The 72,089-nt window shown below is 43.5% G+C and overlaps 1 long non-coding RNA gene across 2 annotated transcripts; it reads left to right on the forward strand.

Moving 5' to 3' along the window:
- Positions 1 to 2,301: 2,301 nt before the first annotated feature.
- LOC135302521 (uncharacterized) lies at positions 2,302 to 36,137 on the forward strand. 2 transcript variants are annotated; one of them, XR_010364109.1, is made up of 4 exons: positions 2,305 to 2,386; positions 28,531 to 28,755; positions 33,779 to 35,705; positions 35,923 to 36,137. It is a non-coding gene; the product is annotated as an uncharacterized LOC135302521 (long non-coding RNA). The 2 variants fall into 2 exon arrangements; XR_010364110.1 differs by lacking the exons at positions 28,531 to 28,755; positions 33,779 to 35,705; positions 35,923 to 36,137 and adding exons at positions 5,872 to 6,010; positions 6,537 to 8,167 and having other exon boundaries at positions 2,302 to 2,386.
- Positions 36,138 to 72,089: the final 35,952 nt, after the last annotated feature.

A 72,089-nucleotide genomic window follows, 5' to 3' on the forward strand; every position in this document is an offset into this window, starting at 1 on the left:
CGTGCTGCTCTCCCACCTCATGAGCCACCTGCTGACCCCTTCATCCAACATGAAGCCACATGCTTTCCTTTTTCTTCTTTTTGTTTGCTTTGTACCCTTCTCCTATGGTCAATTCACTTCTTTCACCCATCTGCTGCTCAGATTGTCTTTTTCCACCTGGCTTGTTTCACCTGAGGTCTGGTGGCACAAGGAGTTTGAATCCTGCCACACTCAGAGAGCTCTGTCACAAGAGGTGTTCCTTTCTAACATAATTTGTCACATCTTTCAGAACCATGGTAGGGTCTGAAGGTGGTTTGCATGCCTGCTGAGCTGGTGTGGTCTCCAAAGAAATCCTGTGAGTGATAAAGCTAAAAGAGGCATTTATTTTACCTTCAGTTTTCTGTGCAATAATGGACTTACTTGATGTGCCCAAAATGTCTGGGTGGGAGTTTTGATGTTTCAGATCACTTACATGTGAAAAATGCAGGGAGTACTTGGTTTATACCAGGACCTAGATGTCTGCAATTTTTTTTTTGGCAGGGACTCCATTTTTCATGAGATCTTGGGCTACATCTACAGCTGAATGCTGCAGCATCATTGTCCTGTATCAGTGCTGCAGCTGGAGGTAAAGCAGGGCAGGGACTGCAAATCACTCTCAGTAAGTCAGGAGTGGAGAGATCTGAAAGGCATCGAAGTTTGGACTCCTGAATCCACTCAGGAATCCTTGACAATTAAACCTGTTGAGCTCAGTTAAACCCTTTCCTGTTGAATGAGTACTCTGGGTACCTGGAACACATGCCAGTGAACCTCAAGAACATATTCCACAGCTTATAGCTTTTTATTACCTTTCCTTGTATCCCAGAGAATGCCAGCAAGGATCAGATGGACAATGTTGGGTTAGCAGCACAGTTTAGGTGTGAAATCAGGAAAGCTGTGAAGCCACTGTCTCCTCAAGATGTTTATTTCTCAAGCTGAGTTGGTGAGTGGGGTGGAAAAAAACCCCAAACTTTCCTGTTTAAATTTGGGCTGGTTTTAGGGATTTGTCTGCCTGTAAAGCCACGTCTCCTCATGCCATAGGTGCAGTGCCAGGGCACCTTCCCTGGGGTGGAAGTGATAACTACGAGTGTCCAGAGCAGCTTTTACAGGTTATGATCTTCCATGTCCAGGAATCTGATCTCTGTGTGTTGGGAAAAGCAAATTCTGTGATGGTGAACTGCTGTTTTCTCCAAATGTAGGTCATAACTTGAGCAGGACTTGTCATCACTCTCAGATTAAAGGCTGCTACCATTCTTCTAGGATAACTCTGTTTTCCACCCATGTGCAAACCATCTGTTTCTTGTAAATTTGTAGATATAAACCGTGGCTGTTTGGACAATTGATGTCTTTAAAAGATGTCTTGTTCTGTACGTCTCAATGAGATTTAAAAAATCAATCAAAGCCTGAAAACTATATACTTTCCCCAACCCTAATGAATGCGTGTCTCTAAGCGAAATTGCAGCTTGCATTATATTTTGAATTAATTGGCAAACAGTTACATAAAGAGATCATATTAAGGTCTCTGAAGAAGGAAGCTGGGTTAAGAATGAGCTTTCATCTCTAAATCTGCTTTTTCTGACTTTTTAAAAGCTTGATTTGTCAAGATGTAGTTGACTTCTGTTTTGTGTATAGATTTTCTGTCTTTGTTTTTCTTTTAAACAAAACATGTCAAGGGGAAGCCAATATAACATCAAAGCACTAAAATAAAGAGCTTTAAGGGAAGGAAAAGAGAGATGTTAAGATTAGGTGAAGGAGGGAAGGCAAAGGTGTGGAGGAGATATAAATCAAGTAAATAAAGACATGGCAGTGAACTGCTCTAATGAGACACAAGGCTAATTAAGGAAAAGGAACAAATTTAATTATTCTTAGATATTTTACAAGGTACAAGAATGAGGTTAGCTGTAATCTCAGTCCCCCAAATTATTTTTCTTTTGCTTTTTTTTAATCTTCCCTTATGAAGGCACTGAAATCCTCCCTGAGTTCTGGCCTCGTGAGTCATGTGCTATTTTCCTGCTGTTCCAGGGTGTAGCAACATTTTCCTGGCCCTGCTTTCCACTTGGTGTTCAGGGAGTCATATTTGAGACCTGGCTCTCACACGTATTCCTGGATGAACCTTATTTTAAAACTCAAATTGTGGCCCATACCATGAATTCCCATTAATCCAAACTGACCTGAAAATGAAGGGCAAATAGGACAGTGGAGCTGGGGAAGGGGTTGGAGCACTGAGGGAGCTGGAAAGGGGCTCAGTCTGGAGCAAAGGAGGCTCAGGGGGACCCTTGTGGTTCTGCACAGCTCCTGACAAGAGGGGACAGCCAGGGGGTGGGGCTCTGCTCCCAGGAACAGGGACAGGACAAGGAGAAATGGTCTCAAGGTATGCCAGGGGAGGTTTAGTTTGGATAGTAGCAAAATTCTTTACAGAAAGGGTTGTCCAGCACTGGCATAGGCTGCCCAGGGCAGTGATGGATCCCCATCCCTGGAGGGACTTAGAAGCTTTGTAGATGTGTCACTTGGGGACATGGGTCAGCGGTGGCCTTGGCAGTGCTCTGGGAACAGCTGGATTCAATAATCTTAGGGGGTTTTTCCAACCAAAATGATTTTATTCTTCTCTCACCTCCCACTCTTAACAGTGTTACTGTTTTAAGCATGAGCTGCAAAAGACTCCTCAGCTACACTGAGAGGCCTCCAACCCTCCCTGTCCACGACAAAGGCACCCAGGCTCTCACCGTGGGCTGAGGGGGTCTCCTGGCACCAAGGGCCTCCATGTTTGGCTTTGCAACCCCTGATCCATCAGTGCCTAAACTGGGTCAAATAGGTGTGTTAGAAGGGACCTAAAGCCTATCTTATTCCACCCTCTGCCCACAGCGGTGACGCCTTCCACTATCCCAGGTTCTCAGAGCCCTGTCCAGCCCAGCTTGTCTGTCAGAAAATCGCAGAGGCCCTGGATTCTTGACCCCAGAATGGTTTGGGTAGGAAATGGACCTCAAAGTCCATCAAGTTCCAACTCCCTGCCATGGGCCGGGACAACTTCCACTGTTCCAGGTTGCTCCAAGCCCTGTCCAACCTGGTCTTGGGCACTTCCAGGGATCCAGGGGCAGCCACAGCTGCTCTGGGCACCCTGTGCCAGGACCTCGGCACCCTCACAGGGAAAAATTCCTTCTCAATATCCCCTCCAGCCCAGCCCTCTGGCAGTTTGAAGCCTTTCCCCTTGTTCTGCCACTCCAGGCCCTTGCCCAAAGTCCCTCTCTCCATCTCATGTAGGCCCCTTTCAAGAAGGGCAAGGCTGCAGTAAGGTCACCCCTGAGCCTTCTCTTCTCCAGGCAATCTGGAGAGGAGAATCTTCTCTGCCTTACCTGAAGAGGAAGCAATTTTTAAAGATTAAATCAGGCCCATTCCCACCCAAAGCTGGGGGGCACATGGCACACAGGCACAGGAGCTGCCTCTGCAGAAGTTAATGGCAAAGCTTCTGTGGCCTTCCGTGGTCCAGATATTTGCCAAGCTGTTTTGTTATCACCAAAAAATAAAGAATGCTGTGACAGATTCAGCTTTCAGACACTGATGCCTTGTGAAGGCTGACTTAGAACAGAGACTAGACTGAGCTAATGGATAAAGTAGGGATTTATTAAGGGACCTCTATAGATGCACCTTGGGCAGCACAACCCAAATGGCTGCAAAAATGAACAATTGGTCACGGGGTCTCACACTTTTATAAGTTTTGGTCCATTTGCATGTTGGAGTTAATTGTCCAGTTACAGCTTTAGCCCATGCAGTCCCATCCTTCTTGTTTTTCTCTCTTCAGTCCACATGGTTTATGCTCTTGGGCCCGAGATTTGGACTATTTGTTCTCGAGTCCCCAGCTGGAGCAGGAATTGTTTTGTCTCCCTGCTCTGTGCAGAGAGCTCACCATCCCTAATATGAAGCCCAGACCCACACACTAAAGCAGCCCAGAATCTGAAAAATATAAAAGCTAAAACCTGAGGCATCACACGACGCCTTTCTCCCCCACCACATTCCTCACCCCCTCCTCCTCCTTCTCCTCCTCCTTTCCAGCCATTCCCCTCATCCTCCAAAGAAAACTTGTGGCGCTCGCCTCTCGCGCCGCCTTGGCACCGCATGAGAATCCTTGCAGCAAAGGGAAAGAAAGGGAAAAATCCTGAAAGCCATGCTTTTCCCAGCAGGTTGGCACCACCGCTCCAGCTTTCATCCTTGGGAGCAGCGTGCCAATCTCACGCCAGCACAAACAGATGTGACTCTAGAGCTTTGAGTGCCCAGTGAAAGGGGCATTGCTCGCTCTGAAAGCCGCCAGAATGTACCAGCCTGAGGATTTTCCATTGAGACAGGCAGTTTTCTCAGAGCTCTGCTTCAAGGTGCCTGGATTTGGGGTTGACTTGTTTATTTCCTTTCCCTTTTCCTTTGTGCCCTGACATTATACCAAGGCTCAGCACGCGATGCCTGGCTCAGAAGAATGTTATCAGACCGAGTTAAGAGCACAGTGAGGCCGCTCTGTACACACAGTGCAGGGATAGATGGATGGATGGGGTGAAATGTATTCCACGTGCCCCAGGAGCTCACGTGTGTTGAAAACTTGTGCAACAGATAAACTGCATTTTAATGTTCACAAACCCAGCCCGTTTTCGTGCCATTTGAGGTACATAAAGCGGTAAGACACGCACGATTCCGTACGCGCCGCTGAATCGGAAAAAGGAGGTGCTTAGTTGGCAAAACCCCTTAATCCAGACATCTACAAGGGAAATCATGTAAGTCCAACGGTGCTTAGTGGCAATGAGTGCCACTTATTAGGGATTGCAGTTCTGCTTAACTGGGACACCTCCAGATATTTAGGAGGCTTAGCAGAATGGGGTGAACAATTTGCAGGCTGTATTCTTCCAAATACAACATCCCACATCCCTTTTTCTCACATGCAAAAAAATTTCCCCAAATGGCTTGCAGCGTTTAGGGGGGTATTTGTTCTTTTGAATTTTGCAAAGGCTTCCTAAAGGCTGCTCCTGGCATGAGGGAGGGTGGTGAGGCCCTGGCACAGGCTGCCCTGAGAAGCTGTGGCTGCCCCTGGATCCTTGGAAGTGTTCCAGGCCAGGTGGGACAGGGCTTGGAGCAACCTGGGACAGTGAAAGATGTCCCTGCCCATGGCAGGGGGATGGAACTGGGTGGTCTTTAAGGTCCCTTCCACACAAAACCATTCTGGGATTCTGCATGTTGGTACAATAAGAAATCACTGCTTGCTCATGAGTCTGAGCTGTGAATTTTCCACAGTGGATTGGCCAAATTTTTGTAAGACAATAGGATCTACTGTGATCACCTGTCCTGACACCTTGCTGATTTTAGCCAGGGAATGCAATCCTGAAGTCTCTCCATCAGGCCCATCAATGTTTGGTTGCAATACAGTTCAGCTTTTGTCATGGTAGGAGCCACAAGACTGTCTCCCCTCCTCAGTAATGCCTTCCTGGTGCTCAAGCTTTATATCAGAGATTAAATCCCTTCAAACCCAGGAGCCTTGTGCCAGGGTGAGAGAGGCAGCAGCTCTTAACTGATGAATCCTGCTAGGAAGAAATAATGTAGCTGAACTGTGTACTTCAAGACAGGAACATTTTTGTTTGAAACATTCTGGAGGGTTTTTTGACTAACCTGGCTTGAAAAGCTGGACACACCATGATCTCCTTTGGCACTATTTCATCAGCTTTCACTGTTACTGCTTAAGGGCTCCAATGGCATTGGAAGTCCTGCTCCACAAAGCAAAAGGTGTTTATGAATATGCTGAGAAGCTGTTTCCTAAATAACTTGGGATTTGGATAGACTGAACAGACAACCAAAAGCAAGTGGTGTTATCCCCATTCCACACAGGGAAAGCTGCACCTTGGAGGGATTGAACAAGTTCTCCAAAACTCAGAAGCAGGATCAGGACTTGAACTTTTGTGACTTTGCTGCCCAGTCCCATCTTAACTGCGAGTCTCGCTCCCTCCTGAGATAAGGAATGCTCAGGGTAAGATTAGGCTCAGACTGGGAAGCAAACCCAATGCTGAGGCGTCTGACAAGATGTTCTTGTGAATTTTTAATTGTTGGCTGTGTGGACATGTGTGTAAGGCAATAACCTGAGGAATTCTGCCCTACATTTTGGAAACTGTTGTAGCTTTGCAGCTCTTGGAATGAGTCTCGAGTGAAAAATCTGCTCTGCTGCGTGTTCTCTATCATGTTCCCTCTAGATAAAGCTTTGAATCTGTGAACTTAGTGGCTGCTATTCCAGGAATTTCTCCTTGGAACCAACTGACAGTATCCCTAACATTTGGCTAGAAAAAAAAATCTCTTCTGGAAAAGTCTAAGATGGTGCAATCTGATTTCAAATTGACTGTTGCCTGCTCCCGTGTTATACAAATACATGTAAAATCCTCTGTGATTTTAATACCAAGAAAAGAAAAGTCAACATTTAGCTAGTCCCTTACAAAATAACTTTGAATCTTTAGCAGCTTGAAGATAAAAATTTCTTTTTTTCTTGTAAATCTTGTTCATAGGTATTGGTTTCTTCTTAGAACTACCAGTGTGAGTTTAATTCCAGGGAACAAGAACTATGCTTAGTAGTTTAAAAAGCACATAAAATGAAAGTGGGAGCAAATGGAGAGCTTTTCTTTTCTCTTAAAGGAAAGGCAGGACAGGTAAGAAAAGCTGCAGTTAAAGGTAATTCCTATTTTTTCTATGAAATTGGTCTAGATCCACATTGTATAACCTTTCCTCCTGTTCTTTTATTCACCTCAGACTTGAAATGTTTTTTAAGGTCTGTCCAGTGGGAGGTGAAGTCCATATTTCTAGACAAGGATTTTTACTTTGACTGGTATGTCTTAAAGGCTCTGCTGCTGAAATAGAAGGAAAAGTCCAATTTTTGTGCATTGCAGTCTGTAAATTCTTGCTCTGTAGTCAGCTGCCTCCACAGCTGGCACATACAAAACAAATTCCTGATGGTTTCTGTGATTTTACCTTGGCCCTTGGGACAGGTCAGGAGCTGGGCCTGGCTATCAAAACTTTAAAATTGTGTCCAACTGTGGAACTGGGGGGAGAAATAACTGGGAAAATGTAGGAGCTGGTCTGTTGGAAGAGGAAGTTTTAAAAAAAGGAGCAGAATTTTGCATTGACTGTATAAGCTATAACTCTGTTGATTTAACCCCTTCTTTTGGAATTGTTTCATCTGCCACTCATTGATGGAGATCTGAGAGACAGCAACTACCCAAGGCTGGACCAGGAAAATAAATCAGTGATGATTAATAGCTCAGAATGATTTTCATGAGCTGTTTGGCAGGGAGGGAACCTGAAGTGGGTGTTGATTCACCAGCAGGACATGGAGACCCCTCATGGGACTGGAGCCACTAAGGGCAGGAATCTCCCAGCCCAGGTCTCCCCTCCATTTCCATTTGGTGACTGGACCAGTCAGAGCAAAGTTACTCAACCCCTGTGATGTGAGTCTGCACATTTTGGAGGGCCTCTTGGAGTGTTCTGTGCTGGGCCAGGAATTATCCTTGATGATCCTTGTAGGTCCCTTCCAGCCCAGGATAATCTCTGATTCTGTGATGGTGACATAATCCAGGGCAGAAGGACAGAAATGTTCCCCATCCAGTGGCACACTGATGTGATCCTAATGGTTAATGGAATGCAAAGAAAGGGGTTGGACATGGGTGGCCTGACTGTCTCCTGGAAACTGCAGATTTTCTTATCCTTGGGTGGAATTAGTCCTGATTTCCACGAGGGAGGGAAAGACAGAGGTTGTCATGTATAAAACTCCACACGTATGTTCCAATCCTTGTGCAGCACCAGGGGAAATGTGGCTTTGTAGAACTTCCATTCCACAGCAAATACTGTAATGTGCAATTGGCATTTGGTTTAATAATGAAAACAAAGTTTTATGCCATGATGGTCCCGATTCCACAGCTGACTGCATGGTCATTTAACAAATCTTTCACGAGCAGGAGATCTCCATAACAAAACTCTCCCTTTTCTCTCCCTTTTGCTGACGCTTTAACAATGAGACAACTGGGCAATCAGCTCAAATGAACTTAAAATCACTTAAAAGCCACTGTTTGAAAGGATCAACTTCTTCCCAAGCCATGACAGCAAAAAGTTTCCCAGTTAGTCCAGAGAACATGGGGTTTTTTGTGTGTGTGTGTGTTTTTGTGTGTGGTTTTTTTTTTGTTTGTTTGTTTTTGTTTGTTTTTTTTCCTGTCATTTCTGTCCTGTTAATTTGAGCAGAAACTGTAATTAGATGTAAGTGGTCTTGTTCCCACAGAAATGAATGGCAGCATCTGGAGTGAGACAACCGTTCCAAATGCTTTTGGCTACCAGCTCTCCACAAGTCACCAGGATGGAGCAAGGGCCGGAATCCAGACTTCTGTCGGCCTAATTTTGTATCTGTGGAAGCACAGCACTAAATCCAATATTCAAATGCCTGGCTGTGATGGGTGTAGGAGAGAGCACATTCCAGACTTTTATGTTGCCTGCTCCTCCTGGGAGGCCAATCCCTGCAGTGTCCCTGGGTGGGACTGGATGACCACAGCTCGGAAAAGGAGGGATGCTGGGCAAAGATTCCTGGTGCATTTGGTTTTTTGGGTTTTTTTTTCCTTTTTCCTTTTCCACCTTTCTCCTTTTCCATTTAATGATCCACTTTGACAGTAGCTCTGCCTCCCCAGACAGGAGCAGGGCTGTGTTTGTAAACAGTAATTGAGTTAAAAGATGTTTTGTGTCAGAGCTGAGCTCGTTTCTCTCTCTGCTCTCTCTACAGAAGGGGCGGCTCTGGTTTGAGGTGCTCTGGCTCTGCCTTGGGGCTCTGGGGCTCCACAAGGTCACAGAGCTCCTTATCACCCCCAAAATACACCTTCTGTGGATGTTTATCACAATCAGCACCAGGGTGCTGCATTTTTATCAAACTTTCTGTCCCCTAAAGGAGAATCACACTTGAAGCTGATAGTGCTCTCTGGGAGTAAACATTTCCATCCAGCCTTCCTGGTTAATTGAAATGGGATAAAATTCCTTTCCTTCCTTCAGTTTTTTAAAATTCTCTTTCTTGTTGTGATCAGGAGGAACTTGCCACCTTCCAGAAGCTTTTTCCTCTCTGGCCTTGTCCTATTTGTCATTGCAGCCTCACTCACTTGATACTTTGTGTGAGGTCTACAGCTTCAGGACAAACATTTTGGCACTTTTCAGTGCCTTTTATTAAAATTTTATTAAACTTTCATTAAACTTTGTCACCATGAAAAGCCAATTCTCTTGTTTTACCTCACTAACCCTGATGAAAATGGAGTCTGCTCTCTACTTGCTGCTGCTCTCCAGGGCTGAGTCTTGTTTCTTTAAAATATGCAAAAGGAGGGGGAAGGAATTTAGACTAAAATTTTTTAAAGCTGCCTGGAAGATTTACAGGAACAGTCCCATGAGTCTAATGGGACTTGTGTCTCTAAACCCTTTCAAAACTCTCAAATCTCTGACTTCTGCTGTTGTGGAGGCATCAATGATGGCCCAATAAATGAGGGGAATTGAGATTTACAGCTGAAGGCTTGTATCAAACTTACTGTTGCATATGAAAGCAAATACAGTGTTTCTTCCCCAAAGCCAGGGTGCTTACCCTGAGTGCAGAATGAAAGTCTGAGCATTTACAAGTAAATCTGTTATTCAGTGTGGGAATTAAATTAAATTATTCATCCTTTAAGAAATTTAGGAATGTCAGACTCTTCCTTCCTTGGTAATTTCAGTAATGCGGTGGTAAAGAAACTTCAGACTTGTGACATGGCTGAGGTTCAGTGACATGTTTTCTCTGTGCATTGGACTGTTTACATAAAATTATTATTTTGCACTCAGAAATAGTTACATCCTGTGGACAGCACTTCATGTTGTTGGATTTAGAGGATAATCACAGAATGGCAGAAACATTCGAGTTGGGAAAGACCTCCAGGATCATCAAGCCCAACCTTTGGCCCCAAATATCACCTTGGAAACCAGCCCAGGGCACTGAGTGCCACATCCACTCATTCTTTGGACACCTCTGGGGTGATGACTCCAGCACCCCCGTGGGCAGCCCATTCCAGTGCTTAACAGCCAATAATAATAATAATAATAATAATAATAATAATAATAATAATAATAATAATAATAATGCAGAATAGTTTTATTCCTGGATATTTCTGCAGCCACTAGAAATTTTTGTTTGCTGTCAGAACTTACCCTTTTTCTCTTTGTCAAGGACATGCTGGTTCTCATGGAACTCTAAATTTTTATGTTTGATTTCATTAGTTTATCTTCTGGTTGCTCACAAGGATAAATGCCTGTGGAGTGGCCACTCCAAAAATGCCTGACTGGCCTTTATTCAGTCCCACTCAGCATTTGCATTCTGCTGCTACAGTTTGGATTTCATCATGCTCACTCTATTTGGCTGTTCCTGTGTTCCAGTTTAGTGTTTTTCTAAGGTCAGTGTTGGCAGTCTGAAGATGCCTGATCTTGATTTAATGATCCACCAGAATCCATGGTCACAGACAGGAGGAAGAGTATTCATTGATTTATTGGTTTTTGTGGAGACTAAGAGTATTCTTTTTGAATTGTTCCCTTGTGCAAGTGTCAATGCCATGGGGATCTGAGCTACCTGAATTGTTACCTCTGGTTTGGATGAGCTGCACAGGCTTAGCCAAACTCTGGCCTGTCTCATTTCTTCTGGCGTCCTGTTCTGGTGTAGGCTGGTTGTGAAGTGCAGGAGAAGACATTTGGTGATGATAATTTAGACCCTAATTGAGACTACAAGAGCAGTGAGATGGTCCAGGTGACTGAATCTAATTACTGACTTTTGCAGTGCTGTGAACTCTGCCCAGCCCAGCTCTCAGTCCTGTTTAACTGTCCCCTCGTGTTGTGACTGTGACACAGCAGGCACGAGGGAGGCAGGAGAACACCAGGATGCAGAAATATCTCCACTCATTCTCAGCTGGGGACTGTGCTCCTGACAAATTCCTTTTCCTTAGTGTGTAGCAGAGCTGGGTAGCAGTGAAGGTGCTGCTGATAACTGAAGAACTGAAGAGACCTCCTGGGTCAGAGCTTCAAGTCACCTCACGACCCACACAGTGATGAAGTGCCATTCTTAAACAGATCAAGGTCCATTTTAATCCTGGCTGAGGTTTGTTTTCTTGGGAAGAGGGAGTGCTGTCCTGCTAGTTCCCTTATCCAGGCAGCTCCATGCCCTCTGTGATCTCCCACGCTGAAACCTCCCTCTAATTCCCAGCCTAAATAAGATCAAGGTTCTCTCATGCTCATGTGCATTACTGTCCTTTGGCATCAGTCATTTCTCCCTGTAGGCATTAAAGCTCCAGATTTACTTACAGCAGATCTGTCCCCTCCCAGCCTTGTTTTGTTGAATTATTATGTGCCATCCTGCCCCATCAATCCCTGGGACAAAGCACCATCCCGCTTCTCAAAGAGCTGTTTGCTATCTGCTTTAAAAAGGAGTCACTTAGCTTTGCTCTCCACCAGCTCGTGCATCATTCCCTGAACAAAGCCACTTTGGTCTGTGGAGAGTCCAGAGCTGGGCTCAATGTCAGAGTGACATCCAGTGGAGCATCTCCAGAACACCCACCTGGCAACATCTCATTTGTCATTGCTTTAAATTCATCTCCTTGCTCCACTGAGCAGGGAAAAAAACTTGCCAAGGTCAAAGTGTGATGAGTGAAATGGGTTTTGTTGTTGTAAGACCTGTCAATACTCTTCAGCTTCCTGACAACAACAGGGGGACTCCTGTGACACCTGGGACTTTCACCTGTCCTCCTTCTGAAAGCAACACCCTCCTGACATCCTGAAATGCCACTCTCAGGAAATCAGGATTGATCTGCTGGGAGCACTGGGGTCTCAGGGCCAGCTGTTCAGTTCCAAGTATCATCTGCACTGACTGAAAGCAGCTCTGATGATCCACACTGGCTGCTTGTACCAGATAAACCCCTTTTTTCAGTTGTTCTCTGCTAAGAGAACAGTGACTTTGGCTGAGCTGGGAACAAAACAAAATGGATTACTATAATAAATCATAACTATAATAAATCATAACATAAAAGAGGAGAGGACTCTATAATTTGGCCACTTAATGTTTAACTTCAAGTAGGAAGGGGTGGGGGCAAGTAAGAGATGATTTGTGACTTTTTCTGCCCATGTTAAATATGTGGTGGCCTTTTTTCTTCTATGAACCATCAGCAGCAGTGCCTGGGATTGACTCCTTTCTCTTGCCCTACTTGCAGGGCTTGCCCTACTTGCAGGACATTTCACCCCGTGGGTTGTAATGACTCCTGATGTTGGGCAGGCAGCAGGGGCTGCTTCAATCCCACAGCAAGCTGAAGGAGAAATTTCAATTATTGACCCATTGATTGTGATGAGTTTTTATCATCATCATTGTCATAATTTTAATTCTCCAATGTAGGTGTTGAGCTTCTGGAGGACTTTGGGGTTCCTGGGAGAACCTTTGGCCAGAAAGGTTTCCCCCACCTCCTCCAGATGTCTTAGAGGCAAATGTGAGAAGAGCTTGGTTCACTGGAGCAAGCACCAAGTGTTTAAGGTAATTTAAATCCTTTATCTGTCAGTGTTCTTGACAGCAATCAAGCACAATAGAAAATAAATAAATAAATAGAAATCCCGTAGCCATGGAAGCACACTTCAGATCAGATTTCTATTTGCATGCTTCATACATATACATAAAACATATTTCATGTACCAAGTTAAATAATGCACAATGCTTAAACTATTCTTACTTTTTATCCTTTGGTTATTGTAATTACAAGTAATTTTGTGAAGGATTTTCTATTTTTAAGAAATCACACTTTTGTACTTGATCCAGCTAACAGGATTTTCTTACATTACTTCATAAAGAGACCATCTTTAAACTTCTAATGTTATTTCTTATTCATTAGTACATATGCCTGTAGGGTATGTTCATAAATGGGTTAAAGTTACAAAGTTATGCTTATAAAAGCTCATGGTAATTTGGAGTATCAGGAGGATTTATTAATTTTGAAATCTTAAAAGAGCAAAAGCTAAAATGAGATTGGATTAAGTATATTCTTGCATGCAGTTATTCTAAACACCCTTAAGGACCGCAGACTAACTTACAGAGGACATTATGCAAATATGAATATATCTCTAAGTGCCTCATAGGCTTGCTGATGTAATATTTTACATGGTTAGTTAAGTACATCAAGTAAAAGGTTTGACCTTGATATACTGTAAAAGGTACTTATCCCACAACACCCAATTGTTTTCGGTGCCATTGTGAAATGCATCCCTCCAACGTGCAAACAATTTTGTGCACAAATCTCATTAAATGTAGCTCCAGCAGCCAAACAGCTGTCCACACCACCCCAGCTCTTCAGAAGACCAAAGAGCTGCTTCATAATTTATCTTTATCAAAATGCTGTTTGCATTTATCGACAGCACCAGGCTGTACTTATGCAGTGAGAAGACAATTTCTTGGGAGGACAAATAGAGTTTCCAGGCTTTATTGCTGGCACCTGTTCCCATTACACAGTTCAATTTTATTTTTTTGAGGACACATAGAAGGTGGGGACTACAATGCCCTGAAGTCAAACCATGTTTTGGGGAAGGAAAACAAGCTCCAGGTTCGACTTGAGCTTGGAATTTCTGCAAATTCTTGGCTTTACTTGCCTCTTTGATTATGCAGAAATAAGCTTGACTATATGGACTTAAATGTTATCTTTTCCTCTTCCCTCTCCTACTCCATCCCATGCATACATACATATATATATGTATATATACATATATGTTTGTATGTGTTTGTGTATATTTATATACACATATATTTATATTCCATCGAGGTGGTAATGAAAACGAACAGAAAAATGGATTGCTAAATGTTGTGTGTTATCTTTTCTGTGTGTGTATCTGAAGGGAAGATTGGCTGATGTGGCACCTGCAGATTACTTTAGGGTAAATCCTTGTTTGTTCTGTTTAGCATTTCTGTGGTTATCACTGAACTGGAGGGAGAGACTCCATAGATGGATGGGGTGGGTGTGGATTCCTTACATTAATCAGATGGAAAAAACAGATATCCAGTCTTGCACACCAAGACATCAGCCCCCTTCTAAAGCCTGCATCATATCAAGAACTTCCTGTGGGGCTCAAGCAGTAAAGTGTATAATCTCTCTCAAGTCCCTCCAGAGTGACCAAAGTGCTCAAAAAATATTTCTGGTTTATTATGCTGGACTGTAAATACCCAACTGGGATTGTCTTTCCCATGTGGTGCTTTGACAGTGACCAAATACTAGTGTTTATAACCCAAAATAATGAATTAAATTATGCTATTTCATCAGGGTGATGTTGATGGTGTGAGATATCACACTCCAGGTTGTGTTCTTCCATTAGGTCTGTCCTAGGAGAATGATTAATTAGCTGTAAAGTACTACTGAGAAGATTTCATTAGCATTTTCCAGCTGCCTGGGATAACGTGACCTGCTGGATGTGGCAAAGAATGAAATTTTATTGCAGAAAAAACCCAGAACATCCATGTGTGAGTAACAGCTATTTCTGTGCCTGCCAGCCATGTTGTGGTTTTTCTCAGTGGGAAAAACACCCAAACCATGGGAAAACCAATGGTTTTCATACCAATTCAACATCTCTTAGCCTTTCTCTATAGGAGGATATTATTTTCCAAAGTGAGTGTGTATTTTATGGTGAAATATTAACTCAGATTTGTTTGGTTTGGGGCTCTCTTCTTTTGGAGTTTGTGTCTTGTGAGATCAGGAGAGCTTGGAAACAAGGTGGAGTTTGAGGAATTTTATTCCTCTCTGAGCTTTATTTGTGAGGAAGCCTGTGATGGATATGTATCATCAAATAAATCTTCCTTGTCTGGAATTTCAAACAAACCCATTTCCATTCTACAAAAACACACCCAGGAGTGTGTGTTAGTAGGTCCTCAGCAGAGAATAAATGGAATAGGATTCCCAAGTACAAATATCCTTTTCCTTGCCTCTCTCCCTTCTTCAAACCAATATTTCTGTGTAATTCTGGATATCCATTTCTTCCTTTGGCTGTATCTAACAGAACAGTGCTGTTTGCTACAGGGTAATGAAAAAAAGCAAGGTTTGGTTTCTTTTGCTTAGGAAATATAATTGCTACAAAGGGTGATTTTACCAAACACAGAGTTTACCACTGGGATCTGTGAGGATGAGATGCCTGTGAACAGAAGGTTCCATCTCTGCAGGAGTGGATGTTAATAAGGAAAGGGACTGATCTTTAACAAAGTCTGGCACTTGAGGTAATGTACCCCACACGCTGTAATTTAGGACCTGCTCCACAGAAGTGAGGTATTTGGGTAAACAGTTGGGTGCCTCATGAATTTACAAACACAATTAAACAGATTAGGTGAGGTTGGTAACGTGCTAGAAATATTTGTTGGTTCCCCCTGGCATCTGTCTGCAACTTTGCTCTCTGAGAAACCTGACTATGTCTTAATTCCATGTGGTGTTTGAAGGAATGGCTCTTCTCGAGATGAGTTAATTAAGGAAGTTCTTAGCCATGCTTTTTCTCTTTTAATCCCAATGTACTTTTTTTGTATGAGCCCACTACATTTATCCTTTTTATCCACTCAAACCTCATAAACAACAACAACAAAGTCCTTAATACATCACAGTGCACATCCACAAAACCTGAGCAGAAGCACATGCAGTGCTTCTGAAGCACATGAAGCAGCAAGTGCTGTTCCTCCATCCAAATCTGACTCATTTTAAATGCAGATAGGGGGGAAAAAATATCACTGGAAAGATAAGTTATCGCTCTACTGAAGATAGCTTTCCTTTTCTTTATGTTTTTTTTCCCCCACAGTGCTGAGTGTGTGTGCACATGAGCTGTAAAAATCCGACCAAAGCAAAATGTAGATTTCTTACCTTGAGAATAAGCACAACACAGTTCTTTAGGATCCTTCAGATTTGTGCCAGGGGTCTCCATATACATCCCCTTTTCTCACTTTGGAGGTGATTGGCCAGGGAGAGGTCTTTGTTTTGAACTGAAGTGTAAAAATGCAGAGTGGAAGAATGAGGTTCTTCTCACCACAAGAAAGGCACTAAGGGGCTGCAGTGGGTCCAGAGAAGTGAACAGAGCTGGGGAAGGGTCTGGAGCACCAGGAGAGGCTGAGGGAGCTGGGAAGGGGCTCAGCCTGGAGCAAAGGAGGCTCAGGGGGGACCTTGTGGCTCTGCACAGCTCCTGACAGGAGGGGACAGCCGGGGGGATCAGGCTCTGCTCACAGGAACAGGGACAGGAGGAGAGGGAACTGCTTCAAGTTGCACCAGGGCAGGTTTAGATTGGATATCAGGGAAAAAATTCTTCTCTGAAATGGATGTCCAGCTCTGTCACCAGCTGCCCAGGGCAGTGTTGGAGTCACCATCCCTCAGAGAGTTCAAAAAATGTGTGGATGTGGCACCTGGGGCCATGATTTCGTGGGGGTTTGGCAGAGCTGGAGGAATGGTTGGACTTGCTCTCAGAGGGCTTTTCCAGCCTCAGTGGCTCTGTGGTTCTCCATGTCAGAGAGGTCTGGGGCAGATTAACCCCGGCTGCACACAGGCTGAAGAGAGCACAGTGTCTGTGTCAGGCAGACATTTACACCTGGGCCAGTCACCTGTCGTGGTGAGGAGCAAAAGTGCTTTAGGGCACCAGTTCATTGACCAGATTTTGATAGTTACTGTAAGAAAAAGTGAATTGCACCCTGTGCTCCACTGTTTCCTGGCTGGATCTTCAGTGGCTTGACAAAGAACACTGAATGATCAGCTTAGATGTACCCATGCTCACAGGGCAGATGAAATATATCTCTACAACCTAATCTTTGAGCCCTAACCACAATATTTCAATGTGGTGTGAAGGTCTTAATTTTTTTAACTCGTATAATTGTTTTTTTAAATTAAACTTCAAATATATTTTGGAATTGAAGCATTAGTTTCAAACTGAAGAACCAAAACATTTAGTTTGCAAAGTATTATGAAAACATTTTGCATTGCCTTAAATTTCAGTTTGTTTGACCACAGTTTGTCTTTCATGAAAGGTGTGTTGTGCACAAACAGCCTCTGGCTCTGCTCTTTTCTTCTGTTTCCAAGGTCAACGTCTGCAAATGTTTCTCCCTTTTCTGTCTCTTATTCCCATTTTCCAGCCTCAAGTCCTCTTTTGGCTGTGTCCAAGTTAATAAGCTCTAATGAGAAATGTGTTCTGCACCATACCTGGCTTAGGCTGCATCCAGCTTGGATCCTTCTACACCAACCTATACAGACATACAACGTAATTTCATTTTTCTTGAATCAGCCTCAAAAATTCCTCATGCCCGTGGTTTTGCTGCAACAGGCAATCTGCTGTGTGCAGGAGTGGGGTTGTTGCCTCTTTCTTGGATAAGAGAAAAGCCCTGGTGGTTGCACAACAGCTCATCTGTGACGTCGGTGCAGGGCACGGCGAGCTGGTCGGAGGAACTGGCAGGTGTAGGAGTGATATGAAGGTGCAGCTGAAATTTAATTTCCTCCAGAACCATGCTCCACAAGCTGTGCAAACTTTCCTTGGCTAAATAAACACACTTAAAGACAAAGATTTCCCATTTTCCTAGAAATACTCGTGGTAACTACTGCCTGTGCTTTCTCTCCTGGAGCCTTAACAAACAGTCTGCACATTTGCATTTTCTCTAATGGTCTCAGCAGTAAACTTCCTTCCAAAAAGAGGGGAAAAAAGGAAATTTTGTGTTCCCTGAATGCAGAAAGAAATTACACATTCTGTCTCTGTCTCTCGTACATAGAGATACACAGTTTAGTACTTTACATCTTCAAAGAGCTTGCTCAAATAGGGACTAAATTGTGTTTGTAAACTCTAGCTTTGGGAGACAAGTTCAAATGGGGCTTAACTCCCAAATGGAATGTTGACGGTCTCAGTCAAGTTCCTAGTGGACATTTGCCACAAAAGCACAGCACTCTCAGCTTGTATTGATAACAATTAGTATTATTGCTCTGTGATCAGCACAGCCCCCTTCAAAAACGTTCTGTGCAATGTAAGCAGAATTAAAGACCTGCCCTGCCTCAAAATGTGAACAGAAAAAAAACCCCAAAAAAAACCTAGGAGAAATTTTCTGCTCTTTTTTCTGTTTTGAAAAGGAGAATCCAGGGGCTGCAGCCCACAAATAGAGTTAAACTGATGGTTACTGCTGTCCCAGTTCAGTACCTATTTTGCTAAATTTAAGGTAAAATTACAAAGTGGTGTGACCATGCTCCTAGGAGCATCGGTGTCAAAAGCAGGGACAGAGCCCAGCTCTCACCAGCCCTTAGAAATTGTGTTAACTGGAAGGTTACCCTTCCTCTCCAAATGGAGTTTAATGAATATAACACACTTCAATAGGTGTATTCATAAGAAGTTACCCATTATGGATGTAATGCATGAGTTTTTCTCTCTTGGAAATCGGTTACTCTTACTGGCCATTTCCTGGTCAGGTTTTGATGAGTCCCTTTCAGGCACAGTTCCCATTGAAATAGGTTTGCCTGAATGAGGACTTAAGGAACAACTGAATAAAGACCTCTATAATTGCTCTATAATGATTAAATGGTTCCCATGAGCAGGGCAGTTCAGAAAGACGTGCTTTCACTTAGCAACATTCGTGCTGCCAAAATGAAATAGCCACATCCACTGCAGGCAGAACTGAATTCATTGCTGCTGCTGCTGCTGTGATTGTGGCAGAGCAGAGACTGGACAGGAGCAGGCCAGGAGGAGTAGACCCTGTGCAAACACACTGTACATGGCAGTCCAAGTCCACGTGTCTCAGGGTTCCAGCCCAGCTTCCCTCTGTGCTGGTGATGTGTCCATTTGGAACAGGTTCGTTACTTTGCCTTATTTTTGCCCCAATTGTTCTGCTCTTGAAATGGTGTTTTGGGTAAAGGATGTCAGTGCTGTGGTTTAAGGCAATGTTTCTTGAGAAGGGCTGGGCTGGGGACAAGATACCTGTATTTATATAGAGATATACATAAACTTTTTTTTGAGGTGAGGTGAAAACTGTTCCTTCAGGAATGGCCAATTCTTCAGGCCCTGTAAGTTTACCCAAAAAACTCCATAATTTTATTTTTTCAGTCTCTCAGGGTGTTGTTCCATTATTTGTTGATTTTTAAATCTCTGAGTGAAGACAAGAATTGCATTGAAGTATTTAACAATGAAAAGGAAGAAGGTGAGAGGTGGTGAATATGTTCTGTTACAAAGCCCCAAGAGGCCACAGGAACTGAGCAATCTCCTTGGGGCTCCCAAGAGCATCCTCTTGTTGTTGTGCATCTTCCCTGGGATTTTTGGGGCTGTTTGTTGGAGATTCCCCCAGCTTGTTTTGGAATGCCCAGCCCCACTCTGGGCACCCAGGCCAGGGATCAATATCATCCAGTGAAATCTTGCACCCCGGAGAGGGAGATGGCAATGCTCTAAGCCAAACCATCTTTGGAGATTTCCCTTGAAACCATGACTGTGTTAAACAATGGAGTCGAATCTCTTGGAAATGAGTTCATAAAAATCAGCTCTGCATTGTCAGCTGTAAAGGGAGAGGAGTGTTTTGTTCCTCAGGGCCTTATTCTAATCTCAGATGCACAGCATGCATTACCATATAGCTTAAAAAAGCAGATATTCCTGAGATGATATGTGGGATTCTGTGCAAACCTCTCAGAGAAACCAACATCCTTCAGGAGTTTTTAATGCACTCAAACACTCCCAGGCAGGAGTGGGCCCCTGATAGAGCATTTTTGGCTGAGGGGTAAAAGAGGGGATGAGGAAGTGTCCTCCCAAATTTGCCCTAAACCAGGACAGGAAGCCAGAGAGAAAATGAGGTGAAGAAGCAGAACATGCCAGAATTGGAGCTGGAACTTGTGAGCATCCCTTGACTCCTGAGAGGGACACGTGGTGGGGTGTCTATCCCATGGTAATATATGTGAGATATCACTGGAATATGAGACTAGAGGGGGCATTGAGTCTTACAGGAGTACTGAGACAAAAATCACATTTTAAGAGACAATGAGAGTTGGTTGGTTTGTTTGGTTTTTGTTGTTATTTGTTGTTGTTACTACTGGTAATCTTATCCTGCAACAGGAGCAGGTAATTTGGGCCATTCAAACCAGAATTAATTGGTGTCAACAGCCACCTTGTGCCTGACTTCAGTCTAGCTGCTGGAAAAGAGCATCACAAACTCATCCTGACAGCAGGAGGTGCTGAGCAATCACACAGACACAGGGCCAGAAGGAACCAGTGGACAGAATCTCTTCTGTCCCTACAGGCTGATTGTCAAAGCCTTCTCACAAAAACAATCCCACCAGGTGTGTGCACCTGATGCCTTTGGAAGTTTGAGGAGCAGGGCTTCCAGGAGTGGGGGACAGCAATGCCTGCCCCCAGAGCTGTGCTGCAGGGTGGGGCTGGGCCAGCTTTGGGGTGCAGGGCTGTTTGGCAGCCTGGCCAGCACTGCTTGCTAACTTTTCTCCAGAAACTGCAGAGTAGGACTGCCAAGTGGCACTGGTCTGGCTGGCAGCCCTGGATGCTGCCTGCCAGGGGAGCTGCACTCCAGCTGGGCCAGAGCCAAACGCTGCCTGTGGAAGCTGGAACATGGAATCAAAGAATCACAGAGTGCTTTGGGTTGGAAGGGGCCTTCAAGACCATCCAGTTCCACCCCCCTGCCAAGGGCAGGGATACCTTCCACTATCCCAGGGTGCTCCAAGGCTCATCCAGCCTAGTTTTGGACACTTCCAGGGATGGGGCAGCCACAGCTTCTGTGGGAACCTGTTCTGGTGTCTCACCATCCTCAGAGTAAGGAATTTCTTCCTAATTTCCAATCTAACCCTGCCCTCTACAAGGAACGTTTGAAGGAGCTGGGGTTGTTTGGCCTGGAGAAGAGGAGGCTCAGAGGTGACCTTATTGCTCTCTACACCTTCCTGAGGGGAGGCTGTGGACAGGTGGGTCGGTCTCTTCCACCGGGCAGCAACTGACAGAACCAGAGGACACAGTCTCAGCCACATCAGGGAAGGTAAAGGTTGGATATTAGGGGAAAAAATTCACTGAAAGAATAATAAAGCACTGGAATGCTCTTCCCAGGGAGGTGGTGGAATCACCATCTCTGGAGGTGTTCAAAAAAAGACTGGACATGGCACTTGGTGCTATAGTCTGGTTGAGATGTGAGGGCATAGGTTTGACTCGTTGATCTTAGGGGTCTCTTCCAACCTCATTATTCTGTGATTCTGTGATTCTGTGATTCTGGGATTCTGTGATTCTGTGATTCTCTGTCACTTTGAAGCCATTCCCCATTGTCCTGTGACTCCATGCCCTTTTCAAAACTCTGTCTACTGCTTAACAGCCAGGCTTGCAGAGGTTAACTGAGGATGTTGGTGACCATATGGTAGCATTTCTTGTTTAGGTAAACTCTTGCAAATCACTGTGTGGAGCTCTATGAAGATTGTGAGATTTCCCATATAACAGGATGGGGAGAGCTCAAGCCAATGTGTAGCACCCTCGTTTCTTTGTCTGGGTGGTCAGGCATGGCTTTGTGCACCTGAGAGCTGCTTGCCTCATTTTCACACTGCTGCTTGGATAGAGGGCTGCTGCCTGAGATGGGAATCACAGAATAATTTCGGTTATAAAAGGCCTCCAAGATCATCAAGTCCAAATTTTCTTCCAGCACTGCCACACCAGCACTAAGCCACGTCCCCAAGTGCCACACCCACACATCATTTAAATCCCTCTGGGGTGGTGACTCCACCACTGCCTTGGGCAGCCTTTTCCAGTGCTGACAACCTTTTTCTCTGAAGATTTTTTTTCCTTATACCAACCTAAACCTCCCCTGGTGCAACAGGAAGCTGTTTCCTCCTGTTCCGTCCCTGGAGAAGAAGTGACATGATGCTTTGCATGGTAGCATCTGATTTCAAGGTGTGCAGGAACCCTGTGCAGCAGCAGAATGCTCTTCCTGCTCCATGTTAACCCTTCTCAGTTTTTTTGGCTTGTGGCAATCACCCTAGAGCGGGACAGGCACCAAACACAGAGAGAGCACAGTGGTGGCAGCTCCAGATTTGTACCTGATAGGAAGTTTGCATTTCTTGGGTAACCAAAGTGTGGGGGGAAAAAAAAAAATCTCTGTCCAGAGGAGCTGTAGCAGAGCCCTGTTCTCCTGATGACACATTGGAGGGTTTAAGGTTTTTGGGCATTTCCTTTGCACATTTTGTTCATCCCCAACATAATTTCCTGTCACCCTGTTCTTCTAAGTTCTTCTAAGCCTTCTGATATTTACATTTTTGTAATAGAGTTCTCATGCACTTTCATGTAAATAATGATTATTTTGCATTCCTTTCTGGAGGAGGAGAGAATTTGATGGACTGTTGGTTTGACCGCTGTGGCTGGAGAGGTGGCAATTTCATTCTCCAATCCAGGGTCACTTTTGGAATTCTGTATACATTGAGGTTGAGAAATAAACTGCCCTTCTTTTTACTGTGGAGGTTTCAGCGTGTGTCGTTCATTTTGTGTCCTATTGCCACAATTTCCCACGAGCACATGCTGTGCCTTTGCCAGCTCCTTTGTCTTTCATCTCAGAGCTTTTTTTTAGGGGCACTGGGACAGCTGTGGGGAGAGAAGACAGTCCTGGCTGTGGCAGGGAAGTGTCACGGTCTGGCAGGCACTGGGGTCAAATCCCATCTCTGAGCCTCTTTCCTGGAGCTCTCACACAACCTGGGAGCAGGAAGACACGAGCTCCCCTTCTGCATCCTGGAAGAGGCAGAACAGATGCCATTGCTGACCCTTGGGATCTGTCAGAGAGGAAGGAGCAGAGCCAGCTCCAGGGCTGTGAGATGGATTCAGCCATGGCAGTGCCAGGAATTGCTGTCAGGTCCAGGAGATGGAGCTGGGTGTTTGTCACCTCCAGAGCCAGAAGCTCAGCTTGCCCCAGCAGAATCCTCCCTGTGCCATCAGCACACCTGGGCTTTGGGAAGGGTCATGGATTTGTCTTCTGCTCCAAATCCTTCCTTTCCTGCAAGGGTGAACTGGGAATAATCCTCGTAACATGGTTTGTGCTGTGGTGGCTTCTCAAGCCTTGGCTGAAGCGCTGCGTGGCTTCAGGAAACCTCTCCAAAAATCTCTCTGAGGCACACTGACCTCCCCAGCCAGCAGTGACCTGCTGCTGTGCTGTGCCCCAGCCAAAACTGGTGTGGGTTTGACCTTCAGATTCTTTCCTGTCCTTCCTGAGGAACTTTGGAGGAAATAAGGGAAAAAAACCAGTAACAGTGGGGTGGATTTTGATGGGAGCTGGAGTTCTGCTCTTCCCTGAGCATTCAAGCAGCTCTCCAAAGTCTTAAATGTGCATTTCCATGGCTAAACTGAGGTGTGACCATGCTCTTACAGGAGCTGTGCTCTGCCAAGCCCTGACCCAGCCCAGCACTTGCACAAGTGAGGACTTGGACAACTCAAAACCTATTGAATGCACCTTTGGGCTCCAGCACATCAGTAAAGCCTTGCTGCAGGTAGGAGGGTGCCCAGCACCAAAACTCCAGGGCAGGGATTACTCAGGAAGGGCTCAAATAATAGGAAAACAATGACTGAAAAGCTGCCTGTTCATTGCAGCCTCTCTGGAAACATAAGAGATGTGTTTAGGGAGCAAGGACAAAATGAAAGGGGCAGAACAATAAGCTGCTTCAAGCACCTGAGAATATATTTAAAGCAAGAAAAAGAAAAAAATAATTAAATTTCTGAAGAAGCACTCAAGTGCATTTTTTTCTGCAGCTGGTTCATGTATCACCTTCCTTATTGATTTTTTTTCCTTTGCGCTGAAAATATACATTATCTTCCAATTCTTCTTCAGTGAAGTAAATCTAAAATGAAAACAAACTACACATTTGGCCAACCCTGCCTTAAAATTACACATCAAGAACATTTCCAGTGACAAATACTTTCAAGGCAAACAAACTGAAGAGAAATTAAAAAATCTCTGTGGGGCATAAATATGTAATTACACTCACACAGGGAGCATTTTATCAGGTAAACCATCCTACTTTGTTAATTGAAATGCTGCAGCACAAGGTTTTTTGACAAAGGGACTGAATACACATGCATATTTTTCACTGCTGCTGTTCCATTTCTGTCTTTCCTTTCCCTGTGTGCTCCAGCGATGGGGTAGTGATCACTCCTGCTTTCTTTGTTCAAATATCCTCATTTCTGCCACCTCCACTTAATTCTGGCAGGGAAAGTTTTCCTTTCACTGGAGGTGCAGGATTGTGGGGGGTTTTGTTGACTTGAAAAAGAAACCAAACCAAACCCCAGAAAACCAGAAATCAAGCGTTTTTCTTAAATTAAACTCTCCAGAAACAATAAAATGCTGAGAATTAAAAAAGAAAGCAGACAGAATAAAAAGAACTGCAGGAAGTAGGTGCAGCTGTGTTGACCTAATCCCACTAAAACAACCTTACCAGGGTGAGGATGAGTTATGGGAGCAAGGCTGAAGTTTGGGACTAAAGGGGTTTGAGGTCCAGAACCCAAGCCTTTGTTACAGGAGCATTTGTCAGTGTTTAGTGGCCATGGGCAGCAGGCAGTGAAATATTTACAGCACAATCCTTTCCAAGAAGCGTGGCTGCTGGCAGGGTGTTTAATTGTCTAAATGCAAGCTGCAGTGCCAGCTGTGGGTTTGCTCACCCATCTGCGAGGGCTCTGCCATGCCAGGTCTCCTGCCCCGGGATGGAAACAGGGAATATCCTCCCTGGAAAGAGGGGTACAGGGTGGCACCAGAGCTTGCTTGGCACTGGTGACAGCTGTGACAACACTGAGCCTGAGAAGAAGCAGTGCCCAGGCTTCCTTTAAGGAAGGAATCTGGATTGCTGAGGTGCCAGTATTGTATTTGTGGGGTGCCCCAGTGAAGGAAGGAATGATGAACCTGGCTCCATGTTCTCAGAAGGCTAATTTATAACTTTATTATATTATATTAAAGAATACTATACTATACTATACTATACTATACTATACTATACTATACTATAGTAAAGAATACAGAAAGGATACTTACAGAAGGCTAAAAAGATAAAAATGAAAACTGGTGACTCTCTCCAGAGCCCTGACACAGCTTGGCCCTGATTGGCCATTGAGTCAAAATAATTCACAGCAGAATCCAATAAAAGAATCACCTGTGGGTAAACAATGTCCAACCACATTCCAAAGGAGCAAAACACAGGAGAAGCAAATGAGATAATACTGTTTTCCTTTTTCTCTGTGGCTTCTCAGCTTCCCAGGAGAGAAATCCTGGGTGAAGGGACTTTTCCAGAAAATATGAATGACTTTTCCAGAAAATATGAATGCCACATGCCAGCACCTCTTCTCCCTGCAAATAGATGGATGGATTATAATGTGTTCCCTCTCACAACCCATTGCCTGATTGGGTTTTTCTCTGCATTTTCTCCCCCTCTAATGTGCACTGCAGAAAGTGCCCCAATTGCACAGCCTTTAGCCATCATCATGTGAGGAAACTCAGAAAGGCTTCAGTGCTTTTCTTCTTTGCTTTGTTGTACTCACTTTCCTGCCATATTTCAACAGGGAAAGCTGAATGTTTTTGCATCTTCTCCTGGAAGATTGAAATTCCCGTCTTTTGTATGTTCCCATCTTTTGTATGTTTTGTATGTTCCATGCTCCCATTCTGCTTCACACTATCTCTGCTTCCCTGCATAAATCCTTCTCTTTCACAGTAATATCCCAAAGTATCATCTTCACTCCATTTCCAGTCCCTTTTCCAGGCTCTGCTGGTTTGTTGGGAACAGAAGAAGACTGGCTGACATTTCCAGAAAAGGGCATTTCCGTGCCATGCACCTCTCCAGATAAGTCGTGTCAACAGCCCACGGAGTTGTAAATCCTTGGAAAACATTCTAAAATGGGCAAAATGAGTTTGAGTGATCTGTCTCTGTTTCCTTTGTTTGGCTTTACAGCATAGCAACAACACTATGTGCTCCCCCAGGAGTGTTGTGATTGAATGTGAGTTGATTTAAAACTAAACCACAGTGGTTGAAGACCAAGAAGTTGCCAGAACTTGGAAGTCTCCTGTTTTCCCTCTGACCCTGAATGTTGAATAATTTTACAGGAAGATCAGGTTTGGTACAGGACACGTGACAAATATAGTGTGATGTAACAATATTTTAGCCACTAGTGTGTCCCTCCCCATTTATTTTTCTTTGGGTAGATCCTCTCTTTTTCCTCTCTAGAAGATTCCGTGCAAAAATCCCACCTGTGCTCTGCAGGACCTGGGTAGCCATGTGAGTGCCCAGCAGCTGAAATACAGGTGCTGTGAAGACTTTTCAGGTGGAAACTGCAGCTTCCAGAGAATTTTATTATCTTGAGAATTATGCACCTTCTTGGCAGGGATTTAAACCCAGACATCCCAGTCCATGCGTGGCTCTAGGTTTTGGTATTTTATCTTTGGTCTGTTTTGTTAGACAGATGGTTGTGGCAATAGAATATTTGCTATATTCTCCAATATCCTTGGCTGGCTCATGTCCCTCCTGACTCACATTCACAGGGATACTTCTCCATCTTTTTCTCCCCCTCCCTTTGCCTTCTGAGCTGTGGGGTGGTTGTTTGCTCAATAAACAATGTTTGAAGTCGGCGGTCTCCAGGTATCTGTGTTGACTTAAACCACTGGGCTGTGTCAGAGAGAGCAAACACAGCAGCTTTAGACACTGCCATGGTTCATGTAAAGCCCTCAAACATGGCTGGTGAGGATTCCCTTAGTGACAGATCAGGGCATGCTTGAAGGAGTTTGACACTGCATTACTTTTTGGTTTTATTTCCATTATTTTCCTAAAATACAAGAATAGCTTACCTGTGTTTACATAAAAAGCAAGATACCTCGAATCAATTTGGCTTGGAAAGTTGGTTATTCCAACATTCAGCTCGAATTCTTCACCTGGTATTCTCACAGGAACATCTTTCTTGGACATTTCAGTGTCTAGGATTTGCAAAGCAGAACAGCCACAGCACCCAGAGCTGAACTGCCAGGGATGGGAATGCAGGGATAAAGGCTCATTGAAGGCTCATTCTCTGACACTGTGTTTTTGTTCACCATTTTAAAAAACAGCCTGGGATCACTTTCAGGCTGTGCTTTTGTCATGACAACACCTGACAGCTTGGCCAGAAATTTCCAAAGGTTTTGATGATTAATTTTTCCTTGCATTTCGGTTAAAATATTGTGCTCTTGCATTACCTGATTTGGCTTTTTGCTCTTTTTAATGGGTGAATCTGTGCTGGATTCAGTTCCTGCCTTTTCTTCCTCACGTGTTAATGAATAAATCTGGGCTGGTTTTGCTGAGAGCTGTAACACTTGCTCCTGCTGGTGGGGAGGGCATGCCATGAATCCAAACTGGGATGCCAGCTAAAAGTGCACCTGCCTGTGGTGCTTTTAAAATCCCTCAGTGGTTTTATAAACCAGATGATGAGACCAGGAAAGTGTTTGCCAAACTCAGATTTAGTCTGTGGTGCAGTGGTAGCTGGACGAAGTGTTGAGCTACCAGGTGGATCATGCTGCTGGTAAGGCTGCTGTGACCCTTGTGAAGTGTTACAGGAATGCCTCAAAAAATGGAATATTGATTCCCTATCTATTTTTAAATACTGAAGTTCCTTTATAAGACATTGTTTAGCCATTTTAGTTAGTTTTTAATTTTTTTGCCACTTTGTTTTGTTTGTTGCCATAACACACCACCCAATTACGTTCTTTTTTTTACTGCCTTGTATGCTTCAGTCCAGAAGTGGATGGAGGCAGAAAAATATGGGAAGATTCCATGGCAAAGGAGGCTGCAGGGAGAATTCCTGTCAGCTGGGCTTTGTGAACAAGGCCACAGGTTGGGCAGTGGGCAGAAAGTCCTGACTGTGGAGTTTGGCCATAAATGCATATGAGGAATACTTACAGCTGTGGGAGAGCAGAAGAGAAAACCATTTGTGTTGGATAAAACCCGCATTTCTTCTCCTCTCCAGAATCAGTAAAGATATTTCTTCAGTAGAGGTGCAGAGGGAGCTCAGGAAATCTCCAGACAGCAGCACCTGGGGACGTGGTTTAGGGGTGGCCTCGGCAGAGCTGGGGGTATAGTTGGACTTGGTGATCTTGGAGGTCTTTTCTCACCTTAACAATTCCATGGTCCAGCTGAATCCCAGGAGAGCTGGTCAGCCAGCATCCTGGCACGTGCCCTGCACACCTCAAGGATGCTGCCTCACACTGTCTTTTTGCCTCCTCCTCTTGCAGACAAACTTCTCTGCTGAACAATGTAGATAGCAGCTTGGAAGGGAAAACAGAGCCCCAGCCCCTTCACAAACAAACCCAGCATCACTCTAAAGCCGTGCCTTTCCTTGGCCCTGCAGCATCTGTCAAAGAGCTGCTTCAGCACCTCAGTGCTTGGGAGCTGTAACTTCCACCCCCAAACTATTTGGCTTGCTCTGATATATTCCTGTGCTAATGCCAGTTTTCTGCCTAAGCAGGCTTCTTTGCTTTGTTGTGCTCACTTCTCTGCCATATTCCTACAGGGAAAGCAGAATGTTTTTGCATCTTCTCCTGGAAGATTGAAATTCCCATCTCCCTGGCTTCTCTGTAGTTGTTGAGATGGGAGGATCTTTCCTTAATGGAAAGCCAGTGACCCTGGAGAGGATCAGTGATACTCCCCTAACTCCACTGGCTACATCTGGATAAACCTGAGGATTTCACTTGGCTTTTCCACTCCTACAGGATATTGGAGTGCTGCAGTCACCCTGGTAAGACATATCCCAGTTTTATGTGTCTGTTTTTTGTCAAAAGGGGTCTTTATCAAAGTGGACTTTCTTAAATTAATCTCACATCTGTGACCCTGAGATCATCATCGAGTTTCCACAGGATTCCCATTTGTCTTAAAAGCCTCTCAACCTCATATTTCAGCAAGCTGGATTTTATCCTCCCATATTTCTCCCTCCTTTGAAAAAATAGCTCTCTATTTCTCTTTACACTCAGATAAACATTTGATGCTTCATTTGACTTGGGCTCCTTTTCCTGGGCAAAACCTGGAGTCTCTCTGTGAGGGTGGTTAATGTGATGTGTCAGTGCAAGGGAGTGTCCTTGCTTAGCCATCCCCACAAGGACTTACCTGCCTGGGCTCTGCAATTATGTGACTTTAATTGGCTTTTAATTTGGGAAGGTTATATAATATACTTAAATGAAAACCACAGAGGTGTTGTTAATACACGGGTTATGAGTTGCAAAGAAAATGATCAGTGACTGAATTGCTACTGAGCTCACACAGGCAAATTCACATTTTCTTTCCCACATATTTAATATGAAATATACCAGAAAGTTGATAATTAGGAAACTACAAGGGTTTAAAACCTCTATTGCAAAAAATACATTTTTGTGGCTCTGGAGGTTCTAAACATGCTTTCCATGTCGAGCTGCATGTTGCATTTATGCTGATTTAATCATTCATTAAACATTAGTAAGAGGCCAATTATGCTGTTCAAGAATAAGATGTTTTACGAGGAAATGACAAAAAGATACATGTAATCATTGAAATGCCAGTTTACAATCAGATAGGATGGGAAATAATCCCTTTAGCAAGCTTAAGCTTTTACATATTAATGGCAACATTGGGGAGAGTGGGAAGAGGGCTTTAACAGCCTCACGGCCTCCCAGCCCTGATGGGATGTGAGAGCTTGTGGTGCTCTGGACAGAGATTTAACAACTCTTATTCTGTGTACAGATACCTTGAGATTTGGGCTTTTCAAGGGCCTTACCTGTAGTTAGCCAGTCTGTGTCTACACATCCAACATGAACGTAGACAGAAGAGGGCTGGAAATACAATTCTGGCTCTTCAGGGAGGTGATGGAACCCCAGAATGTTTGGGTTGGAAGGGAATGTAAAGACCATCTCTTTACAATTCTCTGGCATGGCAGGGACACCTTACTATCCCAGGTTGCTCCAAGCCTCATCCAAGCTGGCCTGGAACACTTCCAGGGATGGGGCAGCCACAGCTTCTATGAGCAACCTCACAGCCAAGAAATTTTTCTTAATATCCAACCTAAATCTGGTCTCTCTGAGTGTGCAGCCATTCCTTCTTGTCCTGTCACCCCATGCCCTTGTTCAAAGCCCTTGTTCAGCTCTCTTGGAGCCCCTTCAGGCACTGGAAGGAACTCTGTGATCTCCTCAGAGTCTTCTCCAAGCTGAACAACTCCAACTCCCTCAGCCTTTCCTTACAGGAGTGGATTCCATCCCTTAATCACCTTCATGGCCTCCCCAGAATCCAAGGTGAGATGTTGTAGGGAGCAAAGAGAGTTAAGATCCCCTAGGACATTTCCATACTTATATTTTAAACGTCCAGGTCAAGCACTTCATGGAAAAGGGAGGAGGGGTGGAGGACTTACCCATGAAGTCAGACCTGAGAAACCACAGCTGCTGGAGAAGCAGGGAAAATAATCAGAAAATAATTTTCTCACCTGTTTTCCAATACAAGACTTAGGGGCACCAAGCAAAACTGTTGGGTTGTGGATGCAAAATAAACAAGAAGTGGTTCTTTGCATCCAGAGTCGTGAAGGGATGGAACTTCTGGCTGCAGTACTTGGTGGATGCTCAAAGTTCACCAAAGTTCAAAAAGCCAGCAGATAAATCCATGAAGAGAAACTTGTTGGGGGCTGTTAAACACCATGTTTCTCTTGCTCTGGAAGTTTCTCAGCTGCAAGGTTTTGTCAACAGGGAAAATGTGCAGTGGGAAGAAGACAACATCCAGCAAACCGTGGACTGCATTCCTGAAGGAGCTGAGACTGCCTTGGTGTGTATGACATGAAAAGCAAAAAGGTGACAAAAGGCCAAAAAGCTCCATAGGCAAGCTAAAAACTAGGAAGAAAAAAAGACATTTTTTAAATTTGAATGTCCTGATGAACTCTGCTCTAAAGTGTCTCACCTTTGAATTGCTCTGGGTACTTTCTGTGTCTGAAAGTCTCACAGTTCCCAGGTTTCCTCTAAGATTTGAGTTCTCCTGTCTTCTGCTCTAAGCACATTTGGATTGAAGACTGAATAGGGTCAGGCAGAGAAAATCCATCATAATTTGAGCAAACACTCAATCCTTATGAAAAATTAAAGACAGGAAACCCAGAGGTTAGGGAAACTTGTTTGCAATGAAGAAAATCACAGAATATGAAAGCCCCTTACATTCCAAGCGAACAACAGAGAACAAAGAAATTATATTTTCCATGCCTGTTCAGTCAACAGAAAATAACTAAAAATATGTTCTGTTAATGGATGTGGGACCAGAATATCCTGGGGCAACAAGAGAAAGGAGCAATGAAGACCCAGGTGAGCAGAATACGGGTTCCAGACAAACCTCAGCCAAGCATCACCCCAGCTTTCCAGAGCCATGCCAAGCCTTGATGTTCTCCAACTGCTCTACTGACTCCTGCATCTGGCTGCCCAGGGCACACAGCCCCCTTTTTCCAATTCCAGTTGGTCAGCTGTCCCCGTTGCCATGCTGGCCTCTGGGCAACAGAGCCAGGCAATGCTGTTGAGAGGGAGAAAAATGTATTCCAGCGATAATATTGAAGGGTTGCAGCTGCCAAACACACTGTGCCTGTGGAAACACCTGTTGAGTAGCTGTTGCAGTGGGAAGAGCAAGATGAAGAAAGACAGCTGTAAAAGTGCCAGCAGCAGTAGGAAGCTCTGCTAAGACTGCTTTGTGCCAGCTAGAGATGTGCCAAATTATTTGGCTGCATTTCAAATATCTGGGTGTCCACTACATTTGCCAGCTCACGCTCCCAGGGAATACTTCAGCATTAACACCACCACTGCCACGCTCCCCCTGCTCTCCCACTTTCATTTCAGCCTTTACATTTCCATGCTTCTTTTATTCCTGGTTCCTTCCAGTGTAAAGGAAAGCCCAGTTTTGCAGTGCAGAGCCCAAAAGAAGGGCTGGGATCTGCAGCTGGTGAGAAGACAAAGCACTGCTGTAAAGGGTTTTGGCAATTGGCTTGTGAGATCTGCTGGGTTATTTTTTTTGTGCCTCCCCTGCTGTTGTTGTTGTGGGTTTTTCCCAGAAAGTAATAATTTTATCTTCTACAAACACTTAGCTGGCCTGGACACTTCTGCCTATCCATGTAGAAATCCTTGGAGCTGCAGAGCTCACCTTGGGGAAGTTTACAATGGGAACAGAGGGGAAATTTGAAAGTTTAGGTGGGCTGGACAGGCAGCAAAGGTGGAAATACAATGGCAGAATTCTATAGGGAAATATTCCAAAGGTGTTGTAGCAATAGATGTGGCACTTGGGGACGTGGGTTAGCAGTGGGCTTGGCAGTGCTGGGGGAATGGTTGGACTTAATGATCACAAAGAAGTTTTTCCCAGCCTATATGATTCTATGATACCATGAAAAAGCACTGTCTGAAGAAACAAGGAATGGAGAGAAGGTAGACAAACCAGAGTCTGTTTTAGATAATCTTCCTCCTGAAGTGCCCAGAGAGTGCAGGTTCATGTCCAGGACCTCCCAGTGCCTCCTTATTTTCCTTTAAGACCATCTGCACTTCCAAAACCCTGAAAAAACACCCCCGTGGAAATCCTTCCTCTTGTCCACAGGGAGACTTAGGGGTATGCCCAAAGTTAATTTTACCTTTTAAAGAGTTTTGAAGGCTAAAATAAGCAACTAAATCTTAAGGAATTAAATTTTTGCTCACATAATTCCTGTTAACTCTCCTAACTCCTCACCTTGCCCTGGTGATATCCCAGACTCTGGAATTACAGAGCACTGCTGTGCCTGTACAGCTGCAGCAGTTTACTTGCTTTTCTATTTGACACCATCATCTATTGTCATGATTTCTTTAAATTCCCAAATCCTAAGAATGATCAAAAACTCCCCTGGACCAAAGAGATAATTCCTTTCTCAAGGAGCTTTTTTTTCCTTCCCGGGAAGGTTTATCTGTTAAGTATTTGTGGGAAACAATTCATCTTCTTCTGTTTATTTATGAATATTTCCAAGACATGGCAGTTGATTAGCCCTGGAGGTGGTATTTCTCTGGGAGGTATCATTGCTTTGCTAGTTGCAGACAGAGATGGAAAGGTCTGAAATCCCAACAAGCAGAATTGTAAAATCCTAATCTTCTTGTGTGCCTTCCCTCACCTCGTGGTAACCCTTCTGGGGCAGGGATTCACTCCTGTGGGGTATTTTTGGTTGCTTAGTCAGTTGGGCTTTGTGTGGCAGGTTTTTTTGTGGGTTTTTATTGGGTTTTTTGTGGTTTTTGTTTTGTTTGGTTGGATTTTTTTTTTTTTTAATTTTTAGGGGTTTTTGTTTTGCTGGGTTTTTTTTTTTTGTTTTTGTTTTTTGGGGGTTTTTTGGTGGGTTTTTGGTTGGTTGGTTGGTTGGTTGGTTGGGATTTTTTTTGGTTTGGTTTGGTTTAGTTTAGTTTTTTCTTTCCACAAAATGGGATTCTGTTTGAGCTTGGTTCTCTGAACTGACTGTAATACATGCAACAATATCTAAACCAAAAACCCTTCACACCCCTCCCTCAGAAGAGGACTTTTCTTTAGAATAAAACTTTTTTTTTTTTAATTTAAAGCAAATCTGCGCTTTTTGAAAGAAACAGAAAATATCACACCATTCAAATTGGCACAAGATTTTATCTTTCCCTTTTTAGCTGATTTTCCAAGCACACTCTGCTCTAATTACAGATTTTTGTTTCCAGACCCCAATCCACCTGTTCTTCTCCTGGATTGTTTAGGCCAGGATTATTATCTGTATGCTTGACTTATTCTGATTTTCCCTGTGGGTGAAGGTCAAAGAACCAGTGGTTGTACTTCAACGGGGCTTGCAAGACTCCTTGGATAATCTTTCCTCCAAGATAATGGGAGAAGTTGTCTCTTTTAGAAGTTTTCAGAAATTCCTGCCACTCTGCTCTTGTCTCTGTGCTAATCACTTAGGGAAGGACAGAGATATTTTCCCCTGAACTTTCAAATATCCAGTGGGACTAGAAAGCTACAGCCTCTTGAAACCCCTGTGTCTGAATCTCACAAATAATCATAAAAGACTTTGCCTGTTGTCTTGGCCATGGCAAACTTCTCTTCAGACAACCAGAAAATACATCTTTCCTGTTAATCTTCCTGCCTTTGTTGCCAGAGTCATGGGTTATGGTCTGTTTGTCCTGAGAAAATGTTATCTGAGTCAATATTTAGACAGAATAAGCCTTAATCACAACATAGTTTTATGCTTCATTAAAGAGGTTTTCCATTTGCTCCGTTCAGAAAATAATGCAGATGTATCAGAAGCAAACAAACCGGGTGGATTTCCTATTCATGCAACAACTTCCTTCTTGCACAGAAATACAGGACTGATTGCTTGTGCAGAAAACTTCCTTTTCTTCCTTCAGAGGAGGAAGAGAGACAATTTTCCCCACCCTCAGCAGTGTGGATCTCTTGTTGGGTGGTGCCCAAGCCCTCCCACTGCTGCTGCTCAGACCCAGAATGACCTGGACTGTTGTCCTCTTAGATGCCGCCCAAAAATGATGCCCAGCTCTGCAGACCATTCTGAACAACCTGCTTTTAGGAGTGGTCCCAGCCTTGGTGGATTCCCAGGAATGCAGCTCTGGCTGCCAGTCCCATCCCAGCTTCAGAGGGGAAACACCCAGAGAAGAGCCACAGAATCATTTAAGTTGGAAAAGACCTCCAAGACCATCAAGTCCAGCCTTTGGCTTGCCAAATAAACCATGGCCCTGAGTGCCACGTCCTTGAACCCCTCCAGGGATGGTGACTCCAGCCTGGGCTGCCCCTTCCAGTGCAGACCAGACCAACAGGAGAAAGTTGCAGGGGAACTGGTGGTAGAGGGAGGCCAAGAAGTCAAAGCCTGTCCCCTTCTCCAGGGCATGGAAGAGCAGATGATTTTTCCTGCAGTGCTCTGGAAAAAAAAAAAAAAAATCTTTCATCTCTTTCCTGAGAAAAGGCCAATGCTGAGCCTAGCAGATTATTCAATAACATCCCATAAAAATATTAAACTTCTATATTGGAACCAAATTAAAATTGTATTTCATGATGTGAACAAAGGTACCCAAGTCGATTTCGTCTCTGTCTCCCTCCTTTTTCAAATTTAATATCACACAGAAGAGAGAAATGAAATCTGTATTTAAATGGCTGTGGAACATTGTGCATTTAAAGTGCACAGCAAGTCACTCCCTGAAGCACTCCATATGATATGTAAATCTTTTGATCTTTCACAAAATGCATGATTTCCATAAAGAATAATGAGTGCTAGCTTGGGAAGTACAATATTGACTGTCACTGTACTGCACTTAGCCACAATTATTATTTGCATGGCTTTTGCAACATAACTGGAGGGGAGAGTCCTGTGAATATTTTTAATGCATTCTAATAGCTACTAAAAGAGATTTTATTTTATAATAGGTGCATTCTTTCTTTTGGGTCTACAAGCTTTTTCTTTTTCAATTTATTCATTACCTTTTTTTTGCTCTTTATAAGGAAGCATCTATGGGGAAAATCAGAGGAGCACACAAGTCCTGAGCAAAGAGGCAATTGACATCCTGCCCTGCCATGAGCTGCAGGAAAGCAGAGGAACCAACAATAACATTTATTTATTCTTGAAGCCAATGGGTGAAGCTTAACTTGAGAAAGGATCTGAGGTGTGATCTGTGTGAGAGAGCTTGAAGTGATCATCACCCTTTGAGGTGTTTTTGGCTGGATCCTCTGCAGGGTGTAAGTGCATGGAGATCCCATGGGATCAGTTTGTCAGCGACCACTGGGGTCAGTGGAGCCTTTGGCATCAACCCAGCCTTTTTCCTCTGGCTTTCCACATGGGAAGGAGTAAAATAGCCCGGTGGCAGCTGTGCTTATTTGCAGTGCTGGTGGTGGGGAGGGAGGAGCTGAGCCATGGCAGTCTGCATGCTGAGATTTTCCCATCTATTTTTCCCAGCTCCCGGGAAATGCATGAGCCCAGAGCCCTTGGAGGTGGGGAGCTGGATCCTGTCGAGCCGAAGAAGAGAATTCTCCCATTTTTCTCAGGGATCCCATCATCCTGTTTGTTCACCCAGGAGATGGGAAGACCACAAGCTCATGGTGCAGGAAAGAGAAGTAGAAATAAGGCCTATCACAAGCATCACATTAAATAAAGGAAAATTTAAGAACTAACTTGCTGCACCTCTGCTTCTTTGTTCCCTTCCTGAAGGTTTTGACATCTCTCTGAAGGTCTGTTCCAAGTAGCTCAATGCATTTTTTGCCTGCATTAGAGCAAAGCCCAAAAGTTACAGAGCAAGGTTAGGGCTGGCAGGATGATGATCAAGGAAAGGCAGATTATTGAAGATGAAAGATTGTCATAATAAAGGAATTATTGAGGAGTCCAAAGTGACTCAGTGGGGTCAAGTGCTGTTTCAGGACTGACTCCTCAGGGACCTGAGTGTCCCCACAAGTGACACACCATGGGTGTGACAGAAATCCAGCCCTAGGATGGGTCTGAGCCCCTGGTGACCTCTTGGTGCAGGGCACAGACCCCTCCTGGCACCAGGCAGCAGAGATTTCTGCTATATTATATATATAATCATATATATCATATATATCATATAATCCGGTCTCTAGGTCCAGCCTGCAAGGAGAAAGTAAAGTTTTGTCTCTGTGTGCCTCAGTTTCTCTGAGGGTGAATTAGGTCCAGCCTGCAGGGAGAAAGTAAAGTTTTGTCTCTGTGTGCCTCAGTTTCTATGAGGGTGAATTAGGCATAGTGCCATTTTCTTTCTTTACAAAAACACTTTGGGGGCCAGTGAAGAAATTGTTGTAATAATGGTGGAGCTGAACAGTGATAGAGGTGAACTGAGCTGAGCTGAAATAAGAAATTTGGTCTTCTGATTTGAAGCAGGCTTCAGGAGACCAAGATGGTAGCAGACATTTTCTGAGCTCACTGCAGAGTCAAAGCCCATTTTAATCCAAAATGGGATTTGTGAAATTGTTTTTCAATGTATTTCAGCTTCATTCCGACCTAGAAATAATTTATAACAGGAAAAATTAGTTCTGTCCATGGCAAGGAGGCATCAAAATCCCTTTGTTTGTTTGAGTGTTTGGTTCAAACTGTGACACATCATGGAGAGGCACTGCTCCCATGTTTGCATCACTCTCATCCTTGAAGATTTAGAACTAATAATGCACAGGAGGACGTAGATCTTGTGAGCTAATTCTTTCAGGTTTATTTCCTGGTGCTAGTTTATTACTGTATATTAAATGCTATTTATTGCCCTACCTTTTCTGGAACAATTTTTATTTTCCCACCTTAGAAATATTGCTTCATGCACGAGCCTATCTTTGTGGGTAAGAAAAAGGCAAGAAATATTAGGTTTAAATAACTTCATTGTTGTGTGTAGCACAAGAACCAGATTGTTGATCTTAAGGCTTTCTTTTTTAATTCTGGACCATTAGGATAATATCAAATAAAAAAAGATTCATCTGTGAAAATCTTTGTCAGAAATGAGCTGCACCAGTTCCCCAAAATCTTCTGACCTTGTTTACCTGGTAAGACTTGTAGTAATTTTCCATAACATCCTGCCATTTATTATGCTCTGGAAAGGCACTATAGTGATTTCAAGAGGAGAAAACCAAGAAAGATTATTCATTTCACATCCTCATGCAATTCTTTTGTAGGTGGCTTTCAACAAAGGGTGATATTGGATTACATTCATTTTGGTTCTTAATAAACTAGTAAATCTCCCATTGTTCTATGTTGTCCAATTATAAAAGCAATGAATATGAGACTAAGCACTTCAAGATAACCATAGCTTTAAAGATAGACAAAAAGCTTTATAGATTAGGATCAGAATGAAACTGCCATTTTTGTAGCATTTTGATGAATAATATTTTGTGAATTAAAGCGCTCTCTCTTAGGAACATCGATAAATTACTCTTTAAGTAGGAACTGCAGATCTCAGGAAGAGTTTCTGAATATCTGGGATAGTGAAAAGGGTCGGAAGTAAATCCTTCCTAGAGGTTATTTCCTTGCTGTCTGAAGAGGTGATTAGGAAGCGTTTTTCCCGGGGTCTGTTTCCCTGTAGGAGCCATCTGCTGGAATTTTCTTGAGCCATTTCTGTTGCCTTCCCATTTTGGTTGTTGTGTCTTTTCAAATGGGCTTCTTAGCTACAGTGTGCTTCAAGAATTGAATCTTCAGTACTTTCTGAAGGCTTAATTGGCAATAAAAATCAGCATTTTGAAGTCAGGGTTTGCTTGCTTTGCTTGGTCCAAAGCAAAGATTTCCAAAGTTGTCCAAGAACTGCTTCTGCAAGGTCTCTGGAGGTAGTGAAGAACAACATTGGCAAGTGGTTTAAACACACTGGGCAGGGGCTGGGCCACTGCAGTAAAATTCTGAGCATAGAAAGTTGTGGAAAAAAAAGGAAGAGTTGCAAATCACAGCTTTAAATATCACAGAGTGCTCTGTGGGCTTTGGAACTGGGATCATTGCCTTGCTCCACTCCAGAGGAATTCATGAGACATTTACAAAAAGATTTATTAATCTATTAATTGCCAACAGATTCTTTGTCAGCAAATCCTTAATGGGGAGCAGAGCCCTCCACCCCTTTAATCCTCATAATCTTACCTTGCATGCAACTTCCCAAAATTTGATGTGGAATGGCTTAATATTGTTAAAATTGTCCCTTGGCAGAGAAGAAGCAGTGAGGTGCAGCTCTCTCCAGTGGTCACACAGGACAAATGTTCTCATCCCAGTTCTCAGTTAAACTGCAGTGTAAAAGGAATGTGCACCACAGCTTGGAAGAGAGGAAAATGCATCATGAGGAGATGGAGAAAGAAGCACGTGGGCAGATGTAAACCTAATTTAGATGCCTGAGCCCAAGCATTAAACATCTGGCTGGTCATTGTGAAGGTCCAGCTCCCAAATCACCCCTTGGATTGGATAGGATGAATTTTTGCATCAGGAAACTGCTGCACTCCCAAAGGAAGCCTGGAATTCCTGTTCAAAGCAGGATGGGAGGAATGCCATGCTTGGCACACCTGGCAGCAGCATCAGTGGCACAGCTCAGAGGGGAAAGGAAGGGTGGAGGAGAAGATGCTTCCATGCTGTCAGTGCTCTCCTCATAACCCTCTCACTGCTTCCCAGGATTTCAAGCATCTCCATCTCTTCCTGGATGGCTCTTCCATTGGAGAGAGAGCTTCTGGGAAATAATGATTCCCTTGCTCAGGACTGTCAGTCACATTGTGGGGCCGTGCCTGGAACAGCAATCTCAGTCTTTGATCAGTTCTGCTGAAGCAACCTGTTGTCTTTTGTAATGACATTTCCACTGGGAATATTCAGATGCTGAGGCTAAAAAGAATCATTTCACAGCACACACACAACTACACACGCAGTGACTTTGCATTTTTATCTTTTTGATTTTCCAGTGGGTGTATTTGACTGGGGTTTTTTTCTGACCACATCCATCTGCTTCCTAGTTCTGACAAAAGCTAGTTTACATGCAATAATTGCCATTAAAACGTGAAGAGAAAGCTCGTTGCACAAATGCATTGTTTTGCTCCTTTTAAAGCACACAGAAGCCACAAAACTAGATGTAGCTGACTGATGGATGGGTTTATTTAATTATTACTTTCAGAAAAATGTTCTCTATCTTGCCCATAGCAGGTGCAGCCTGTGACGTGGCATTTGCTCTGGTAATTATGCAGTTTTTTTGTAAATAGCAGAACAAGTCAGGATGAAAGATAGCACTGCCCTCAGGTTGTGGGGAATGATTCAGCTCTCTCTTTACCCAATTTCAAATGATACATTGAAATGATAAGGTGGCTTTGATTCCTGTTGCACCTCCCACCCCCCCAACTCCTGTAACATGAAACTGAGGGAGGGAGAGAGGGAGAGGGACTGGAGGATGGATATGTGGAAAGGGCAGTTTGTGATGGATGCTGTTACTGCAGTGAGCTGATTTGGGGTACTCTGCACTGGAGTGTGGCATTTAATAACACTGGATTTAATTCTTGCCCAATAAACAAGAATTAAAGTGGGTTTTTTGCAAGCCTGTAGCTTTCCCAGGTGAGGCACTGCGTGCCCACAGCCTTCCCCCAGTGTTCTCCATCCCGTGCCTCATCCTGCTCCTCTTCTGTGTAGGAAGGAGTCTCTTCTCAGAGTTCAGGCTGTTCTCCAGCATCCCCATCCCATCCTCATTTCTCTCAGCAAGGGATAAATACCAGGGGCAGTGCAGGTGGGTGGGTGCATGGAAATTCTTCCCTAAGGGAATGACAGCTAGCAAGGAATGCCAAGACAAACATTCCCCAGGCACCAGGAGATCCTTCCTCAGAGGAATGGGAGCTCTGAACTGTTCCCTCCTGTGGTATTTGTGGGGTCCCCCAACAAAGGTGAGGAAAATGATGAATCTGACTCCATGTTCTTAGAAGGCTAATTTATGATTTTATGATGTATATAACATTAAAGAATGCTATACTAAACTACACTAAAGAATACAGAAAGGATGCAGACAGAAAGCTAGAAAGACACTAATGAAAAACCCGTGACTCTCTTCAGAGTCTGACACAGCTGGACGGTGATTGATCATTAAGTTAAAACAATTCACATGCTGGATAAATAATCTCCAAACCACATTCCACAGCAACAAAACACAGGAGAAGCAAACCAGATAATATTGTTTTCATTTTTTCTCTGAGGCTTCTCAGCTTCCCCCGAGAAGAACCCTGCCAAAGGGATTTTTCCAGAAAATATCATGGTGACACCCTGCTGCTGAAGAAGGGTGGCTTTAGATTGTCTACTGGGGATCAATAGGGAAAGTCTATTCCTGCAACCCACTCAGAGCAGAGCCTGCAGCAGTGTTGGGCTCCCAAAGGTCTGAGTGGTGGCAGGGTGCAGAACCACAGAATCATGGAATTATTTTTGTTGGAAAACACTTTTAAGATGAGCAAGTCCAGCCTTTAACCCAGCACTGCCAAGCCACCACTAACCCACGTCCCTGAGTCGTATGAAATCTCCAGGCAGCATGTCCAAAGTTGGGTGACTAAAAATTTCCACCAGAGGCAACATTTTCAAAGCCAGATAATGAACTGGTGGGCTTCTTTGAAATAATCACTTTGGTCCCTCTGAAGTGGCTCAGCTTGCCCAGCACCACTCAGCACCTGGGCAGGTGCTGGACCCAAGGCCACATTTGGGAGATTTGCTATCTTAGCATCTCAATTCTCAGCTGGGGCTGCTGAGAGCTGCCTGGTGCTTTATCAGATACCCTGCTGCACTTGCAATTCACCTTGAAATCAATAGGTATTGATGGGCTTTGGAGGCTGCAGAAGACAAAGTCCTGCTGCTGATGGCAGTGTGTCAATAACAGCTCCTGGGACAGGCACCCTTAGGAAATGTTGGCTCCTCTGCTCTCCATCGACTGTGCAATGGAATAGGAACAAACCCCACAATGAAAATTTGTGCTGAGTTTATATAAGAGCTCAGCTGAGCAATATAATGCTTCAGTGGAAGGTGCACAGTATGTATGTGAATGAAAATCAGTTGATTGTTGCCATGTTTCTATCAAAAATTAAAATAAAGTCATTCACAAATCTCAACATTTTATGGAAGGGATGAATTTTTTTTTAATTAGGATTAAAAATATTATCTACTTAAAATGTGTCCATGCATATAGTTCTGGTACAGCCTATGGCAACACCTATGATTTAAAAATAAAACTGTTTTTTTCCAAGAAGGAAGTAATTTTGAGTGATAACTAATTTAGATAGTGCTAATTATATTGGTTGGCACTTGCAAGGGAGTCAATGGATAAAAAGTTGATTAAAGCAAAGTTGTAAAACAACAATAAAAAAATCAAACGGTGCAGTTTAAGATGTTCTGAATATTTTAATGTTTGTTCCTGCCAGCTTTCTTAGCTGCACTGCAAAGTGAATGTTTCTGTATACCTGACTGAAATGAAATTTCAGAAAAAAGTGAGAACTTCTGAGTAAGTTTAAGAGCAGTAAGTGTGTTCTACACCCTGAAATACCCAGCTGATCTTTTGATTTTCTGTGTTTTGAACCTCTGGCCAGTGTTCTCCTGGCTGAGACAAGCAATGAGTAGTTGAGAGGGTTCTTGAATAATTCTCCCTGTCTCAGACTTGCAGGGCATTGCTGGGGTTGCTCACTATGGATCCTTCCCAGTGCATTCCATGCCTTGCAGTGTGACACAAACACAGCTGCACACAGCAGTTGTGTCATTTCTTCTGGAAGCATTTTCCCAGCTTGGATCCAAAAATGGGCCATGTCTACTTCCAGCTGTTTCACTCTTGGTTTTGCACCTGCAGTGAACCTTGCAGGCTTGCTGGTTCCCAGCTGGGTGTTTGGTCTCTGTTTTAGGAGTGGACAGATCAATTCATGGCTTTGTAGCCATGAGAAGCATTCAGAATTCCTCTTCCAGGCTAAAATTCCATATTTCCTAATTTTTAAGTTCTTCTGTGGAGAACTGAAATAACTGACTGAAGCAGAGAGTGACCAAAGCCCAGACCTCCTCCAGAGGATGGAGAGACACAAAAAATGAACAAGCTGTGGTTATTTCTGCTGATTACCTCACTTTGTTTCTCAAGCCATGTGTTCCTGCCCTCCCAAATGAATAATTTGCACAAGAAGGTCGTGAGGCTGGTGAGTTCTCCTGAGAAAGCAGGAGGATCTGGCAGAGCTGTAAAGAGAATCATAAAATCACAGAATGGTTTGGGTTGGAAATGACCTTAAAGACCTCCCAGTGCCACCCCTGCCATGGCAGGGACACCTTCCACTATCCCAGGCTGCTCCAAGCCCTGTCCAACCTGGCCTTGGACACTTCCAGGGATCCAGGGGCAGCCAGAGCTTCTCTGGGCACCCTGGGCCAGAGCATCCAACCCCTCACAGCCAAGAATTTCTTCTCAATATCCCAACAATATCCCATTTAACTCTGTCCTACACAGATAATCATTACTGTGCACACTTATGGCTGTATGTGCCTAATGATTTTGTGAGTAACACAACATTCTGATTAGGAACGGATTCTTTAATTTTATCTTTCTGGTTCAAAGTTATTATTATTATTATTATTATTATTATTATTATTATTATTATTATTATTATTATTATTATTATTGTTGTTGTTGTTGTTGTACTATTATTTTATTTTATTGTTATATTATATATTTATATTATATTATATTATATTATATTATATTATATTATATTATATTATATTATATTATATTATATATTATGGTATAATAGATTATAATCTATAATATATATTGTAGATTATCATTATTATATTATAATATATAATGTATTATATATTATATTATATATATTATATAATAAAGACTATATGATACATTATCTATTATATTATCTATTTTATTATATTATAGTTGTTATTATTATTGTTATTATTATGCCGATATTTTATTTTATTTTAATATGCATTTGCCTAATGAACAATCCATCACATGCCATGAGTACCTGGGAATTCTGAAACTTTCAATACAAGGCATAAATGTTAAAAGAAAGGGAAAAACAAGTAAGAAACTGAGAAATTTAATGTACATCATTTAGGCTGCAAGCAGCCTGGCATAAGTTATCCTTTAATAGAGCTGTAAGAATAATTAATTTTTCAGTTCAGTGGTCAAACTGAAAAAACTGTGAGGGAGGAAGGAGAGGAGGTGAATGGAGTGGGAAGAAACAAGGGGATGTGTTTGGGTCAACTTTAAGTAACAATTTTTCATTTTCTCTCACTGAAGCGAAACAAACACTTGCATTTATCTGTTTCTTTGATAAACGGCCCTATCTGAGTTCCTGAACAAAACTTTCCTTCCAGAATCATGGCTTGAAGGTCCTGCCTAGATGGTAGTGACACAGAACATGTTTATTTTCCTGGAAATTCTCCTTTACCTTTCCTTTCCCAGCGAAGCTCACTCATTAAATCTGCCATCAGTGTGCAAAGACTTTGATTAACCACATAATTTGTCAAAACCTGCTGCCCAGCTTCAGTTTGCATCATCTCCAAGTGTGGGCCCTGTAAGACACTTTCTGCTGGGAGCAAGACCCCTGCTTTTAAAGCTGTAAATTTGCTCCTTAACAGTAAGTTTACTTGTGTGCTTTAATTAGGAATAAATTCTTGGCTGTGAGAATGTGAGGCCCTGGCACAGGGTGCCCAGAGCAGCTGTGGCTGCCCCTGGATCCCTGGAAGTGTTCCAGGCCAGGTTGGACAGGGCTTGGAGCAACCTGGGATAGTGGAAGGTGTCCCTGAACATGGCAGGGAATGGAACTGGTTGGGCTTTGAAGTTCCTTCCAATCCAAATAATTTCATGATTCTAGGATGCCCTTAAAGAACTTTTCAGGGATGTTCTAAAATGATCCTCCAAGCCCTAGGGGAATGTGGCCCAGGTTATGGGATTCACTATGGATAAGTCAATGGATGATCTCAGAAGATTTGGATTTTTCACTGTGCCTTTGCCACTAGTTGCAGTACAGGCTTTGTTCTATCATCCTCTCCTTCCCTCATTCAGGAGCCCCTTGTTTGCAATGTGTAGGGTGCAGCCCTTCCCCACCCTCAAAAAAAAAAAAATATATATATATAGGTGTCTGTCTGATATACTCATAAGGGCAAATTTCTTTCTGGGTAATCATCAGTGAGTCAAAAAACAGAGACATTTTAAAAGCATGCAAGCAAAAGAGGTTGCTAAAAGAAAAATCTTTGAAGGGGTATTATCCAATTAGCACTGATAGCTCTGCTAATATGGCAGCAATTAAAATGTTGTTTGTGAACTAAATAGGAGAAGACCTAAATATTCTTTGGACTTACATATGAATAATGTTCTAATATCTGGTGGAATAATTATAATGAAGCTGTAAGTATTCTCTCACGAGTTGTTTACTGAAATAGCAGTCTATTTAATCAGTAGCAATGCATTCAAGGTGACTAAATATTAAATATGATTGGCAGCTTGCTGCTTGGACTAAAACGATTAAGTAACATGAGAAAGAAAGTGACAGGTGACTTCAGTCCCCTGGAGGAAACATGCCCCAGCCAGGAAATGGGTTGAGACTTCTAATAATATTGGTAACAAATAAGTGCTGAAATGTTTGCTTGCAGCAGTCAGTCTGGAAAGGAATGCAAATCCTGTTATACATCTTTTTCATCTCGGGGAGGTTGCAGTGGCAGCAGCCACCAGCTCTGAGGTGCTGTGCATTTCAACCACCCTGCAGAGGCTCTTGGGTGGGGTGTGTCAGGTTATCCACCAGCAAAGCCCCTCCAGCCCTCGGTGCTGAGCCAAATCCAGCCATCCCTGTGGATCTAGTGGAGCCTGGAGCACCATCACCCCCATCTCCCATGTCCACCCTTCCTGGCGTCTTTCCTTGTTGCTCATCCCTTTGCTTCGGGTTCAGTTGGACAAACGGGTGAGGGATGAATTGCAAATGGGTTCCAGGAGCCTCTGGGGGTCAGCAGGAGTTGGATTGGGCTCAGGCTCTGAGCTGGGATTGCTGGTTCATCTCTGGGAAGGGAACAGAGCAAGGAGGGCATTCCCAGCCCACTGTTTCACAGGGGGATGCCAAATGTTCTAAACTTGGCATACAATGAAAGCATTTGCCACTTGGGGTAACTATATGTTCCCTTTTTTTAAATGGATGAGAAACCAGCTGGGGTCATGCAGGATTTCCACAACTGGACCAAAATCTGAGTTCAGTTCTTCTATTCTTGTGTCTTCCATCACAATGCTGCCTTTTCTAGCTGGTTCTTCCAGGTTCTCACAAGCATCTCCCTCTTTTCTGGTCCTGTGTGGGAATCTTGAATCCTCTGCAGGGCTTGCTGTAGTCACTGCTGTTGCTCTTCTCTGCTTCTGTGCTGAAGTAGCCCAGAAAAGAAGCTGGGGAGCTTGGGGCAGCTCCAAGGGCAGGAAGAGGGTCTCCCATCCCTCCTTGTGTCCCTAATGGGATCCTAAGTGTGGTATGGACATGAGAGTCAATGCCCTTTTACACAGAAAGTAGAGAATGAATTCCAAACAGTACTGGAGACAGCTGACCCTTTTAGCACAATGCTTAAATATTCTAGTGCCGTGCCAAGGCAGCATGTGCAGAGTAAATATTTTAATCCCTAATTAATCACTTTGGTTAGATTGGTAAAACAGAAGTCTAATGAAAATAATTTGAAATTTCCTTCATGAATAATTGCATTGTTCAGGGGATTCTGGGAAGAGTCAACTGGCTGACCTTCCATTCTTGAGCTGCTCTATTGCTATGAGACTTAATTTGTGTCCTTCAACCCTTTTCAGTCACCGTCACGAGATTAGAAATACCTTTCATGCAGTTTAGCAGCAACTATGCAAAAGGACAGTGCAGTCAGCAGAGAGGTAAGAAATTAGCACATGCTTCCCTGTGGTGAAACACATACAGTACAGCACACAGGACAGGGCAAAGCTTCTTTTCCACTCCGTGTCCCTTTATTATGTCCTGAACATGATGGATTGCGTTGTTTATTGAAGTGCTCACGGACATTTTTAATTAGAGATCTGAGGTCTGCGGGTGCCAGGGCTTTGGGTATTTGCAGGATTGGAAAAGAATTTGCTCGTTGTTACATCCTGGTGGCCAGCACCACGGTTGGTCCCGTGGTTCCAGGGGAATTTATTTCCTCCTGCAGGTCCCGTCTTTCCGGTGGCCTGGTGGGAGGCACCAGCCCTGTCTGGACACGATGGTTTGGCTTGGAGCACCAAGACTGGTCCAGTGAGAGAAAAGTCACACCCTCACTGCTCCCTTCAGCTTGCATTTCTCTATAGACCAGCTACAGTTCTCTGCTGAAAGAAGATTTAAGTGCATCAAGGTCTGTGGTCCTTCCCCAGGCTTTTAAAAAAAACCACATTGGGCCATCCTCAATCTCAGCACAGTTTTTTTTTGTGCTTGATGGAACTGCTGGAACTGCTCATGAGAACAAGTTATGTTGTGCAGGCAAGGGTTTAAAAACACATCTTCAGCTGATAAACCTGTTGAGAGTCCTTTCCCTGGGCTGTTGCTGGAAGATTTGTTTGCTGTGAAGCTGCAATCAATACATCTGCTAAAGGTGGAGTTTCTGTGGAAAGGCAGTGGCACCAGACGCTGCAAAATTATTGGGTTTCTCTGGGTTTTGTAGGGTGTCTTAGAATGGTAGAAGGGACCCGTGAGGATCTCTGAGTTCAACTCCTGGTTCTGCATGAGACAGCTCCAAAAATCCTCGTCCAGGATGGGGTGCTCAGCTTTGAAGTGGCCTCCAAAGCCTGTGGGATTCACAGGGCAGGGCTGTGCACTGCCTGCAGCCATGAGGGAGGGCACAGAGTGGGAGATGAGGCGTGGTATGGGGTGTTGGATTATGTCCTTTTATGACTCGGAGATGGGGTAACTGAGAGGTGTTTTAAATACTTTATTTTTAGTCTCATGTGAAGGGTGAGACAATACAGATGTTATAATTTACCCTATTACAATGAGAAGCTAACTATTTTTTAATTATAACACACTATAAGTGTTTCTTATCAGCTTTAGCTACACTATGTTGTTAATGTTTTAAAACAAATCATTTAAAATTTCCCCTTATAAGTCTTACTACATCTTTCATAGTTCTATTTCTCTAAAGTATCTAATATTTATATTAAAAAATATACAGTTTGCATACAAATACACACCATATAAAGCTTCTATTAAACTTTAAACATTTTCTACAAATTCTTTTCTCACAATGGGGCTGCCCTGGACGCTGCTCATCCCCAGCGGTTGGGCTGGGCATCACTTCATCCCAACACAACCCCAGAACGTGCTGTGAAAAAAGCAGAAGGAGGAGGAGAAGCAGCACAGGGGCAGGAGCACCTTCACAGGGGCTGGATTTCAGGCTGTGGGAGGTGAGGAGGAGGTGGGGGAGATGCTGCATCCTACAAAGTTCAGAGAGGGAATGCAAAGGTTTTGCAAGAAATAGGTGGTGAAATGCAAGGCAGGAGGATTGAAAGGGGCCAAGAGGCTTTGGGGGTTTTTTGGTTGTGTTGAGGAGAGGAGCAGAGTTATGAGTATGGGCCAGAGCCTTGCTTTGGGACAGAGAAAGTTGTGGTAGAAAAATGATCTTTTGTTCCAGGAAACACATCTGCCTCTTCCCTTAGAGAGTTGGGAATGAGCTTGAGCACAGCTCAGAAAAGCAGCTGGTGAAAAACTCCACGAGAGAGCATTTCTACCTATTAAGAGAATGGTTTTTGAAAGGAACAAACAAATTCAAGCTTTTCATTTACTTTTAGAGGACAAATATTAATCACCATTCTGCTGATTTTACCTGACAAAGCCAAACTTTTTGCAATGATTATCACTTCATAGCATCTTGCAGTCTCCACTTTCATTTGTGGGGTTTGTTTTTTTTTGCTCCCACATTCACTATTTTATTTTTCTATTCGTCTGCGCAGTTGTTGCTTATCAGCCATGGAAATTTACAGATATTAAATTAGCTACAGGAGGGCTCTGATATTGTTCCCTCAATGTTAGAGAAACCTATTGAGAACTAAAGGGAACATTATTAATGAAAACTGAATGAGAAGGCTATAAAGTTCAAACAAAGTGTGTTCCCTACCTCCCAAGATCTGGATGCATGCAAAATTTCATGAAAATTACTCATAAAATGGTGCATTATGTTTTGCTTCTTCAACCAAAAGCATTGGTGAAACATTTTCATTCATTGCAAAATATATGGGATGATAATGATAATTAATGTAGTGAACCATTTAACAAGGAGATAATACAGGATAGGAAGGGTTTATTATAAAATATGTGACCCTCACCACAGGACTTGAACTTGCTACTTTTGATAATATAAAGCAAAGCCTCTGCCCTCTGGGCTGGAAAATGTCTTCTCCAGTTGAGATGCAGATCATAAAAGACTGTCATGGAAATGAACCTTGATTTTATGTTAAAAGGTGTGGGGAAAGAAATTCAATCTGTGTGTGTCTCCACTGGTAGGATAAATATTCATCACTCTGGGTGTTTAGGGTGGTTATGTCTGGATCAAAATGGAGGATAAATTTTAAGATATTACCTCTCCACTATGATGCTGATGCTCAGTACAGTGTGGTCTTTCTATGTGATCATAAAGATAAATAAAACAATTCCCACTTGTTAAAATATAGAGTCTCCTTTAAAGCCAGTCAGGAGAAGTCTGAAACTTCTGAGTTTTTTGGACTTGCTGGGCTGAACTGAGTTTTGTTCTGTTACACAGAGATCTTCCAAGACACAAACAAAGAGAAAAGTATATTATATTGAAAAATTTAAAAGATTCCTTTGCAATTCTCTCATGTTATTGTTTTGACACAAAGGGTGGAAGAGAGAACAGGTAAAGTTAAAACTGGGTTTTCAGCCTAGATTTCCTGGCTCACTCCTTTGCTCTGTATTGAGGGAAAATGGCTAGAGCTGTTACTGAATTTAGCCACAACATGTGAACCAAACTGAAAATGCGTTCAGGAGGCTGCAATCAGCTTCAACACCTCCAAACTGGGCAAACCTGCAGCCATCCAGACAGAACTAAACTTCCAGAGCTCTACAGTGGCCCAGAATATTGACCCAGCAGTAACACACATGGACCTTACCAACAGCATGACCTCACCACAGGCAGAGCCATGTCCTGTTCTGAAATTCAGAGCGAGTGCCATTGCTGGTCCTGGAGGGGCTGGAACCTCATCCAGGATGTTGAACAGAGCGCAGAGAGGGCTGAAACCTGTCTGAAAGCCTGGGTGAAAGACAGACAAATATTTTTACAAATTAAAAACCGGCGTGGCAGAGGAATATGGTCAGAAACTACAAAGGCCTGGGGAGGCTGATGCTCAGGGCAGCCTGCTGGCTCCAACGTGCAGCTCGCGGCTCCTGGCGAGACATTTTAATTGAAAGTGAGAGCGTCTGTGGCAAAAGGTTGGGAAGTCCTGCTCTAATTGACTCTTTCTGGGGTTAACCGTGGCAGAGAACGAGTCAGATCCTGGCTCTGCTGTCGGTTCAGTCCTCCCCCATCATTAATTACTTGGGTTGCATTTCTTAATCAGCTCGGCTGGGATCTATCGGAGAGATCCCTGGCGCCGCGCCAGCGCCGCCGCTCCGACTGGATCAAACACACGGCGCAGGCAAGGGGAGGAGGGCAGGCCTCGCTTGTTATTCCTTCTCCCTTTGATGCTGAACGAGTTGGGTTTCCCACACAGACCTTTCTGAGCAGCTTCCATCCCCACACCAGAGCTGTGGGATCGGTGCCCTCCTGGTCTCTCTCTGGTTGTGTCTTTAATTGACCTTCCGGTGTTTTGGAGGGCTGTGGTTCAAACCAGCTGGTTTCTGTCAAGGCTCTGGCAGGGCACTTGGTCCCAAAGTGCCACAGATCCTGATGTAGCTGTAAATCAAGGCAAAGAGGCCCTTCAGGCTTCTCCACACTCAATCTCAATCTCATGGAAAGCGGGTTAGAACTCTATGATTTTTAAGGTCCTTACCAACCCAAAACATTCTATGATTTTGTCTGCCTATGTTGCTTGCCCTGTGACAACTGGATGTGGGATTCCATCTGCACCTGCAGATTTGATGGAAAATTGGGATTTTCACAGCCAGACAAATCACAGACCTGAAAAGACAGGTTTGGAGAGTCCAGGTACCAGCAGGGCAGCAGGAAAGGAGCAACTTTGCCTTGGAGCACAGAGCTCCAAGATTGTGTCCTGCCTTGCTCAGGGCTGCTGCTCAGGAATTTTCTCTGGGTTTCTCACCCAACTTTCATCCTCTTTCTCCACCACTTATTTTTTCAACTGAAAACAAAACAGTTTTGTCCTCTCTGTGTTAAACAGGAGGCTACAACACACTCCACACAACTTTGAGGAACTCACCAGACAGGTAGGAATTGAAGGGGATGGAAGAAAAGATTTCCTACCTTTGTGTTGCATTCCTCTTGCAGTCAAGATGGTAAAGCAAGTCCATTACCAGGAGTTGTCCTCTGCCATCATGTTCCTGGGAAGAATTGCTGTTTGGACATGGTTAATGGTTGGACTCAATGATCTTAGAGGCCCTTTCCAATGTAAATGATTTTATGATTCTTAGGGAGTTTTCCATAGAATCATTTAATGGCCTGGGTTGGAAGACACCTGAAAGACCACCCAGTTCCAACCCCCCTGCCATACATAAGGATGCCTTCCACCATCCCAGGTCGCTCCAAGCCTCATCCAACCTGGCCTGGAGCACTGCCAGGGACCCAGGGGCAGCCACAGCTTTTTTGGGCACCCTGTGCCAGGGCCTCACCACCCTCATATTCCTTCCCAATATGTCATCCTATCCTGCCCCCAGCGTGAAGCCATTACCCACTGTCCTGTCACTTCATGCCCTTTTCCAAAGTCTCTCTCCAGCTCTCTTGGCTACCTTTAAGGCACTGGAAGGAGGTTTTTCTCAGGGAAGCTCCTCACTTGGATGAAGCAGTTCAAGCCTCTCCACTTCTCTTGTTGAAGGGAGTCTGAGAAGCAAGCACAGCTCATTTCAGCATTTTGATCTCTCAGATTTTGTTGTCTCATCGTGAGACCAGTCCGGGGGAGAGAGGAATGGTGAACCCAGAACAATCACAGCACATTTACTGTAAGGGATTAGGTGGGGTTTTTGCCCCTTGGAAATTTCACAACTGGCTTTAATTAAGTTCTTCCAAGCCCAGCAGACGCACACAGGCATTAGACAGGAGCGGGTACGTGTGCGCGCGCGTGTTCGCCGGATGGGATTTTTGAGAGTTTTCCTCCCTCTAATGAAAGTTTCCTTGGCTGTCCCCGTTAGAACAGGCTGTAGCCAAGCTTCTGGTGGGCTGACACCCCGTGGCTTGGCCCTAGGGTCACACACTCATGCCAGGTGGTGAGAGAGCAGCATTTCTCTGCTCATGACCCAACAGCCTGTGCAAAATACTCAAAGAAGTTATAAAACTAGTAAGAAACTTATTTTGAAGTCCTCCAGTGACATATTTTTATTATTTCTTTCAATATACTCTTTAGATTACTGATAGTATGTGTCTTTTAAACAACCCCTGGAACCTGCCTCCCTTCCAAAACCCCTAAAAGGTGCTGGTTTTGCTGTCACTCCTGCTTGTAAAATGTGTTGTCTGAAACCACCTCTTCCTCGGCAGGATATTTTGTTCATAGTTTTCTCTCCACCTCTGCAAATTTGTGTGCTTTTCTGCTAATCAAGGATGTCATGAGCTCTCAATGAAACAAAGTCTTTGGACGTGGGGACCCAGAAAAATGGACACAGTGTACTCCCAAAATGTTCTTAGTAGCACATGTGAATTTCTTTGCACTCAAATTAAGCAGGATTAAAGCAGCTAAACTGTTGTTGCTCAGTTCTCTTGGATCATGTGACAAAGGCTGAATCGCTTTTAGTCACTGGTATAGGCCTAAGTCAGTCCCTTGATCTCCAAATTAATTTTTGAATTGAATGATTGTGTGGGGTTTTTTGTCCTAATTGAGTCTTCAAGTGAAAAATGCTTACCAAACAGATGGAAAACTGAGGACAAAAGGCTCTATTATGTAATAAAAAAAGGGAGAGTTCACTACAACAGTTTGAAATTAGTACTTGGAGGCTTGATTTGGTTTTTTTTCCCTTCATAAAATCCCAAACAGTAAGCGATATGCAGCGTGTTTGGCACAGCTTGGTGGAAAACCATGAGAAGGGAAGAAGGTGAAAAATTCATACCAGCAGATCTCACAGCAGACATTACAAAACATTTCAGTAATTTATTGATCCACTCCTCATTTTCACTAATTGATGTGGCAGAAGCAATATTCTTTTTTCCCAGGAAGAAAAGGTTTCAAGAGGTAGCAGTGCAAAACTCAAAGGTGGTTCGTGGATATGAAAAACCCCCAGACTTCCCCTGGGAAATGCACTGGAGTGTCTCTAGTTCTGTAGGACCCTTGGGACACACTGGGGTTTTCTTGCTGTCCCCAAACACTGGGCTGGAAGGATGGGGAAATACCTGGAGTTTTTTCAAGGAGCTCTCTTTCATTTCTAGCTGCAGTTAATTAATATCCATGTCTGCTAATGAGCAGGATTAAATGGGTTTTATTGACAACTACCAAGTCAATGGAGTTTATTGATAACTACTGAAGTCCAATCAGAAATCCAGGTTAAAATGGGCCATGCTTTAGCCAGCTCTCTCCTTGGCATACAGCTAACAGGTAGAATTGTGTTTTAGCCCAAAAATCCCTGTTGTTGCTCCCTGTAGTTTAACACAAAGCTAATCTCCGTAGTTGTGCCTGTGCTAAATATTTTCCAATGTTATAGCACGTATATTTGATAACTCTTTACTTCCTATTGCCTTGGCAACTGAATTCTTTTAAGCCACGCCAAGTTACAGTCACTGCTTAATATAAAAAAAAAGAGAGAAACCACCCAAATATTAATAGATTTTTGACCATGGTTATGGGAAGATCATTGGCTCTGGTGAAGTACAGAAGACACCACCAGCAAAGAACTGTCTCTTTATATCTTGGCATTTCCTGCAAAGTGGTGCCGCTGCATTTTGTTCAAGTTTTACAGTTCTGTGGTTGGATGAAGCTTGGACAGGAACCACCACTTGTGTTGGGCTCTTCCACAGCCCTTCGTGTTTTGGTCCATTTATTGTGTGAATGTGATCCATGGAGATCCTGTGTTCACCTGGGGCATCATATTGCTCATAAATACTGTGCAAAGAGTTTGATTCTGCTCATTCCAAGAGTGCTCAAATTTCCTGGCATAACTTGTTGGTTAGAGTCTGGAAAGAGTCTGGCTAAGTGAGTTCATATATTTGAGGAGATGATTTTCCCCAGTGAAGCATCTGGGAGACACTTGTGACTTAAAAGGTTCACAAAAACCTGTATGGTTTCAAGTCCTTCTGCTGGCCATCATGTCAGTGTTAGGGTTTCTTCCTCACTGGGATCTTGTTGTGCTCCTGTTGGAGCAAATGAATAATTCTTGCATATGGAGAGGGAGTAGGAAGGTCTGGGCTACAGCCTCTGAATGGGGAAAAAAAGGAAGCAAAGTAACTGCAGACAGAACAAGTGACGGCAATTTCTTTCCTGAGGTGAAATTGTGGCACTGAGTTCAGAACAAGTAGGACTTTGTTCAGGCAATTAAACTGGCAGAGGGCAGGATTAGATGGGTTACTGGGAAAAAATTCTTCCTGTAAGAGTGGCAAGGCCCTGGCACAGGGTGCCCAGAGAAGCTGTGGCTGCCCCTGGGTCCCTGGCAGTGTTCCAGGCCACATTGGATCGGGCCTGAAACAACCTGGAATGGTGGAAGGTGTCCCTGCCCATGGCAGGGGTTGGAATTGAATGAACTTTAAGGTTCCTTCCAACTCAAACCACTCTGTGATTCTTTGATTCTAATTAGTGAAAATGGGATATCAGCAGGATGGGAAAGACCTGCTGGATGTTACTCTGCAGAGGGATATTTCTGTGCTCCCCGGGCTATGGTGGTACTTGTGGTTGGTCCAAACTGAACAGAGTCCATGTTCAGGGAAGACCATCAGGATGGGATGATGCCCACAGCAGCTGCCCCCCTCCTGGCTGAGCTGGGCACTTGGGAACACAGTGGGTTTGCAATGCCACCCTTAGCAGACTCTCTCAGCAGAGCCTGACCACTAAACCAGCTCTGCTCCCTCTCTGCTCCAAGCTCACCCCAACAGTCTCCAAATCAGATCCTGTAAATCAACTCTGCTTAGTTTTCATTATTTTCCTGAATTAGAAGTTCAGGGAAGGCTTATTCTCATTTTTGCCTGAAATAGCAGCACATGAGCTGGGCAGGAACAGGTCTAACCTTTCAGCAGAGTTCAGGCTCTGCCACGTCAGCAATTGTTCCTCGCCATGGCAGTGTAAAACCCTTTTCCCTTTCACTTCACATCATTTCTTTCTGCAGAACGCTTTCAGTGCAGATAATGCACACGGAGGTACAATGCAGGCAGTTGTCTGAGAAAAGAAACCCGTTTTCTTCTAGTGGGTGGTAGGTAAGAATTACTAATCCAATCTGCTTGAGTTAACGCAAAACAAGGATTAGGGTAAAGTTCCCGAATATGTTAATCTTCCTTTATAGGGGCAAACTTTAGCACCGCTATCAACCCCGTGGTTTATAGTTCATGGGAACAATGAACCAATTAAACTCGAGCAGAAAAAAATCTTGCACAAGTTTTCTGATTGTTACCTAATGCTTTGAATTCTTTTGATTCTTAATTATTTGCCACTGTGCCGTAGACGGGGGAAATAAAACGTTGTTTATTATTCATTAAACTGTTTCTAAACATATCCATAATTAACTGCATCTTATTGTAGTTGTTCTTTTCATCTCTTCCTTTATGAAAGTAGGTATTAAATGACACATAAGGGCCTGGATAACTGATATAATTGTTGGCAGTGGAAATGGATGGCTTACTGGAATTGTTGTGCCTATTCATAGGCTGCTAGTTGTGAAAAAAACTCAGCTTGTGTGAAGGAAAGAAAGGAGGACATTCAGAACCATTTATCTTAGGTTTTGGGAAAGAAAAATTACCGAATTTCACTTTTTATAAATGAGCACTCAACAGCAAAAATGTCCTCTGGCCTTACAGAAACAAGCCTTAAATACTGCTCTAGCCTTGTTGGTATCCAAAACATTCTTACTTACTGCTACTCTTACAGCAATCCATACAAATCAGAAAATTTTACTCTGTACTCTGGATTTTTTTCTGCCTTTCAAATTTCTGACTGGGGAACAGAGCAAAAGGAGAATAATTGGACTTTCTGCTTAAGACAGAAATGTCAAGGATTTACTTTTGGATACTAAAGTGTCTATTCTCCTGTCAATACCTACATGTGGATCTTGGGAACATCAATTAGAGAAATGTAGTCCTACAGCAAATGTTACACGGCAGGATTTCAACAACTTCTGTGCCAGTGGGTCAGAAAAAGGCAGTTTGATTTTACAGTAATAATGTAGATGTTTTACCTAACCAGATATTGATCCTCACAATAAGTAGACAGCAGGGTTGTTTTTGCAGTATCAGTATGTATTTGTACTTGTTAGAGACTGAATCCCACTGCAATCCAATGGTAAAGCTGTTTCTGGGAGATTCTGATGTCACCACCACTTCTGGAAACCTCAGTAATTATGGAGGATTTAATTGGACCTGAAAGAGAAGGGAAGTAACCCTCTACTAAATACATTTTTCTGTACAACCTAAGTTCCAATGCAATGTGCTTTACAAAAATGGCTCAGGATGAGACATGTTGGATATTGCAATCCAAGCTCCAGTTCAGTTTATTGAGTCACATTTATAATGTTCTCAATTAAGAGAACTGCAGTTTAGGGAATACAACAGGTCACAGAGGGTCAGAGTACAGGCCTCTGTAGCAGAGCACTTGTCAAAGGCTCTTTTTATTTAGTAAAAATTAGTCAGCTTTAACATCCCCTTGGTGAAAAGTGGGCCCTTGTGCAAGGCACCGAGCTGACCCCTTCATGCTGGAGTTAAAATTCTCAGCAGGAAGCAAGGACTTCTCAGGGGCGTTCTCAAGGACACCCAGTGTCTTGTTTTTAGTCCTTTTGTTCAACTCCCTTGATTTCTGCTTTTCACCTGAGAGGAGCAGACAACTCAGCCCTCACCCTCCTCGGGACTGGCTGCTCCATCCTTGACCCTCCACTTCATCTCTGTGCTCAGCAAAAACCTTTGGGAAGATGGAAGAGAGGATGGGGGACTTTTTTAGACTGACATCAGCATGCCATCAGGAAGTGCAGTGCTCAGTGCACCATCACATCCCAACGTAGATAACCAGAGAATCCTTCAGTTTGGAAAAGAAATTTGAGATCCTTGAGTCCCACTGATGCCAAAGCCACCACTAACCCATGCCCCCGAGTGTCACATCCACATGGTTTTTAAATCCCTCTCTCCTGTGCCAGTGCTTGACAACATTTTAGATGAAGAATGTTTTCATAATATCTGATCTAAGCCTCCCCTGGCACAACTTGAGGCCATTTCCTCTCGTCCTATCACTCGTTACTTGCGCGAAGAGACCAACACTGATAATAAGGGAGTGGATTTAGTGAGAAACAAAGCACACCAAAATCTCAAACACAGCCAGGACATCTCTCCCAGTTTGGAGTGCTGTTTTCTGGGAGCTGAGGGAAGCACTTGGCTGGGGGGTGACAGGTTAAGTGTGGTCTGTCTGCGGGCCAGACACTCTGAGGTGTAAACTGGGAGCGCTCCCAAGATGCCGAGTTACATCTTCTGGAGAGCTGCCCTGCTCCGTCAGGCTCCGCCGTGCCGGGGCCCCATCCTGGGAGCTCTGGAGCCAGTGGGAACAGATGGCACTCAGCACTTGGCAGCATTAGACCCCAAATCCCAGGTCCTGGGTCTTTTTTTTTTTTTTTCTGTCTAACCACCAAAAAAATCTCTTTCAGTTCACGAGTAGCAAAGCAGCAGCAAAACCCAGGTGGAGCGAGACGCACTGGGCGAACCTGGTTTGCTGCTTGAATAAATCTGCAAAAGTAGCGAGTGCTTTTTGCAAGCCCTCCAGTGCACAGCAGAAATAGTCCAAGTTTGAGGCTGGGGGACTTTTCAAGCTCGTTTCCCTGCTGTGGCACATAACGAACAGACAAAAACCCCTTTCTGTAGCCTCCGCTGGCTGCGACATTTGTTGGTGTCTGTGGATCTTATTCAGAGCGCTTTGTGCAACACTCGTAGCAATGTAACTGTATTGTGGCAGGAGACTGGAGAGGGCAGCGGATCACTCGCTCGAAAACATGACCTTTTAATTTAAACAAAAGACTTGAAAAAATGAAAGTGGGTCTTAAATGCAGTTTAATCAGTCAGGCGAAAGATGTCTAATGAAGCTGCCAGACAGATTTGTAGCCAGACTGTCACTTTACCCATCATGTTTACAGCCTCCAGTGGTGAGATTAGGACTGGGTGAAGGCACAGTCTATCCAAATTTCCCCAGTCTGCTCCTCTACCCTGTCTGTTGAGTTTTGACAATTTGACAAATTATTTTGTTGTGTTGTCTCTAGACCTGGAGGAGATGAGCGTGTCGCTCCCACCTTTGAGTGTAGCTGAGCGTTGCCTGATGGAGCGATGAGACAGCCAAAGAGATGCTGCAATGCTACAAAAACAAGGTAAACCCTCTTGGACTTTCTGCTTTATGACATTTTCCTCCTAGGTGATCGGTGCTAAACCACCTGCCTCTTGAATAAGGACAGCTGAAAAGTTTTGGAGCAATTTCTAAACATCTTGATTCCCTCTGCTGTGAATCAATGAGTTGTTTTTTCACCAGGATCTCTGTTCTTTACTTAAAACCACTGGACACTGCAGTGGTGAATAGGGCAGTGTGGAAACTTTTCAGCAGCTGTGGCTGCATCAGAAGATGCCTACACCAAGAAGGGATTTGGTTTAATGAGCAACTTTAAGTTAGAAACCTCCCCCAGAGTAAAATTCCCAGCTCTGTGACCATTGTTGTGGCGGTGATCGCGCATTTCTCGCCAACACAAAATTGGTTCTGTTTTAGCTTTTCTGGATGCAGGATTGTTATTTATTTTGCAGGGAATATTTGCTCCTTAAGAAGTTTTCCGTGGCTGCCCGTTGTAGAAGCCAGCCTCTGTGTTTATCCACAGGCTAAGCAGGGCTCAGACACGCGGCGTCTGAGCTCCCCCGCACAGCCATGGCAGTGAACCTGGGCTGGAAGGAGGAATTGCCTCTCTGGAAGATGAGAGGGGATCCATTTTCCATGCTAGCTCTTTCCTGGGGGGCTTTGCCAAGAAGAGAAAAAAACACTCTTAGTTTTCTGTCTTTTCACCCTTTTTTTTTTAAAAGAACATCAAAGTTATCACTCCTGCTTTCTCACCATAATCCCACAAATCCTAATGTATGTCTCCCAGTCCTTTCATGCTAAAAGCACAAGGGTGTGTGTGGTTTGCAGCATTTAGGAGGGTGCTGGCTGTTTCCCCTATTTGCATACACACTGTGTCACTAAAAGAGCCAAACCAAGAAAAGCAGTTCAAACTCAAACATTTGCTTATTTTTCTCAGGTACTTTAAAGCCAATTGTTATTTTTAAATCACTTACATGACATAATGTCTAACTCTGCTTCAGTGGAACAAGACAAGTGGACAAAAATGACTTTTCTTGTGAGTTGCTTTTTCATCCTTCTCCCTTCCCCTAAACATTTTTTTCCCTAACTTTCATGCTTAGCAAAAAACCCCTCTGTAATTGTCTTGTCATGATTGTAGCTTTTCCCATTCACTGCCACTTTACAGGGAAGCCCCGGGAAAAGAATTCTTAAAAATGAAATTTCATGCTTGCATGTGTTTCTGTGATCTGCAGTGTGTATGATCTCCGAGTGGAAAAACTCCTCTAAAAATAACTGGATTACCCTTGCTCCGACGCCATCTGATGCCTCCTGAGCAGATCCCGCCTGTGATCTCCGGCCCACCGCAATCGGGGTGACAGGCATTGAGGACAGGGCCTGGCGGTGACACCCCCGCCCTCACCCCCCTGGGGACACGGGCTGGGGGTGTGGGGCAGCCCCTCTCAGCAGAGCACAAAGCCCTGACCTGTGGCAAGCAGGGAAATAGCGTTGTTACCTGGTTATTCGGGAGCACCTGCAGCGTTTTGCCTCAAAGATTGTTTTCAGACTTATTTTCCTTGCAGGTCTCCTCCACGCAGGGGTGTTTTTTTGAGGGGATCGGTTTGGACAATGCAGCCTGGGGTGTGCGTGTCCAGTGGTGTGTGCAGGGCGTCATCCCAACCCTCCCCATCCACCAGGAAGGCTCCATGGAGCCTGAGGGCTGGGACCTGCCCCCTTTGGTTGTAAAACCGTCTTTTCTCTGCAGCGTCCAGCCCTGGTCTGGGGCCTGCAGGTGGTATTGCAGCCCAAGAAATAAATACTGATGGAGTCCAGAGATCCAAATATTCTTTCAAGATGTTTTTCTTCTTGTCTTACAACCTTTCTTCCTACATGAACACACTCTTTGGCTTTGTTAGGATGGGAACTGCAGATGCATGGCAATCAGCTTCCTCTTTCCCTGCTGCCCAGAGATTTGATGGCAGGTTTTCCTGCCTGGAAGTAAAAATGACTTTGTAAGTCCTTGCTCCTGTGATGCCACCCAGCAGTGGCACCTGCCAGCTGGGCCAGTGGTGCCCACAGGACAGAAAGAGTGTGTCCCTCTCTGGCATGGCTGTATCCAGCCCTGACCCACATAAGTAACAGTCCCTCAAGGGCTACCTTGAAAAGGGATTAGGTAGGAGTGGGTAGGAAAAACCACTGAACAGATGAGAGCAATAACACATTAGCAGGAGCAGGAAGGCTGGTCCGGTGACTGAACACCAGACTTGGACTCAGGAGATCAAGGTTTAATCCTCCATTCTTCCACAGATGTTGGCAAGTCACTTAATCTCTCTGTGCCTCAGTTCCCCATCTGGAAAAGGAAGATAATGGTAGTTCTTTTGTCTGCACTGTCTGTTTAGATTTCTAAGTTTTCCAAGGCCAGGGATGCTTCTTCAGGAGTGTATGGATGGCACCTACCTCTGCAGAGGGAATCACACTGCAGCCTTCCATGCTGGAAATGATAATTAATAACAGAACTATCAGTCCTTTAATCATCAGGGAACTCACGCTGGCTTGCAACAAAATTTGCAATTAGTGCATGATCAGACCTTTAATTGAAGTTGAATAAACACTTCATATAACACAATGAGCATTTCCAGAAAAGGTTTTGTGGGGTCTTGGGACTCTCTGTTTGCATCTTCAGATGACCACAGCTGTCATCCCTGTCCTGTAATACCTGAGAGCCATTTTCAAGCTGGGTGTCAAGGCAGAAGTTGTAGTGAGGAGATTTTAACTGACAAGAAATGTCAACAAATGCCTGTGGCCCTTCCTAACCCACCATGGATTCAGAAGAAATCAGAGCAACTCCTGCTGTGGGGACCTGCAATCCCCCTGGTTTGGAACCCTCTGTTTCTCCATCACATGAAGAGTTTGGGCTGAATTTATAAAATTACAGAGTCATAGAACATCCTGAGCTGGAAGGGACCCACAAAAACCATTGAGTCCAACTCCTGGCCCTGCACAGGACACCCCAAGGATCACACAATGTAACCTAGAACATTGAATTTCATGCTCTCAGGGTTATGTATTTGTTATATTATTGATGGTGATGTTGCTATTACTCTGGGGAACCTACCACAGCCAAAATCTCCCAGGTAACTTTTCAGGAGAAAATGCCCAAAGTAACAATTTCTAGAACTTTTCCTCTGCTGATGTGACATGAAAGAGAAATATTTTGAAGTCTGTTCACTCTGCTTTCCAGTGGGAGAGAATTGGTATATGTCCTGATTATACTTTGCATCTACCAAAGTTTTCACTGAGGTTAAAAGGAAATTTCAGCAGGTAGGATTATCTCCAGCAAGTGTTACATCCTGCCAAATTGTGTTTGGATTTTGTTAGACTTATTTACTTGTTCACAACACCCAGGGAGGCAAAGACTTTTTTTCCTGTAAAGAATTTGGCTGTGTTTGAAGACATGGGAACTGTGTTTTTCAGGTGAATCAGACTCAGGTGGACTTTGGGCTTTGACATAATATTGATTTACTGGCTACCTCTCTCTTCTGCTGGATGTGCCATGGCTACTGTGAGCACTGCTGAGCCATTAGAGGGCTGCAGGAATGCCTTCTGCTGGCAGGTTTGGCTTAGGACAGTTCACTTGAAGTTTTTGGAATTAACTAGTTTATGTTGTGTCTTGGCTCCAGAACTGTGGGGTGTCCTGAAACTTATTCTGCATGTCCTCTCTCTCTCCATCTCCCGTGACTCAGTCCAAAAACCTTGGTGAAAATGAGGCCTGATGGTGATTCCCTCGCTGATGATTCCTCAGATAAACCTCTGGACTTCAGCCCTATGGTCTTCCATCCATCTCCTGTTTTTCCTGTGCCTGTCCCTTGTGCACATCCTTGCTTTCCAATGCTTCCCATCTTGCTGTTCAGTCCTGTATCCCAGTTTTATTGATGAGACATCAGGCTCTAAGTGAGCTCTGGGCTCTCAGTCCTTTTCTTGTTGTCTCTGTCCCTGATGAAGATCTTCTGTGCTTGTTTCATGTATCAAAGGTAGGTGGTTCTCTCATATATTTGTTTTTAAGGGATGATCTGTCTGGAGAACTGATGCCAAGCATGTGCCCCAGCTGCACCTTATACTTCCAAATCCTCTTTTGTTGAACAGGTGAGGAGCTCTGGGACTCCTGGAGTCACAGCAAATTCCTAATGAAGAGGGAAGAGTGGGGTAAGTGGAGACACTGCCTTTGCAGTGGGTTACGTGTGCCCACAATGGAATAATTGCCCTGGAGTGAACATTCTGTGTGTGCATGATAAGCCTTAACTAGCCCTGGTTATGTGCATGTTGAAAAAGATGGCAAGAAAATTACAGTTCTTTTTCTATTTATTTTTAAATTTCAAGTGTCATTTTTTCTTTTTCTTTTTTCTTTTAATTTTATTTTTTTCTTGTGACTAATTGCACTGAAATGTGGGTGGAAGAGTGTTTTGGGTTTACCAGTTGGTTGAAAATTATGAATAACTGAGAAAAAAATTCTTTTTCCCTATTTCTGCTGAAAATTGTCTCCAATTTATTTGAGCAAAACCTCTGTCGTGCTCCCTGTCCACAGCAGTCTGTGTTCTTGGCATCCTCCTTGTCCCATGGGGTACTATTTTTGGCATCTTCCAGCTTCCTTGTGGTACTATATTCTTGTCTCTGAGTCAAAAGAACTGAGGGGGTTGTGGGGGTGCCAGGTGAAAATAAATCCTGGAAACATTTATACTTTTCCTGCTGTAAATTTTCCACGAAGGAGGGAAATTTCTAAACAGCTGCAATTTACAGTGCTTTGCTGCACAAGGGATTTTAAAACATCAGATCTATTAGTTCTAGTCAATATAGGCCAAGTTATTCTGAGAGATGAAAATTCTACCTACATCTTAAATCTTTCCTGGCAGTGACAGATGCCAAAGCCTTTCTAGAAAAAAAATACAATTGTTTTGTCAAAGCTCACTTTATAAATACCTTTTGCTGGAATGATCATGCTTTGTTTGAAACACACTGCAGAAAACTGACAGTGGGGATGGAAAACGCTGACCTAGTTTTATCCAGAACAAAAGCAGGATTTATTTTTTTGTACAATTTTTCCTCTTTTTATTTTTTTTTCTTTTTCTTTTTCATTCCTTGTAAGAAAAGAGAGTTCAATAAATGCTGGGGCTTAGGGAAGAAGCTGGTAGTGGGAAGAAAAGCCAAGCACCTTCATGGTCAAATGTTCACAAGAAACCTTTATAATCTATCTAGAGCTCTTGGGCAGGTCAGTGCTGCCCTCTCTGAGGTGTTGCTTTTGTTATAACACCCTCAGACTTCAGCCCTACAAAACACCCTCAGCTTCTGTGCTGAGCTGGATTTTCAGAAAAGTAAGATTAAAATGTGAGCTGAGCCATCACCTTTAAATGAGATGGATGTGTGGGATCTGATTTGGCAGGGATGGATGAGGAATCTGGATGCCAAGCCAGGGGATTTTTCATTGGCTCTGCTGGAGGCCAGGTGGGCTCCTTCTGAGTCCTGACTTTAAAAAATTATTTTCCTGCCTTTGGGTGATGGACTCCAGCAAGTGGCTCAGGAAATCCTGTTCAAGTTCCTGGTAAGGAAAGGCAAATTAATGGGAAAAAAGTCCAGCAAAGCTGTGACCCCTTAAGGTGTGACTTCTGAATCTGCTGATGGAAACACAGTCCTTGCTCTTCTCCTTTTTGTATCAGGCACCTGCTTAAGTTACAATTTGTGGAATTATGGGGGTGGGATCTGAGGTCAGGCCCTGCACTGGATGTGCAGGATGTTCTATGACTCCATGATTCTATGAATTCAGCCCAAATTTTCCAGGTGATGGAGAAACAGAGGGCTCCAAACTGATAGAGGGCACTAAGGGTCTAAATTTTGAGGGGAGTTGGTACAGCTCTGATGGAGGCCAGTTTGGAAGGGCTTGGAGTAACCTGGGATAGTGGAAGCTGTCCCTGCCCATGGCAGGGGTGGAATGGGATGGACTCTAAGGCGCCTTCCAACCCAAACCATTCTGGGATTCTGTGGTGTCAAGGCAAGAGGGGTTGGAGAGGATAAATGAGCAGAAATCCTTCCAGGAAAAAAGTTCAGGTGACACACAGAAACTCAACCAAAGCTTTCCTTCTTAAGCTTGCCCAATACAAAACTAAAATTAAGATATGCAATGATAGCACTACAACATCAATTATTTTTTTCTCTTCATTAGAGCTTCACGAGTACTTGGGCTCCACCAAATTCCTTATTGCAATGTCTTGGTGCTTACACCAGGCACATCTTCCAGAGCATTCCAGGTCATTCAAAATTCCCTCTCTGCTTTTTAATCTCTGAGTTGTCAGCCTCGAGTGTGAGCTCCTCCCTGGGATGCTGCTCCTTTATTGCTCATTGTCAGGAAGTTTTCCCTCGGGATTCTCCCGTTGGTAGCATCGTGGGCCATTGCTGTGGGGTAAAGTTTGCATCTCAAGCCATCAGTTTCCATCATGTGTTTGTCACCAGCTAAGGACATTTTTATGAGATAAAAATACATGACAGCAAAATGTGGTAAAATTCAGCCTGTCTGCTTCAGGCTGTAAATGAAGCCATTTTTTTTCTTTGTAAAATAAGATAATTTGAAATGTTGTAATATTATAATATTGTAATATTACTGTATATTAATATTTGCTGCCACTGATTTTCTTTTGTGCCATTGGTAATATTGGCTTGCATAGGGCAGCAGAGTGTTTTTTCAAAATAATATTAAAAATTACTAGTTTTTATTTAGTAATATTAAAATTTACTAATTTTTACTAAAGAATTACTAATGCTTATTAAACATTATTAGTTTTACTTGTTGATATTAAAAATAATGTTTTCAGTAATATTTTAATTAATATGTTTGCAATACTAGTTATTTAATATTAAATTAAATACTATATTTACTATTATTAAAATAATATTTAATATCTAATATTTAATGTTAGAATTAATATGAAATTAAATATGTTGCTAAAAACTAGTTTGCTAGTTTCAGAGATATGAAATTATGGAGAGTCTTGTAGAGCATTAAGATCTGCATAAATATAATGAAAAACTCTGAACAATAGAATATTTATATAATTTTAATTATTTATAATTTCTATGAATTTTTAAGTTGCTATAGTTTTTTTAATTTCCTTAAGACTGCACTGGGATTCTTTTAGAAAAATCACATCCTTTCCAGAATACTTTGTTCTTTGTGGACTGGAATTTCAGCTTCCAGAAGGTCTAGGGCAAACTATCACTTGGAGATAGTTTTTAGGTTAAATGTTAGAGGGCTTTTAAGCTGTCAGTGCAAACAGCTGGGTTTTATTCAGTGAAAGATGAATTTTATTGTACAACGAAACAAAAAATTCAACCTCCAACCTACTGCACAGTTAACTGCCATTTTCGTGCCCACCTTTTGCATTTAACTGCAAATTCAAATCATGAGAGGTGTAGAACACTGGGAAAGCTGAGATTAATGTGAAATATCCCACAACCAGTGGGATTTTTCCCCTCACTGCTGCCCATACTGCAGGGTTCCAGTCTGGTGGGTGCTCTGCCCAGCGGGGTGGGAATTGCTTGGGAACATCACCAGGGGTTCCTGTGGAGATGCTGAAGGTTATCCAGCTTGAGACAGCCCCTGACACTCCAGCCAGTGGTGGGCTCCCTCATCTCCTCCGGGTTGCTTGCACCATATTTTATCATCCCCACAAAAATGAGCATCTCCTCCAGCAGGAGATTGGGGATTTATTTAGCATTGAGTGACTCAAAACCCCCAGGGGCTTCTGCTGCTCTGCTGTGGGATCCATGCCGCCTCAGAAATCTGGTGAGGGACACCAGTTTGCCACAGGTGAGAAAGGAAAAGCAGTGCAGTGTCCCACATTCTTTAAAAAGGGTGACAATTCAGAAAGACACCACAGCAGAGTGTGGAGGAAAGAGTCTCTGGGTCTCTGGCTCAGCCCATCATGGTCAGTGCCTCATTAATCCCCCTGCCTGTTCACCAGGTTGAATCACGGAGCAGGGAAGGGAGAAATCTCCACTTGTGAAGCCAGCAGAGGGACAAAACGAGGTGCTGGACATCCTCAAAGGCACCAGGATGCTGAGAAAGCCCTCCTGTGTCACTGGTTTGATGTGTTGGTTCTCCTCACAGCGAATTCAAAGCGGGGACACATCTGAAAAGGAAGATAGTCTAATGAGTAAGACATTTGGTAAATAAGACCAATTAAAAATCAAAAGCAGTACACATCTGAAAAGGCAGATAATATGGTGGGTAAGACATTTGGTAAATAAGAGCAAATAATGATGTTCTAAACCTCAACCTAACACACTCGTGTCAACACTTGCAGTCTCACCCACAGCAGGTTTGTACCATTTCTAAAATACACATAGGTTTTTGTCCTCTATGGGAAACATTTTGTTGCCTTCTAATCAGGTTTTTTACTTCACTTTTGGGGATGCAGTGGGATCCAAACAGGGGAAAGTAGTCTTCCCTTTTTTCCCCTCTTTTTTTTGTTTGTTGTGTGGTTTGGGGTTTTTTTGTTACATTTAGAACACAGGCAAGCTGTGATGGAAATGCTTGTATGGTTTTATTTATTTGGAAGTGTTTTTTAGGACCAATTTTTAATGTCTTAACAGGTGTATTTGTGGGGCTATCAGCTTCTATAGAAAATGATTAAGCCTTTCTTACCTAAGGTAAGAAAGTCTAGTCCTTAAACAATCCTTGACCCCAGCTTTAGAGATGTGGGACAAACTTGTGTGGCAATGGCAGAGCCCTGTGCACCCCTTTGGTTTCATGGAGTCATCATCTGAAGTCTGGGTGGTCCTTAGATTGACAAAATGTTCATCCCACACTGGTTCTTCATGTTAATTTAAAATCAGTGTGAAGCCCACCATTCTGTGATGTTAAAATATCCATTCCTGATTTGAAGAGCTCAGGAGCCAGACAGTTCCCCAGTTTGCTCAATTTCTGCCACTGGAGTTAATCATTAAAAATATTTACCTTATTTCTAGAATTTCTCTGGTTGAGTTTTCAAGGTGTTGCTTGTTTATACATTTCTCTTTAAGTGTCAAAATCCATGTTTCTATCAAGGGTTTTCTTTAGATTAAAGTACTGTCTAAAATCCTCTGTCTGGACAAGTGTTGCAAACCACAATTAGACCACAATTGCTGCCTGGCATTTTTCACATTGCAATTCCAACTAATTTGTGCAGAGCTCAGCTCACATGGTACTTGGGGAACTTTTTTATGGAGGAGTGGCTGAAAAAATAAATCAAATTTTTTTCAAATTCACCTGTGCTTCAAAGTGCTATTGGAGAATACTTTGAAGGCTTTTTTCTTGTTTTGTTTGTTTATTTAAAGCACGTCTTGCTGCTAGGAAGTGAATATTTGAGCTCAGCAGTGGCTGATGACAGATGTCACCCAGCAGTGCTTCTCTGCCAGCAGTGGCTGAGTGGGACTCCCAAGGCCAAGTTTCCACTTTCAGTACTTGGAAAAAAAACCCAAAAAACCAAAATGTGAATTCACTCTGCAGTGTTTCAAGGGTTTATATAGGAAATTTTTGCTCAGCAGGTTCTTATTTGAGGACAATGCAAATTCAGACTTTTCCCTGGCAGTAAAAATAACAGAGGAATAACTCAGAGAGTAACTCCGAGTTAGAAAAATCAAAGTGTAATATTCCATAGCCTATATTTTATTTTCTGGAATATGGCATGTGTTGATTTCAGCAAACCTGAACAGTGATAGTGCCTTTTTCTGGTCTCATCTTCCTGAACACTCTTTGGGGCTATTTCCATAAAGGCACAGGCTGCAGCTGGTACAGGTGGAGGAATGTCATGTAACATGCAGCTGGAAAAGTCCAGTTCCCTGGCATTTTCTGGAGTTTTAATAGCTGTAAGATTTTGCTGTATAGGCAGACCTTTTCCTACACTTATTTTGTTGCTGGGTCACAGCTCTTCATCCTCCAGGAGACAGTTTCCCCCCGAGGTGACCCCTTTCCCTGGCAAGCAAACACCTGGGAAATTACCCATATCAGTGACTCCAGCTACAGGTCTTGATAAGGGAAATATCTCCTGCAAACTCAGGGCTTTGGTGGTGATTAGGGATGGATTTATTCCATTTTCAGGGGGCTGTGCTTTGGTCTACCATGCTGCAGTCCTTTCAGGAGGGGACTCTCTGTTTTGCTGCTTGTTGCACAGCACACTGTAGACAATAAATCTACATTTAATTCATGCTGTATTTATTTGTTTGTAGACTTTAGATGTTTTAAAGTAGAAGCAAATGTGTGAGTTCCAGATGACTTGTAGATAGCACAGGACACCGCACTCCATCCTGAGATTCTCACCTCAAAACCTTCAAGCATTGGTAGACATGAGCAAAACTTAAAGAAAATTTGCCCAACTCCCTGAATCTCCAGAATTCTTCATAGAGTTAAAAAAAAATCCTTCACTTATTAAGTATTTAAAAGAATTGTAGATGTGGCATTTGGGGACATGGTTTAGTGGTGGCCTTGGGGGAACTTTGGGACTTGGTGATCTTAGAGGGCTTTTCCAACCTGAGCAATTTTATGACTCCATGTTTCCATGTAGATACACACTACAGAAAACCCCACAAAACCCCAAAAAACTAAATTAATAAAACAGTTTAACACTCACTGATAAAATAATGAGTGCAGGTGCAAGTGTGCACAAGGACACAGAGTTCACACAGGAGTGCACAGACAAGCTGCTATCCTGGTTCAAAGTAAGGACATACCCTGTGCACAAATATATGTACAACCTCAGCAAAATCATTGTAAAACAAATTAAGCCCATCACCAATAATGCAAGGAAGAAAGAAAGATGGTGTGATAATGAAAGATATGACCTGATGCAGTTATCTTTGTTCCCATCATTAGGAGTGCCAGAAAAAAAAATTATAATTTAAATCTCATCAATAAGAACACTGTTGCACACCTGGGGTCTAAACATTTGGGAAGTGCTGTATTAGTGAAAGCATCTCCAGGGTTACAGGGTGGATGAAAACTGAAAGCAGCAGCCACCTGCAATTTTAAATCTCTAATTTGGGAAGATGTGTCTGTGCCAGGCTGTTTCAAAAGCCCCAAACAAGCTGCATCATCACTGCTGTCACTGTGATCCCCACACATCCTCATCCCAGTGCACAGGGATTTAGATGCACACTGTGACTCTGTGTCTTAAGATGAGACTCTGCACCCCTCAGAATGCCTTTAATTCCAAACCACCAGGGGTTATATTCCCCTCTTGATGTGCTGGGATTTATATCCTGGTAATACTCATGGGAATTGCAAACATGAATCCCTGTTGGAAAAGATGAATCCTCACAACTTTTAGTGGCTGGAGTTTTCTCATGTTTCTCATCCATCATGTTTATTGTGCTTATTAGCAAGCTCACAATTTGTTGATGAGAACTATTGAAATCTACATATAACCTGGGTGAAATTCTATTAGTTTAAGGTAGGGAATGCTTTTCAAAGCAGACAGCATTTTGTGGATACTGATAGTGACATGAAAAGGTGCACCTGAGCACTCTGAGAAGGGTGACATTTCTAAACAATCTGCAGAATTACATTCTGATCCCCACCCGGGCTTGCAGGTCTCACCAAAAGAAAGCCTGGTGGGTGATTTTTCACCCTGAGGAGCCATGGTCATAAGGCGTGTGCAAAATTCCTGTCAAAATGCTAAAGAGACCAGGCTCCACACAGCTTTGTTGTAGTAGCCTTAATTCAAGTTGCACTGAATTAGCAGAGCTGCTTTTCATATCTGTGCTTTTCGGGAACAAAATTTCTTTTCTTCACTGGCCCACAGTTGGTCTTTGCTCCCAGGGAGCAGTGCAGTTGCACCTGAGAAGTTCTGATGATGTAAAAAATCCCTCCTTCCTCCCTGCCCCCCAAAGTTAATCCAGCCCATGCCATTTCCATCCCACGGACATGAAGGAACCTCTCGCCTCTAGGAGCTCAGTCCCAGCTTAGTGCCTCCCATGGGCTGAGCTCCTGCTCCTGAGCAGGCTCTGGATTGAGCCAAACACCAGCTAACACACCCAGCACCTGCCTTTGATCCTGGAGGCCATGTGGGTTTGCCTGCTTGTGGCAAACAGGTGTCAGGGCTGAGGGACAAAATCCTAAAACAGACTCAATAAAGCCGCGCCTCCAAATCCTTTGTTGGTGGAGTCTCCCATAGATCCTCTCCTCTCCAGCCTCTTTCAGCATCTCTGTGAAACCCAAAGATAACCTGATTAGGCAACATCACTTGGAGAGCCAGCAGCTCAGATAACACACAGCCTTTGCCATTTGCCACCACGCAGAGCTGCATCCCTCCCATCAGGGCAGCCTCACAGAGCCCAACCTGAGCGAGGCAGAGGTAATGCTGCTCACAAAAAGGGATTTCAAAGGCTCCGGAGCTGTAGCACTGTCTCTTTTTTTTGTTGGAGGTGTCAATTCAGCTCAGTCTGCCCTGACAGTAATCGCATCCACAGCAGCATGTGCCAGTAATATCCTCTGTGCTTCCTTCCAGCTCGAAGGCTCTGTCCCGTCTCCTCCAGTGGTGACCTCACCTTGTCCCTGCAGCGTTTTGTCATTTTGCAGGAAAACTGCAGCACTGTGAGCGAATTGAGTGGAAAGCCATCAGCTTTTGGAAAAGTGAAGCTAGTAAGAAATGCCATCAGGTAATGCCACCTTGCATTGTCCCAGCTGTCTTTCAAGTGGCTTTTCAGAGAATTTAAAATCCAGTTTGTATTCTATTCTTTGTTGACAAGACCTAACAAGCCCTGCAAAACTGGGGAAAAAATATTCAAGGACCTCTAAGATCTGTCCTCAAGGATTTTGCTCCTCTGAATCATGAAGCCCTGTGTAATTGGGGTGAGAGATCACAGAATGTCCTCAGTTGGGAGGAACAAACCAGGATCCAGTCCAACTCCTGGCCCTGCAGAGGATAAAACTTCCCCGAATGCCAGGGAAAAGTTGGTTCCCTGGAGAATGTGGGAACCAACCTCACACACCTCACTCCTTTCTACTCCATGTTTATTTTTCAATCTCGCTTTCTTTTGTACCCAAATCAGTCCAAAATTCTCTTTCTGAAGAAAACCCAACCAATGCAGCCAACTGCACTGAAATAAAAGGAATGAAGTGCCAACAGTTCTGCTTTTGCAGCCCCAGAGTGAGTTCACATGTTGTAGGTCATGCTGTGGCCTGATCAAAGTGAATTTGATCCCAAAGATCCCAAAGCAGCAGAACTTTAATCGGTGTGAGGATCCCTTCTTGGCTTTGGCTGCTATGTCCTACTTTAAAATAGGTTTTTACAGGCACTGAATGCTGGTACCCTCACTTGTGGAGAGTAATGATGGTGGAGTGCAACAAAGTGTTGGATATTTAGCAGAAATAACCTCTTTTCCTTCTATTTTCCAGACAACAAGTTTAAATACTCGCTTCTGAACACAAAGAAACAAAAAACCTTTGAGCAATCAAACCAGTTGGACTCCCTCAGTTGTCCTGCACTCACAATCTAATTTTCAAAAGCAATGAGTGCCCCCCATGCCAGGTCAGGGCTGGATCTTCACCTCCAAATGAAAAAAAAATGTCTGCTACCTTTTCAGTGTAGAGCTAAAACTCTCCCCTGGCCACACAGCATTTTTCTACGAGCAGTTTTCCTCTTAAAATTATCCAGCAACCCCAAGCCTGCCTCTCAAAGGATGAGATATTATTGTTACCCTTAAGCTTATCTGCCAGACAGCAAAGACATCCTGCTTGTTTTTCCCTCTCCAACTGAAGTTTTCTCAGAGTACCTGCAAGCAAGGATGGCTCTGAAATTTGCTTGTACCTCAGATGAGGCTGCAAACAAAGATGAAGTGCTGTGACAAACACATAAAAAGTTGGTGTTTGCCACTCTCTCTCTGCCTCATTCATACTTAGGAACCTCTGGATTAACTGACCTGTGTGTCAAGTCTGAAAAAAAAAAAGCAGATTATATTCTGTCAAACGGAGAAAAAGCAATAAGTAAGAGTTTAGAGAACTAACCACAACACGTCTAATTATTTGGGCTTAGGATTTCAC

The sequence above is a fragment of the Passer domesticus genome, chromosome 6 (genome assembly GCF_036417665.1).
Source record: "Passer domesticus isolate bPasDom1 chromosome 6, bPasDom1.hap1, whole genome shotgun sequence".
Taxonomy (NCBI): Eukaryota; Metazoa; Chordata; class Aves; order Passeriformes; family Passeridae; genus Passer; species Passer domesticus.